Consider the following 50,940-nt stretch of genomic DNA (forward strand, 5'->3'; position numbering starts at 1 on the left):
CTTACCTACCTACTCCAACCTCAACATCCTGGCATTAACCTACATTGGGAAAATGAGCCTTCACAGGACCAAGGGCTTTTCCTCCTATTGATGCTGGACAATGCCATCCTCTGCTACGTATGTGGCTGGAGTCATGGGTCCCTCCATGTGTATTCACTGGTTGGTGGTTTAGTCCCTGGGAGCTCTGGTAGGGTCTGGTTGGTTGATATTGTTTGTTCTTTCTATGGTGTTGCAAACTCCTTCTGCTCCTTCAGTCTTCTAACTCCTCCATTGGAGTCCCCTTGCTCAGTACAATGGTTAGCTGCAACCATCCTCATCTTTATTGGCACTCTGACAGTGCCTCTCAGGAGACACACATATCTGGCTCCTGTCAGCAAGCACTTCTTGGGCATCAGTAATAGTGATTGGGTTTGATGGCTGCAAATGGGCTGGATCCCCAGGTGGGGCAGTCTCTGGATGACCTTTTCTTCAGTCCCTGCTTCACTTTGTCCATGTATTTCCTCATGTGAGTATTTTGTTCTCTCTTCTAAGAAGGAATGAAGCATCCACATTTTGGTCTTTCTTCTTCTTGGGCTTCATATGTTCTATGAATTTTTTCTTAGGTATTCAGAGCTTTTGGACTAATATCCACTTATCAGTGAGTGCATACCATGTATGTTCTTTTGTGACTGGGTTACCTCACTCAGAATGGTATTTTCTAGTTCCATCCATTTGCCTAAGAATTTCACGAACTCATTATTTTTAATAGCTGGGTAGTATTCCACTGTGTAAATGTACCACATTCCTCTGCTGAAGGGCATCTGGGTTCTTTCCAGCTTCTGGCTATTATAAATAAGGCTGCTATGAACATAGTGGAGCATGTGTCTTTGTTATATGTTGGAGCATCTTTTGGATGTATGCCCAAGAGACGTATAGCTGGGTCCTCAGGTAGTACTATGTCCAATTTTCTGAGGAACTGCCAGACTGATTTTCAGAATGGTTGTACCAGCTTGCAATCCCACCAACAATGGAAGAGTGTTCCTCTTTCTCCACATCCTCACCAGGATTTGCTGTCACCTGAGTTTTTGATCTTAGCCATTCTGACTGGTGTGAGGTGTAATCTCAGGGTTGTTTTGATTTGTATTTTCCTGATGACTAAGGATGTTGAACATTTCTTTAGGTGCTTCTCAGCCATTTGGTATTCCTCAGTTGAGAATTCTTTGGTTAGCTCTATACCCCATTTTAAAAAACCAGACTATTTGATTCTCTGGAGTCTAACTTCTTGAGTTCTTTGTATATATTAGCTATTAGCCCTCTATCAGATGTAAGATTGGTAAAGACCTTTTCCCAATCTGTTGGTTGACATTTTGTCCTATTGACAGTGTACTATTTTTAAGTTTACTATTTTCTAGGATTTTCTTTGTGACATTATCTTTACCTTTAGTAGAATAAAAACCAGAGAGTACATTTCTTTGATATAGTTTTCACTATGACATTTGTCCTTCATGACTTTTCTATTAGTACTTCATCAGTTTCTAATTTGTTTTTTACAGTGGGCTGTGTTTTATTTTCTGGTATTTTAGGGAAGAGAAGGTGGACAGGTGCCTAGTATTCTAACATGATTCCTATCGATTCTCTAACTTTCCATGCAAAAAGCCAGTTACTTAGCACGGCATACCCGCGTTCTTACCTTTCTTACAATGATCCCTACACATCCTGCGTCTGCTCAGACCCTACCCACCAGACCTTACCCAGTGCCAACCCATGCCACATCTACTCCCCATCATAACATGGCCCACGAAGCCCTGGGCCAGCCTGGTGAGTCCTCACTCTTACCCTAACCTGCATTCACCCCAGTCATCAGGTGGTGCTCAGATACCACATGTAGTGACCGAGTGCAGTCTAGGAGGCCCACCCACACCATAACTCAGACTTGGGCCAGGACACACAGCCCAGCCTGCTACGTCCATATCAGATATACAACCAGCAAAGTAAGTCCCACATGCCTAGGTCTCATTGCAGAAATAAACAATCAGAAAGGCCAAAGAGTAAATTTCTTTGCATTCCAAATCCTCCAGTCCTATGGAAATGTTCTCCATTGAGAATTACCTAGTTGAACCCCAGGACACATCTTAAAAGAACAATCAAGGGGTTTTTAAAAAGGCAGAAACAACACAATGAGAAAAAATACATTACAATGGAATAGAAAACACAACCATAAGGTTGGCTGAAATGACTAAGGCAACCCAGAATTTGAGAATAAAATTCAATAAAGGGATAGAAATACTGGTAAGAACTCAAGTAGAAATGAAGCTGGAAAATACAAAGGCAAATGCCAGCAGCAAACCACTGAACTGAGAATAGGACCCCCGTTGAAGGAATCAGAGAAAGAACTGGAAGAGCTTGAAGGGGCTCGAGACCCCATATGAACAACAATGCCAAGCAACCAGAGCTTCCAGGGGCTAAGCCACTACCCAAAGACTATACATGGACTGACCCTGGGCTCTGACCTCATAGGTAGCAATGAATAGCCTAGTAAGAGCACCAGTGGAAGGGGAAGCCCTGGGTCCTGCTAAGATTGAACCCCCAGTGAACGTGATTGTTGGGGGGAGGGCGGTAATGGGGGGAGGATGGGGAGGGGAACACCCATAAGGAAGGGGAGGGGGGAGGGGGATGTTGGCCCGGAAACCGGGAAAGGGAATAACAATTGAAATGTAAATAAGAAATACTCAAGTTAATAAAGAAAAAAAAAAAAAAAGAAATGAAGCTGGAATTGAAGACTCAAAAACACCAATTAGAAAATTCAGGGGAGGGCTGGAGAGATGGCTCAGCGGTTAAGAGCACTGACTGCTCTTCCAGAGGTCCTGAGTTCAATTCCCAGCAACCACATGGTGGCTCACAACCATCTGTAAAGAGATCTGATGCCCTCTTCTGGTGTATCTGAAGACAGCTACAGTGTACTTATATATAATAAATGAATAAATCTTAAAAAAAAAAAGAAAATTCAGGGGAAGCTCACAAGAAGGATGGATCAAATAAAAGATAGAGTATCAGGTCTCAAAGATGATATCCAACTCCAAGAAAGAAAGAAAAGGTCATGAGGAACTCTTCCTAACCTCTTCCATGAAGCCAGTATCACTTTAATACCCAAACCAGCTAAGACAGAACAAGAATAGCACCCCCCCCCCAAGGCTATGGGTCAATTGGCCTGCTGAATATAGATGCAAAATCCTTAACAAAATATTGCAAACCAAATACAGGCATGAATACAAAGGATCTACCACAATCAAGTTAGCTTTACCTCAGAGGTGCAGGAAAGGTTCAACGTAAGTAAAAAAAAAATGTAGTAAGCTATATGAATGGGTTTTACCAATACACAAAGAGAAGTCTTTGACAAAATCCAAAGTGACTTCATAATAAAAGTTTCAGAATAGGACAAGAGACAATGTACCTCAAAATAATAAAGGCTAGGAATGACAAATCCACAGCTTACATTGCCATCCATGAAGGGAAATGCAAAGCAATCACTCCAAAATTAGAAATACAGAGGGGTGTCCATTAGCCCCCACCACTCTTCTTCGACAGAGTGCTCAAAGTACTGACTAGAATAAGGCAAGAAGAAGTTATTAGGGGCTAGAATAAGGAAAGGAGAAGTAAAACCATCCCCTTTGCACACATGTATACACAAGGGAGTCCAAAAATTTTACCAGATGTCTAGAAAAAACAATTTCAGCAGGATACAACATCAACTTACATAAAGTGGCAGACTTTCTACACACTAACAACCAAGGAAGACCACGGATGGATGCACTCCATTTACAGTAGTGTCTAAGAAACTGGGACAAACCCCACTCAGAAGGTTAAAAGAAAATCTGAAGAGTTGACGATGACACACACACACACACACACACACACACACACACACACACACACACACACACACACCAAAAAAACCCCAAAAGACCTGGATTGGTAGAATTAATATGAAAACGATTATTCTATCAAAAGCAATCAACAGATACAATGCCAATCAAAATTCCCAGAACAAAAATCATGTGAAAACTCATATGGAAAAACCTGAGCAGAAATCGCCTTGGAGTGCTATTCCAGACTTCAGATGTGACAGGGCAATACAAACAATGGTGTATCAACACAAAATTACATATAGACTAAAGGGACAAAGTTGAAGGCCCAAACTTGAGTATGAGTAGCCATGGCTATTTAATGTCTGAAAAGGTGCTAAGGCATTCATGAAGGAAGACAGCATCTTCAACACATGGTACTGGGAAAACTGGATGCTCACATGCAGCAGAATGAAATTAGATCAGCATCTGTAACCCTTCACAAAATCAGCTCCAAGTGTTTCAAAGTCCTAAATATGAAACCCAAGACTTTTATAAGAAAACATAACCTACAGGATATAGGTTTAAAATTTTTTTCTGTATAGAATTCCATTTGCCCAAGAATCAAAAGAAGTAATTTAACAATTGGCTGTGAATTTGAACAGAGGGCTTTCAAATAAAAATAGTTAAGAAAATAGCATTAAAGTATTTATCATTTTCAGGTTTAGAGAAATGAAAATTAAAACAACATTGAAACCTCATCTCACCCCACTCAGAATGATTTAGATCAAGAAAACCAACATATGCTGATGGGGATGAGAGGAAATCAGAACCCTTTATTCACTGTAGTAACATTGTAAACTGGTGCAGCCACTCTGGAAAACACTATGTAGATGTCTCGAAAAGCTAAAACTAATCTACTCTATGATCCAGCTATACCACTTCTTGGCATATGTTCTATTCCACAAACACCTGATCTGCCATATTCCCATATTCACAACAAGAATGGTGATACCTCTAAAGGTGTGAGAGGTGTATACATCTTTGCAGTAACAAAGAACTATGTAACTGGACTTAAGAACACTCAGAGCAGGAGGGAAATCATGTCTGGTATTGTAAACCTAGACAACTACCTGGAGTTTGTGAGGTCATCGACTTGGAGGAGAATCTATTATTGACACTGGACTAGTACAATTTCTAAGGGCATTCTAAATATTTATACTCAGAGAAATGTGGAGATCACTCATCAAAGAAGGATCTTTTTGAAGCATGAGGCCATTATGAAGGTCATAGCCAGTCAAACTGCAGAAAACTACTGACCATGGGGGTCACATGACACAATGAATACATCAACAATTTTATTCCCATGCCTAAGGCTTGACAACATTTGGAGAGATTGTAGGAGTCAGAGGAGCAGGAGGTCTGTTGGGAGACCGTTCTTTCTGGCTATGACGGGAAAGCTACACCCATGAAATCTCACCAATAGACCTGTCTAAATAAAGCCTGAATAATCCCCAAACCAACTGACAGTCTAACATAGATGGGGTAGATCTCATAGTGCTCCATCCCTAGATGAGGAACTATAAGCAATTAGACTCTGGCGATGAGCCCCTAGTTGGGTCTCCAGTACCAAGTGGTCAGCCCTAGAAACACACAAGCAGGCATCACTGGAAGCACTCAGCAGGCTGTAGTTATGTCCCATCACTTACAGGTGACAACAATGGAAAAGAGGAGGCACTGAACTCAATGGGTGTGGACACAGGGGTTTAAGAGGGAGGAGGAACGATATAAGCATATTTTAAGTGAAAAAAGACAAAAGTACTCTTGGTTCTCACACAGTTAGCTGCCTCAGATCCACCAGTTCATTTCCAACACCTGTGCTTTAACAAGTATCATTTACGTTTCTTTCCCCACTTTGTCTGTTTTCAGTTTTGTACTCTTTATGGCTGTGCTAGCTCTTTAAAGTAATTGCAGACTTCCCTTTAGTTTTTTTTTCCACAAAAGATGAATCATCACTTTGCATACCTTTTTTGGATAAAATGTGCTTTTAGTAGTATGTACCACTAAGTGCACAATTAAGTGTGTTTTTAAAATATGAGGTCTTAAAAACTATATTAACTGAAGAATGTTTATCATAACCAAAAGAAACTCCGGTAACCACAAATCTATCATCTATGAATGCCTTTTCTAGAAGTTCTGTATGTCTAACAATATGGTGTCTATGTTGCAATGTGCATTAGCATTTATATACATATATGTATCCTTATATTGACACATATATACATGACGTTATAACATTATAAATGACATTAATAGCATTCACAGAATTGCATGAATATACATTTTGTATATCAGGACATCTGCTTTCTATCTTCATGTCTACTATAAGCACAGTTTCAAGTGTCTGTAGGAACTGTGATTGGGTCCTCTTAAGCCGTTACAAGAAGGACTTGAATTATATGGTAGTTGTAAAGGGGCAGTTCAGATATGGGAGGAGATGGGGAGAAGTAGAGCAATCAGGAATTTGAAAGTAGGTGTGTAGCAGTGGGGCAGGGGAACTGAGGGTAGCCACTAGGAAGTCTCAGATGCCAGGGACCCAAGAGGTTCCCAGGACCCAACAGGGAGGACTTCAGCCAAAATACCCAAAAAGGGAAGATAAAACCTGTATAGATCACCTCTAGTAGATCGGCATGGCCCCCAGTTGAGGGATAGGGCCACCCAACTCAAAAATACTGATCCAGAATTCCTCCTGTTAAAAGAAAATCAGGGACGAAGAGTGGAACAGAAACTGAAGGAAAGGCCATCCAGAGACTGCCTCAGCTAGGGATTCATCCCATCTGGTGACACCAAACCCAGACACTTGCTGATGCCAAGAAGTGCTTGCTGACAGGAGCCTGGTATAGCTGTCCCCTGAGAGGCTCTGCCAGAACATGACCAATAGAGATTCGAATGCACAGAGCTGAACATTGGTCTGAGCACAGGGACCCCAATGGGGAAGAAGTTAGGGCAAGGACTGTAGGAGTGGAAGGGGTTTGCAACCTCATAGGAAGGACAATAATATCAACCAACCAGACCCCCCCAAAGCTCCCAGGGACTAAACCACCAACCAGAGTACACAGGTGGAACACATGGCTCCAGCCACAGATGGACCAGAAGGTGGCCTCTCTGGCAACATTGGAAGGAGAGGCCCTTGGTCCTGTGGAGGCTCGAGGCCCCAGTAGATAGGAATGCTAGGGCACTGAAGCAGGAGTGAGTGGGTGGCTTTTTTTGGGTTTTTGTTGAAGAGGAAAAGGAACTTGAATTGTATTAATAATATGGTTTGGGTTATTTTCTCTGAAAGACTAAGCTGTTCTGTGGAAATAAATCTCGAGGCCTACAATTATGTACATGTCCATGTGACCGGGAGCAAACGACGTAAGCTCTCTTGTCTCTCATGTTGGTCTTTCATCCTGTTAACTGGTTTCTTTTGCCAAAGACAGGTTAAAATAACAAATCATTATTTTTTAAAGGATTCTTTTCTTAATTATTTGCAATGCAAATAGTCCACAGACCTCACTGTAACGTTTCCATTTCATAATGGGAAGAATTAAGTTACTATTTTAGTTAATATTATTTTGAAGTTTATTGTAAGTTTACTGTCCATGGAAGTGCTTTGACGTCACCAGTTTAGGTCTAGTACTCAGACCATAAGGACATATACTCATCATACCACTAGAAAGTATAAGTCTTCGAAGAAAATAAAGAAAACAAAACACGGGGTTGGGGATTTAGCTCAGTGGTAGAGCGCTTGCCTAGCAAGTGCAAGGCCCTGGGTTCGGTCCCCAGCTCCGAAAAAAAGAAAAAAGAAAAAAAAAAAAAACACAACAAGCAATGCCAAGATCTTCTCCAACCACAATTATTTTAATCTATGAAATAGTTTCCTTACAAATTAAGTAGATTTTAGGAGTGGCATTTACTATTGATGTGATGTTTGTTAATATGACTGTAGTCAGAAAGGAAGTTGGGCTTGTTTTTTTCCAGAAATTGCACAGAGTACCATCATTACGAAAAGGAGGAAAAAGGTTTGTACCCATCTTTTTGGGGCATGTAAGGTGAGAGTGAGGCCTCACAGTTGGAGAATCTGTGGATGTTGTTAGAGGAGTTTGAGATGCTCTCTAGTAAGCGGGTAATCCCTCTTCCTCGAACGCTGCTGTTCGAGCCCGAAATTTTCACCCCAGATGGGTAATAACCTAAGGTAGTGAAAAGGTGAGACAGACATGGCGATTTTACATGTGTATTCTAATGAGGCTCCTTCAGTTAACTGTCATATGAAGTGGCATACAGACCACTGCAGGACACCCACTAAGTCACAATTAAAAGATCACGAGCAAAAATGTCATGAAGGGGTGAAGAAAAATGTCTCCTTTTGTTTCTACAGCAAGAAACCCCAAGTTCTTTAGGTACCACTGGACATTTAACTGGCTTTTGAAATTTCTCATCTCCCCAAAAGTCATCATATATTACATCAAAACTATCAAACTGTAGTTACTTCAAGAAAAACTGGGTTTCTTAGAAATGTCCTGCTCAAAATCTGGGGGGTGCTACATTTCATTAGGGACAAAAAATAAACTGTTACTTCACACAAAATACCAATTCAACAGGCTCCTTATATCCTCATGGCCACCCAGAAACACCCTGGGACCCCTGTGAAGTTTAAGGCATAACCCGTTCTTACAAACTAAAGGTACTCACCAGTAGATGAGTTTGATCTTTGTTCCTGATTGTAAGAGTTGAAATGACAGAATCCTGGACTCTCAACTCTTAGTTTCTGTAAAGGAACAGGAAAATACCAGAAAAAGTGTTTACTCAATTATTAGATGGCCTACTTTAATTCCAGATTACTAAAAATGCAAACAAAACTATTCCCACAGTCTTTATTCATGTTTTCTGTAAGGGAGGAGACAGGATGAACACTGAGGACTTCAGGATCACAGGTTTAGAGTTTGGCTTTTTTAAAGCATTAGATTACAGTTTATTTTCTGATAAGAGTGATTAAAAAACAGAGTTCGCAAAATGGGCAAAGGTGCTTATGCCAAGCTTGATGATCTGAGTTTGATCCTTGAACCTCCATGGTAGGAGGAGAAAACCAACTCCTACAAGTTCTCTGACCTCTACATACTGCACACACAGAGAGACCTCCTCTCTCAAACTCACTCACTCACTCACTCACACACACACACACACACACACACACACACACACACACACACACACACAGAGAAAGAGAGAGAGAAAGAGAGAGAGAGAGAGAGAAAGAAAGAAATGCAAAAAAGAATGATTCAGAATAGAGAGAGTCCTGAAGAGTCAAGAAAGTAAAATCCCAGCAGCCATGTCTTTGGTCAGTGAAAGAATAAGATCCAATATACAAATTCATTAGTATCAGTAAAAGCAGAGAATAAAGTTGAAGCAGATGGGTGGGTGAGGTGGTAGGAATTTAGAAAATCTTTCTGTGTTTGCTTCTGTTTTCCTGGAGAAGTAAAAGCATCAGCATTAGTTACAGCAAGGGTCAGGGGCAGCTGATAGAAGCTGGAAGAAATGAAACTAGAAAATTATGACAGCCAAGCAACGACAACGGGGCAATGAAGCTGACCATGGCAGATTAGCCCATGATGGTGGCATATGGAAGTTTCCCTTCCCTTTCTTCCTCCCTCCCCCTCATCAGTGTGCATGAGTGTGTGCGTGCGTGCGTGCGTGCATGTGTGTGGTGACTAAACCAGGGACTTGTGTATATCATGCAAGTATACAGTCTTTCCCTTATTTTATTTAAATTTGAGACCAAATAATCTCACTGAGCTGCTTGGGCTGCCCTTAAACTTACTATGCATCCCAGCCTGGCCCTGAATTTGTGATTTTTTCCCCTAGCCTCCCGAGTGGCTGGGATTATAGTTATTTAACTATGATACCTGGCAGCATAGCAGCTCATTCTATATTCAATTCATACAATTGAATAGGTGAGGAGTTACATTTAATAAGGATTAGTCTGTCAACCAAGTATGATGAAGACAAGAGGATTAATGGAGTCTAGAAATTGCTTAGAATCAAACTAGAATTAAGAAAGGAAACAGATTTTTCATCAAAGGTTAGAAACATCCAAGTTTTTGCTGACAACAGAAGTTTTCTTACCTGGTACCGCCCTGCATCTAATACAACCATTTTGGGTGTCACACTATTGCTGGCCTCATAGTCTTGTAGTGGTACATGAGCTCCAGTGAGCTGGATTCCAAAGAGAGTGGCCAGAGAATTACTGATGCAGTACCTTTAAAAACGAAAGACAGATCTCACTAGAGCAACTTTATTTGGTTCACTCTAAAAGCATTCAGGTTAAATTTTCCAACAAAGAAAGCATCTCAGAGGTTATTATTCTAATTTGAAGAAAAATCTAGAGATTGACAGAGAGGAGATGGGAATAGGCAACATTCAAACCATGAACATTATTACTGGTAAGCAATCTCCTAATCACTAGATAATTTCAGTTTGCTGCAGGGTATGGGGATGAGGGTAAGAATCAGTACAATTCTCCAAGACAGAAGGCAGAAGAGAAATAAAACAACCACAATCTTCAGAGCTGAAAAGCATTTGCGTGGAAAGGTGCTGCCAGAGCACCCTAAGACTAGGGGCTTGTCCTGGTGGCTTCAGTTGTCAACAATGTGATATAGCCTGGAGTCACCTGAGAAGAAAGCCTAGATTTAGGAATTGCCTAGTTATAGTCTGTGTGCACTGTCTTTGCTGTTAATCAACTCAGAGCCCTAGGCTGCATAAGAAACCTAGTTAAACAGCTTAGGGTGAGCTGTCAAGTAGCACTCCTCCATCGTTCCTGTTTCCTGCTTGAGTTCCTACCCTGACATCCCCTCAATGGTGGACTGTGACTTAGACATGTAAGCCAAAGGAATTCTTTTCTCCTTTAAGTTCTGTTTGGTTAAAGTGCTGTCACAGCACCAGGAAACAAACGGGAACAGGGCTATAGGTAACAAATGGGAATGGGGCTATAGGTGCTTTCACTCCATAACAAGAACAATGGTTTACAATTTTAGGGCACCATCACAGGAAAGTGATATCCTTAATGCTAGCTGGGAACTGCCTCTCCTTAAGGGACCCAAGAAGGAAAAACCTCAATAAATACTTCTGAAGAGTCACCCAAATTGTTCAGTAAGCAGTGATGTGGACAGAACAGTAAAGGTAACATTAAAAAAAAAAAAACACCTTGGTTTTCTTGGACATCAGTCAGTAGGGAAGGTGAACAGACACTCTGGCTGACAAACAAGGGCAAGCACACCAGGTAGAAGGGATTCCCTGCAGAGCACAGCACAGAACCCTCCCCACACTTACGCGATTTTCTTGCAAACAGCTAAAGCACAGAAGAGAATATCATTTTCTTCATGCCACTTGCACCTGTACAAGAAAAAGGACTTTAATGTACTAATAAGAGGTCGAGGCTAGTGTGTGATAGAGTTCCATGTCCAGTACAAGGAGAAAAGCTGCACTAATTGAAGCTAAGCCAAATGAACTGTTTAAGGGTTTTAATATGCTAGATTTCCAACTCAACTAGCTGAGATGTTCTAGTAAAAATACTATTACTCAAAATTTCTTACACTTTTTACATTTCTCTATTGTTTATTATTGTGCTTATTTAATATTGAGTGTGCTTATGTGGAGGTCAGAGAGCAACTTGCACAGTTGGTTCTCTTCCTCTGCACAGGAGTTTCCAAGGATCAAACTCTGATGGGCAAACACCTTTACCCACTCAGCCATCTCAATTGTCCTCAAAGATTAATTTAATACTGATATTAACAGAGTTTATGTTACCTCCTCCATTTAAAATTCTTAATGTGAAAACTACACATAACCATATAATTAAAATTTACCTTAAAATGAAGGTTTTAGAGGCACAGTAGTAACTAAAGTTAACATGCTCAGTCACTGAACATTGCACACACTTTGCCAATAATCTAGGCATGAAGGACACAGAGCTGAACAAAATCATCTCAGAACACTTTCTCTGTAGTGAGTGGTGAAGGAGGATCAAAACACATATAGGCACACTTAAAGAAAAGTTCTATGGCATTGACTACGAAGCAGTAGCAACAGTATAGAAGGGAGTGACCAGCAATGGCACCATTGAGAAAATGATGTTTGAATGGAAATAAGAGGAAGGTTAGAGAAATGACCAGTCAGACAAATGACTCAATCCAGAACTACAAACATAGGAACAATATACTTGTGTTTTCCTACCACGTCCCATCTACTAAGATTCAGAATGGTATTACTAACAATACAAACTTGCCTAAATCTTAGCAAAAATCTTCATTTAAAGCCATAAAAATGCTACTCAGTAACTGTAAAAAGTTATTTGTGCCAAGTGACAGTTAACTGTAGGCTATCTAAAATCAATCTAAAAACTCCCCCTGTATTTCCAAAGACTAGTGATACAATAAACATGATTCATAAAGCTCTAAATTAAAGATTTAAGAACCAAGTTTGCAGATAAGCATATAGAATTAGTAGGTGTTAGTTTTATTAGTTTTGCTCCTCGTCTAGACTTCAAACATGAGAGACATAGATACCTGCTTTCTATTTCTCTTACAGGTCAGATCTGAGATACACTCAAGGGGTGGGAGAAATGCCTCAGAGTTAAGAGCAAAATGCTCTTCCAGAGAACAAGGTCAGCTTCTGGCACTCATGTGACACAGCTTACAACTGCCTAAAATTCTATCTCCAGGGGGTTCTGAGGCCCTCTGAATGTAAAAGCACCCATGTGCACAAACCCACATATAGATATATAATAAAAAATAACAAATTAACCTTAAATAATATACTTAAGTATTAAATATGTAAAACTTAAAATTCAAACCCCGAAACAAAAGTTTTCTAAATCTATATGATTATTCTACTTAAAGTGGTGTTTTATCAATTTTTACTCACTATTAATCTTTTTCCACTAAACCATACCAACTCCTAAAAACTTGTGTCTTTTTGTAATTAAAAAGAAGTACCTTGTACAAAACTGTCAGAAGTCAGATCTGGTTTGTGTTATTTTTAAAATTATGTTAATTATGTGTGTATCCATGTAAGGGAGTGTAGGTGCCTATGGAGCACAGAGAGTCAGACTCTCTGGGGCTGTAGTTACAGGCAGTGTGAGGCACCCAACATGGGTTCTAGAATTAAGCTCTGGCTCTGGAAGAGCACTATAGACCAGCTCTAGCTCCTTATACACTAGTGCCAATTTACCTACTGTGCACTCGGCTCAAGCTTCTGATGCTGCCTCACCCACATATATACAGCATAATAGTCAGCCTATATCGCTGCTCATAGAAACTGTTTCAAAAAATCAGGCAAAATATTTACCCCATAAAGTATTTCATGGTTTAAAAACCGTCAAAGTGAAGTAATTTGAAGCTAACTTGTGTCTAGTCTGGTCAAACGTCACTCTGAAAGCTTTGTAAGGTTTCACAGAGTCCCCTTTGGGTAACAGTCTGGCATCTTCACACATGTCACTGCTGCTATTGAAAAGGAGACCGACATTAAGGATCCTGTAGTGATGGAACAATATAAAACCTCACCTGTAAAACTACTGTTGCCAAGCCCTTAAGCTGGAGAATTAATACGTGCATACATTTGTCTCTTATCCTCAAAGTCTTTTGAAAAATCAGTCAACTAGATGCACACAGCAAAGGAGAAATACAACAGACTTCTCTATAACAGACAACTCAACAACACTTGGAATAAATGAAGAATGATGGCTCAAGTCACTGCCTTTCTGACCCACAAAACAGGCAAAGAAAGATCGACCTGAAGATCTGCCTATCAGAACTTTCCACGTTTATGTGCACAGACAAACTAAGAAAGGGATGATGCGGGGTTGGGGATTTAGCTCAGTGGTAAAGCGCTTGCCTAGCAAGTGCAAGGCCCTGGGTTCTGTCCCCAGCTCCGAAAAAAGAAAAGGAAAAAAAAAAAGAAAGGGATGATACAAGTAAGGAGGCTGAGTTTCTGTTCAAAGAGCTGTCAGTTCTCTAACATCGTGCATGGGAATGAGCAAACTGCTCTTAGATTTAGGATTCTGCCTCCAACTTCCCATGCTCCTTTGTTGGTTCCCCCTTCAGCGAAGCCTAACTAGCTGGGAGTTCCTACTAAACAAGCCTAACTAGCTGGGAGTTCCCACTAAACTAGATGGACGAGGCTTCACTTCCAAATATAAATGTAACCAAGGAGAACCAGGTATTCAGAATTTATGTTCCTAAAGAATGAGTAAACTAAGGAACAAAGGCAAACAAACAGCTCATGGTGGACTGTGAAGTTACTGCATGCAGTCTAGCTTCACTCCTCACCTTACTAGTCTTCATCATGGACACTGACAATGACTGTAATTTGTGTAACATAGCAACTGTATGCTGAAGTGCTGACGTATCCAAACCTACAGCTCTGCCCACGCTTTACTATGGCAATGACAAAGCCTATCAATGAAGTCTGCAGTGAGTCTTCTTGTCAGCCTCTGGAAGTGATCTCATCTACACACTGTGGGCTTATCGGATGCTTCACCGGACTCCCAGAATAGTCTAACTTCACTCTTCATGCTTTGTCATTCAGTTTCCATTCTTTCTCCCTAGATTTTAAGCAAGGTCTACACTGCTTTTTACCAATCTAAAACCACCTACTCCTGTCTCTACTGTCATAATCCTAGTACCAAGTCATTTATTGCCAGCTCATCCAATCATCATAGGCTCCATACCTTTCTTATTTCCTTTCAATGTATCTGCATAAAACCTTAGAGAGCGAATCAATTTTCTTTTCTACTTGGTAAAATTACTATTTCTAACAAGGTTCTCTTTATTTCCCTCTTGCTTTACCTCTTTCATAGTATGATTAGTCTTCTTGACCATTCATTTTATAGTCTTTTCCCCACACTTCTCAGTTGATTTCTTTAGCATTTATTACAACTAAAATGTTAATTTTCTTAGACTTATTTACTGCATGTATCTTTCCTATGTTAGCTTCATGAAGGCAGGGGTACATTAATTTTGCTATGTGCAGGAAAGATGTGCTGTAAGTTTTGTTTTGTTTTGTTCTGATGGGGTCCCGATCGGCCTGAACTCCCTATGTAGATCAGGATAGGCTTGCACTTGTAACAATCCTCCTGCCTCTGACTCTGCACGCCAGGGTTAGTGGTATGTGTCACTATGCCTGAGTCAGTATTTGTTGATTAAATAATGTCTGTGCTGTAGACTACAGACACTGTATGTTAACTCAAAGACAATTTGGCAAGAAACATTAGAACAGGACGGTTATTAAAATTTAAATAATATGCTCCTTACTACCTTATTACTTAAGTACTAAATTACATTAATATAAAACCTACCCCCTTTTCCTAGACTTTAAGATAATGTGTTATTGGTCATTTACTACCAACTCTGTTAGTAGGTCCTTAAGAGCAATGTTTACCATCAGTCCTCTGGACCTACACTAACATTGTCTAACCAGCTTCTATAGTTTATTAATCCTAAGAGCCCTCAAAACCTTTGAAGTGCTCAGTGACAGGCAGAGGCATATGGTTCCAGCTTTCTCACTAAGCTGGCTGCAGCACTATGTCACCAGTCTCTCTGAACCAACCCTATAGCACAGGCCTCCAAAAATGCCTTACAGTAAACTACCTTAAATACTGTTGAACCTATATTTACTAACGGAACCTAACACTATATTTCTTCTATTATAAAGACCTAACTGATGCTGGAATTCATCTTACACAGAAAGACAGTATACAGTTGCCATTAAAGGACATGGAATAATTACCATGGTCTAAGCTTACATAGTATAATTTTTTGAAAAAAAATTGTATTTTGGTTAAGGTTTAAGAATTTTAGTTTCGGGGCTGGGGATTTAGCTCAGTGGTAGAGCGCTTACCTAGGAAGCGCAAGGCCCTGGGTTCGGTCCCCAGCTCCGAAAAAAAAGAACCAAAAAAAAAAAAAAAAAAAAAGAAAGAAGAATTTTAGTTTCTGAAAACTTTTTATTGATCTCTTCTGGTAAGGTGAAAAGGCCAGAACAGAAATATGCACCAAAGGTCAACTGTTTGGAAAAAACTCCCAGAGAACACTAGAAATCTATTAAGAAACAAAGTGCTATTTTACCAATATTATCATTGGCACAGAGGATAATACTGAAAATACAGACTACAAATACTTCTGCTGTAGTTTTAGAAATACTTTGGCCAGTAACTGAAGCAACTGTATTGAGCCTATCACTTACATCACTTTACAGATCAACAAGAACAAGATGACAAAAAACAGTAAGCAAGATTCTACACTAACAGTACAGAGGACAGAACACTATAAACCCTATAAGAGAAAGGTTTATATTGCTATGGAGAAATTTATCAGTCTCTCATATCAAGTTTTTATCTTAACTGTGGAGTTCAGAAAAGGCTATAGGGAAGAAAGAAAAAAGAAAGATGACTACCTGAGACTAGATTTAAATCATCCCCACAGAGAGGAAGAGCACTCTAGATAAAAACTGACCTAAAAGACTTGGAAGAGCAAAGCCCCTGTCTGTTAGGGCACTGTGTAGGGGAGCCCTTAGACACTGGATGGTGGTGATGAGGAGCCCACCGAATAAACTTAAGATCCTGTATGACCAAATAAAAATGGAAAAGCGCTACCAGTTAGTCATTGTTAGTGAACCTGTATGTTGGTTGCTACACCGACAGAAGAGGGAGCTCTTGAACTGAACTTGTATTCTGTCAAAACCACTACCAAAGAGACAAAGGAAACAGCAGGCCTCATCCACAGAAAGCTATGAGAACATAAAGAAAATAAGAATTAATACAATTGTAATCCCCCCCAAAAGGAAATTCCAATGTAACCTCCTACATGCCGGGGCCAGTGAGGGGGAAACACCCTTATAGGGGATGGGGAGGGGATACGGGACTTATGGACAGGAAACCAAGAAAGGGAATAACATTTGAAATGTAAATAAAGAAATACATCCAATAAAAAAATAAAGTTTAAGCATAAAAAAAAAGAATTAAATGCTCTAACACAAGTATGTGAGGATATGGAATCTGAATAAGAAAAATTCAGAGCTATAAGCAATTTTAAAAATGAGAAAAAGTTGACTAGACCCAGAAATCAAAACAGGAAAAAAATCATAGGTTACAAATTGCCCAAAGAAACAGAGATTCACCTTGAAAGAGAAACTAGAAACCAGTAAACTGCCGTGAGAATAAATGATTAGAGTAAAAAAGAGAAAGTACTAAAGAGAAAGATACTATAGGAGCATATATTATAGGTTCCCTTAACAGAAATTAAGTGGGAGAAAAATTTCAACCTGAAAAAAAGCTATAGAAACAGATGCCAATTTGTGCATACTGAAATGGTTTATCAGACACCTCATAAAATGTACCTTAAATAACAAACCAAGAAGAGCTACCAATATGAAAGATGGCTAAACAGTAACATCTTTAAAGTCTCTAAGCTAAAAGCCCTGTGCATAGCTAAAGCTTTGCAAAAGGAATACATGACACAATGGAGTTATGTTTAGGAATTCGTGGACACAAAGTGTGACTGTGGAAATCTTAATCATGCAAAAAATCTAGAAAATACCTTTTAAGTCTCCTTTCAACTTACTATACACCAAGATTCACCAAACTTTTTAATGTACAGACACCTTTAAAAAGCAAACAGCTTAATGGACACAGAGTAAAACACTAGTCCCCAATAGATGCTATTTCAAGAGGACAGAGCTAATTGAAGAGTAAAAAATAAAATAAAATCTGCAGACATGGTACCACATGTGTCTACTCCCAGCACTCAGGAGGGTGAGGCAGAATGATTTACAGCTAAGATATTCCTGCCAAGGCCCAAATGCCACCAAAGGTCCTCAGCTTAGTGGTTCCTGGGAGGCGATAGATTTATATAGGAAGCAAGGTGTGGGGTATAGTGGTGCATACTTTAATTCTAGCACTTGGAGGCAGAGGCAGGTGGATTTTAAGTTTAAGGCCAGCCTGTTCAACACAACAAGTATAGGAAAGTATGTTTACACAGTAGTCCTTATGTTAAAAAGGAGGAAGGTGAGTGGGAGGCCTTCAGATAGTTGAGGCTAGTGTGTGCCTGCTAAAACACCTGTTTAACACCAATCTCCTCCTCTTTAATTTCCCAGTGTTGAGGTAGTAGAGTTCGCTTACTACACACTCTCAACTCTACGGCACTGCCTGAACAGTCACAAAACTGATCATGGACTTGAGCCTTCAAAATAAAAACCATCTCTTTCTTTATATGGGCTGATTATCTTGGGCATTAATTACAGTAATAGAAAACTGACTAACCAACAATCGATGTAGATCTTATGAATAGATTAAAGTCCTGCAACCCTAAAGAGAATGGAATATTCTTGTGTGTCCACAGGACAGTTCGTAAAATAGATTATATACTGTTATCAAAAAACATAAACATAAGTAATTACCAGTGGTTTTTTTTATATAACAATCAACAGAGTTTGGTCTTAATGCAAAGATCTGTAATTTGTAAGAAACAGAATCCAGAAAGACCTTTAATCTACTCATTTAAAAGGCTTACATTTACTTTATTAGGTTTGTTAGAGGATGAATTAAACAGTACTTATTCAAAATGACATTTCATAATCTATAGAATGTTACAAAACACCGAAAGCTTAGAAATAAAAGTTTTGAGGGTTCCTTCCTTGCAGACATCTCAAAACATTTAAAAATCTACTTTACACTATATAGTTCCCCAGAAATACACAAATTACTAAATAATGTTAGATTATGAAGCTTAAAATTTACAAAGGAAATGACCCTCATCAATGTACCAATATTAGACCTACAAACCTGTGTGAGAAACATAAATACATATTACAAAGACAGTGTTGATTTGAACAAAAGAAAAACAACTTTTGTCCTAGAACACAAGTCAACATTATAAAGAGTCAGTTCTCCCCAAGTCAATTTCTAAACCTTTGTAGGGTTTTAGTGAGGTGAGTGACACTTTGAATATGCACTGTTAGAAAAATGCTAGTGCTTTATACATTCAAAGGCTAATTAAACCAACAAAATGAGGTGGGACCAATATGGGATAGAAACAAGCACTATTGTGACTGGGTGAAAGAAAGAACTCAAGTAACTTTGAGAAAACACCTGTGACTCTATCCTCAGACTAAAGTCAATCAGAAATGAGTTCTGAACTGCCATGGTTCCACCAACACTGACAATTCTGTCAATGCACTCCAAGACTCAAACAGTAAGACACATATACTCAACAGATCTCTCATCTCAGCACCATGTGGGTCTAGCAGACAAACTGCTAATCCAAGGGATGACTGGAGCAGTGAAGGATGAAGCTGGACTGTACTACAAAGCAAGAAGTACTCAAGTGACCAGAGGCTGGGAAAAGACAGACCACTGCCTGAAGGCACCTCTTCAAGCCACACATGCTATTTATTAGAGCTTAAAAAACAAGCTCCATTACGTAGTGAACAAAAGCCTTTATTATAGAATTCTAAAGAATTCTGAAGAAACAACAAAAAAAATCACAATTTCACAAGCACGGGAGGAGCCCTTCCAACTAAATCATCACTGGATGCCAGAACTAGTATTTGACAATTTAAGGAATTTCATTACTCAAAAATACTTTAAATTATTTTTATTTGGAGATTGAACCTCAGGCCTTATATTATCTAGGCAACACTCTACTGCTGAGTTCATGCCAACCCATTATGAGGTAGGTACATGAAAGTGACTGATCAAAGGGAATTTCAACAGATCTAAGGCAACTAAGTTGTCAATCAGGAATGGGACAAACTGACACATGTCCAAGTGTGACATATGGAGAAGATGTATTTTTTTGTGGTATTTCTCCTAAAATGCATAATCTTAGCCTAGTCATGAAGAAACATAAGCCAACTCAAACTGAGAAACATAGACTAAGGATTGGGATCCTTAGCAGTGGTAGTCTATGCCTGCAATACTACCACTTGGGAGGCTGAAGCAGTAGGTTCATGAATTCCAGGTCAGCCCTAGTAACATACAGGCATACACATGACCAACAAATGTTCCAGAGCAAAGTTTTTGTAACAGACATCAAGCCCTTGCAACATGTGACTCAGGACTGAACTCTAGATACTGTTTTATCTAGAAAGAAATCATGGAAGGATTGGAACCAATGAACTTCAGCTTAGATAATAGGTCTTTGTGTCATTGGCAATATTCTGAATTTGATAATCATACCACTATAAGAGAAATGTTAATTCTTAGGGAATATTGGCATACTTAGATACAAAGAAGCAGTGATCAATTTACTCTCAAGTGGCTTAGAAAAAGTGTGTATGTATGTAGAGACAAATCATTATGACAATGTGTTAATATGTTAATTAAAGAAACTAAGAGAGTACTGTGCTTATTTTATTAATATTTTAACTTTTCAGTAAATCTAAGATTATTTCAAAATAAAAATAAACAATTATACATATGATGAAAACAATTTAATAAAAATAAAGTCAAAATAAATATAAAAGCATTCTTTTCATTAGTAGACAAATTCTAACTGGTAAAGACTAGTCAGGTTATTTGACAGTATTTTTGATTTTAGTATAAAACAGCAATGTATATTTCCATCAATTATTGTATGCTAATATTAAAAATAGCATTTAAGTTTTCCTAGGCTGGACAGCTGGCTCAGTAGTAAAGGGCAGTCTAGAGCCCTGGGCTTGGTCCCAGGAACAGAGGATCTGACACCTTCATCTGGCCTCCAGGATTATCAGGAACTCATTCGGTGTGTGCACAGGCCAACACTCATACACATAAAAATAGTTTTAGATGTTTATTAGGTTCTTTTTTTTTTTTTTTTTTTTTTTCGGAGCTGGGGACCGAACCCAAGGCCTTGCGCTTCCTAGGCAAGCGCTCTACCACTGAGCTAAATCCCCAACCCCTAGATGTTTATTAGATTTAACTAAAAAGTACTTACAAAAAGAAAACAAAACTACAAAACCTAAAACCTAGTTCAAACCTATTTTCTCAGAATGTAGCTCAGAAAAGTTATCAACATCAGCAAATTACAAAATCATTATCAATACCTCGTGTTGCTAGAATAGTCCCACATGGCCACATCTAGGAGGCTTCGAACCCAGGTTTTAGAGGGCTCCTTGAGGAATTTTTGCTGGTAGATTCCCACTACAAGGTCCTCTACAGTGAGAAGTTCTAGATCTTGCCTTATTTCTTCCATTAGTGAACAGAAAAACACAATTAGTGAATTTGGGCATTCAGAACACTCTGTCAAAACACAAGTATATATTGCAGTTCCTGCAATGACCCAGGTTCCACTCACCTGATGCCCGCTCCATACGCTTCAAACACCAGTTGACTCTGGCTCTGTCATCAGACTGCAGAAGGAAAAAATTACTGTTATTTTTCACCTATTTTCAGTTATTTTAATTAACAGTCCTTTCAAATTGAGGTGTGTGTAGGACAGATACTATCTGAAAACTATTAAAAAATTGCATACATTAGAAAAATCTACTGGTATTAACTGGCTATATACAGTAACATATGCAATGTTAATACAGTTTATGAAAAGTCAAATAAGACTTAGGGTAGGCCAATGAAGAAGTCAATGTTCAGATCATGTGATCTGGTCATGAGAATGTGCAGCAAGTTTAAGAACCAATTTTTGACCACTATCCTAGAGAATTTAGATAAAGCAAAGCCTTTTCTAAATATCACAAAAGGGGTAAAAAAATGTGACACAGACAGCTTTGAATAGAAAGTAATCTTGTGTAGCATGTAATCTTGTATGTATACAGAATGGAGTATCCGTTCATTGGACTAAAAAGATATTGCAGGTATTTCAAAAGGGATTTGAAAAAATTATACTCAACTTTTGTAGCCTCCAAAATTTAGGAATTTAAAGGCTCACTAACTTCACAGAAATTAGAACGTTTTAAAACATACAACTAACAAAAAAAAAAAAACCCTGAAATTCTTTTAGTATCTTTTTAAATCTTTTGGTGTCTAAAAGAGTAATCTTAAAAGAACTCCTTACTGGATATTACCTTGCAGTAAATAGGTGGCCAGTTCCCTGGGTTTGGGTGAATAAATTTATAGAGGTTTTGTAGCACAGTTGCTTGGTCATGCCCGAATTCAAAGTTTGAAATAGGAATTTTGTGACTAGAATCACCTGAGGGAAATAAGAGGTGGGAGGTCAACAACTGAGCTGAGGAAGATAAATGCTATCAAGTAAGTATGGAAATAGGATTACAGAAGGAGAGCAGTGGTAATTCACATGTCAGCATTTGTGCCAAGTCTGGTTCCCATTAGATACTTTACATGCTTAAAAAAAAAAACGTATGGCTACTCTAGAAGGTGGGAAATGCATATACAAATTAAGAAGAGACCACGAAGACTCCCAGAAATAATCAACAATGGACTCATTATTTGAACCCATGTTTCTTAATGACCAAGTCTACAGTGTCTGCATTATTCCCATGAGGCCCTTCAAAAATGTTTTGTTAAATAAGGCTGGAGTTCATAGTATATACTTCATAGTATAACTTTTTCATTTTCGTGTGCATATACATGTATATGTGTGTATACATGTATATGTGTATTTGTGTGTATGGATGTCTGTAGGAATGGGGGGTGCAACAAGACACGCATGCACATGCATGTGGAGACCTGAGAGTGCTACCAAGAAATATTTGATTTCTTCCCCCTTTTTCTTTTTTTTTTTTTTTTAAGATTTATTTAGATGGTTGTGAGCCACCATGTGGTTGCTGGGAATTGAACTCATGACCTCTGGAAGAGCAGTCGGGTGCTCTTAACCGCTGAGCCATCTCTCCAGCCCTTCTTCCCCCTTTTTCACTGAGGCAGGGCCTTTCACTCAAACCCAGAACTTGCTGGTATGGTTAGTCTCTGGGGATTCACTGTGTTCATCTGAGGTTGGAATCACAGACACTAGGCAAGTTCTGTGGATCTAAATTCTACCCCTCAGATTTGTGCCACAAGCACTTTAACAAGTGAGCAATTTCTCTAACCTTTTTCCCCATTAAAAACTGTTTACAATGTGTTATAAACATATGCACACGCCATGGCATGTGGAGTTCAGAGGACAACTTACAGAAGCTGATTTCTTACCATGTGGCTCTCAGGATTAAAATCAAGTATCAGGCTTAGCAACAATGCCATTATCCTCTGAATTATATTGCTGGCCCATGACTGCTTTTTTTTTTTTTTAAAGGTGTATAGGCTTGGAGTGAAGGCTAAGTGGTTAGTAGCACTGGCTGTTCTAGAGGACCCAGGTTCTAATCCCATCAGCCATACATTCTAACTCCAGTTCAGGGGACCCAGCTTTAATTAAGAATAGTCAAGCCAACCCCCTAAAAAACAAATTCCATCAGACCAATAAAAGAAAACAAGCAGAAGTATGATCTAAGAAGTACTACATACTGGGGAAAAACTAGATTGTGCACTGAATGATGTCAAACAAGTGGCTGTCTACAGGAGAAAACAACAAAATTAAATTGCCATTTCTCAATTCCAGATGGAGTAAGCATCAGACACACACACACACACACACACACACACACACACACACACACACACACACAGAGACACGAAGCACAGCAGTTTAGGGCAGATGGCTAACCTTCAGGTAGCAAAGAGCTATTTAGATTCACAGTTGATAAAAACTGAGTGACTTGCTACACTAAAACTCAACACTTGTGCTTATTAAAAGGCACTACACAGGGCTAGAGGTGCAGCTCAATGGTAGAGTACTTGCTTAGTATGTGCAATATCCAGGGTTTAGCACCTGGTACTGAAACTTTAAAAAGGGCTTCAGAGAGTGAATAGTGCAAGGCTCAAGTTGAGAAATGGCATTTTACACAATTTAACAATAAACAAACAGAAAAGTTCTATAATAAACACATAGAATGTGAGAAAAATAAGTAGATGGCTAAAAGATAATGTGCTTAAATAAAAGTACAGAAATGTATACATACATAGTAACCCTTTGTAACCTTTGACAGGGAGAGAAGACTGCCAATGGCACTTGTAATGTACTGCTCTCAGGTGACTGGCGGGTATGTTGCAGTTCATTAACAATCTACAATGTAAGTCAGGGTTGTAGTTTTTTGGATGAAGATGCATAAAAAGCTGCAGTATGGACTCAAAAGCTTTGATTCTTTTAAAGCAGAACTTCTCCCCTTTCACCTGGTCCTTTCTGCTGGGACAGACTGCTAGCTAGTCTGCTTTCTGAAAGACGCTATATTCTGAGGCTTCCCAGAGGATCTGCTGCACTCAGAACATTTGACATCGAATCCTGAAGCATACCAGAAGAACCACTGCACTCAAAACATTTGATCCCACATCCTGAGGCATCCTAGGAGATCTGCTGCACCCAGGGCATCCGACACCACAACTGGAGACATCCCAGGAGATCCACTGTACCTAGGACACCACAGCTTGAGGGCAGCCCAGGAGTTCCTCCTTACACAGGGCAACTGGGCAATTGACACCACAGTCTGAAGACCTCCCAGGGGCTCTGCAGCATACAGGGCAACTGACCCAAAAGACTGAAAGCCTTCCTGGACTGTGGCTGCACAAAAGGAAACAGAAACCATAGTCCTTTGACAATCCCCAACTACCTCAGAGAACAGCTTCACACAGGACAACAGTGTGAATGCTCTTCAGACCCAACAGTCTGAAGGCCTCCCAGGAGATCTACTGCAGCTAGGGCAACAAATCAGCAGCTTCTCCCTGAAGGCCCTCCAGTTGGAAGGCCCCACAGGAAGTCTGCTACAGCCAGTGCAGCAGGCCTACCAGGAGACCTGTTGCAACCCAGGGACAAAAGAGGCAGACTCCAAACAGAGTCACCCAGACCAGTAAACACCAGGGCTAACCAGATGGCCAGAGGCAAGTGCAAGAAAATAAGCAACAGAAGCCAATGTACACGGGCATCATCAGAACCCAGTTCTCCCACCAGAGCAAGACCTAAATACAACAACAAACCTGAAAATCAGGAAACTGACCTAAAATCCTATCTTATGAAGATAATAGAGTCCTTTAAGGAGGATATAAATAACTCCAAAAGAAATACAGGAAAACAAACAGGCAGAAGCCCTTAAAGAGGAAACAAATCCCTTAAATACAGGAAAGCACAATCAAACAGGTGAAGGAATTGCATAAAGTGGCCTAAAACCTAAAATTGGAAGTAGAAACAATAAAGAAAACACAAATAGAGCCAAACCAGAAAATGAAAACCTAGAAAGATAGAAATTACAGATGTAAATATTACTAAAAAGAGTACAAGTAATAGAAGAGAGAATCTCAGATGTAGAAGATACTGGAGAAGAGATTGACACAACAGTCAAAAAAATTCAAAACATCAAAAACTCCTAAGCTAAAACATCCAGGAAATTCAGGACACAATGAAAAGAGCAAATCTAAGAATTGGAATAGAGGAGAGTGAAGATTCCAAGCTCAAAGGAGCAGAAACCATCTTCAACAAAATCATAGAAGAAAACTTCTCCAATCTAAAGAAAGAAATGTCCATAAATATACAAGAAGCCTAAAGAACACCAAACAAATGGAACCAGAAAAGAAAATCATCTCATCATATAATAATCAAAACACTAAATGCACAGAACAAAGAAATCATATTAAAAGTTGCAAGGGAGGGGCTGGGGATTTAGCTCAGTGGTAGAGCGCTTACCTAGGAAGCGCAAGGCCCTGGGTTCGGTCCCCAGCTCCGAAAAAAAGAACCAAAGGGAAAAGGGCCAAGTAACATGCAAAGTCAGACCTATCAGAATTATACCAGACTTCTCACCAGAGACTATGAAAGCCAGAAGAGTCTGGTCAGAGGTCATGCAGACTCTAAGAGAACACAAATGCCAGCCCAGGCTAGTATACCCAGCAAAACTCTCAATCAACATAGATGGAGAAACCACAATATTCCAGGATAAAATCAAATTCAAACTATCTATCTACCAAACCAGCCCTACAGAGGATCCTAGAAGGAAAACTTCAATACAAAGAAGATACCTATACCAAAGAAAAGACAAGATATTAAGCCTCTTACAACAAAGCCGAAAGGAGAGCGCCATAAGCACATAAAGCTACCTACAAAAGCAAATATAACAGGAACTAACAGTCATCTATCTTTAATATCTCTCAATATTAATGAATTCAATTCATCTATAAAAAGACATAAGCTAACAAACAAAGATATGCAAACAAGATTCAGTATTTTACTGCATACAAGAAACACACCTCAATAACAAAGACAAACACTATCTTAGAGTAAAAGAATGGCTAAAGGTCTTCCAAGCAAATGGTCCCAAGAAACAAGCTGGAGTCACCATCCTAATATCCAATTAAAAGTCTTTCAACCAAAAGTTATCAAGCATGAAGAGGAAGGATACATCATATTCATTAAAGGGAAAATCCACAAAGGGAAAGTCTCAATACTGAACATCTATGCTCCAAATCCAAGGGCACCTACATTCATAAAAGAAACTTTACTAAAGCTCAAAACATACATTGGACCCTACACAATAATAATGGGAGACTTCAACATCCCACTCTCACCAATGAAGAGGTCACTGAAATAGAAACTAAACAGAGACACACAGTGAAACTAATAGAGGTTATGAACCAAATGGATTTAACAGATATCTACAGAACATTTCACTCTAAAACAAAAGAACATACCTTTTCAGCACATCATGGTACCTTCTTCAAAATCAACCATATAACTGGTCACAAAACAACCCTCAACCAATACAAGAAGATTGAAATAATAGCATGCATCTTATCAGACCACTATGGCCTAAAGCTGGTCTTTAATAACAGCAAAAGCAACAGAAAACCCACATACATGTGAACAACTCTCTGCTCAATGATAATTTGGTCAGGAATGAAAGAAAAAAAATTAAAGACTTCCTGGGACTTAATGAAAATGTTGACATATCGTACCCGAACTTATGGGACACAACAAAAGCTGTGCTAAGAGGAAAAATCACAGCAATAAGTGCACTGGTAAAGAAATTGGAGAGATCTTACACTACCAATGTAACAGCACACTTGAGTGCTCCGGAACAGAAAGAAGCAAACTCACCCAAGAGTAGACTGCAGGAAATAGTCAAACTCAGGGCTGAAATCAACCAACCAACCAACCAAAGAGAACAATACAAAGAATCAGCAAAACCAAAGACTGATTCTTTGAGAGAATCAACAAGATAGTTAAACCCCTACTCAAACTAACTAAAGGGCCCGGAGGCAGCATCCAAATTCACAAAATTAGACATGAAAAGGAGAGAGAACAACAGAAACTGAGAAAATTTTTTAAAAAATTATCAGATTCTACTATAAAAGCCTATACTCAACAGAACTGGAAAATCTAGATGAGATGGATAGTTTTCTAGATAGCTACTACATACCAAAATAAATCAAGAGCAGGTAAACTTTCTAAACAGGCCCATATTCCATAAGGAAATAGAAGAAGTCATTAAAAACCTCCCAACCAAAAGAAGCCCAGGGCCAGATGGATTTAGTTCAGAATTCTACCAGACCTTCAGAGAAGACCTGATACCAACATTCCTCAAACTATTCCATAAAATAGAAGTAGAAGGAACACTACCTAATTCATTCTATGAAGCCACAGTTACTCTGATGCCTAAACCGCACAAGAATCCAGCAAAAAAAGAGAACCTCAGACCAATCTCCTTATGAATATTGGTGCAAAAATACTCAATCAAATTTTTGCAAACCGAATTCAAGAACACATTGAAACCATCATTCACCACGATCAAGTAGGCTTCATCCCAGGGATGCAAGGTTGGTTAAATATACAAAAATTCATTAACATAATCTACCATATAAACAAACTCAAGGAAAAAAGATCATATGATCATCTTAGATGCAGAAAAAGCATTTGACAAAATGCAACACCCCTTTTATGTTAGAAGTACTGGAGAGATCAGGAATTCAAAAGCGATTTACTGTAAACCAACAGCCAGTATCAAATTAAATGGAGATATTTGAAGCTATCCCACTAAAATTGGGAACAAGGATGCCCATGCTCCTCATATCTATTCAATAGAGTTCTCAAAGTGCTAGCTAGAACAATAAGACAACAAAAAGAGATCAAGGGGATACTAATTGGCAAAGAAATAAAGGTATCACTATTTGCAAATGACATGACAGTATACATAAGGGACCCAAAAATTCTACCAAAGAACTTCTTTAGCTGATAAACAACTTCAGCAAAGTGGCTGAATATAAAATTAACTCCAATAAATCAGTAAACTTCCTTTATACAAATGATAAACAGGCTGAGAAAGAAATTAGGGAAACAACTCCCTTCACAATAGGCACAGATAATATAAAATATCTTGGGGTAACTCTAACCAAACATGTGAAAGATCTTTATGATAAGAACTTCAAGTCTCGGCAAGAGAAGTGACATATATTCCTATGTACCGGGCTGTGCTGCTTATGGTGGTGCTGGAGAGGGGGCACTGAGCTGTTGGGTATGAAGTGTAATGGAACAGACTTTACCACCTGAAACTGCTGCTTCAAGTTCAAATCAGGCAAGCAACAGACCCGCAACAACCAAAGAAAAGTACACAAGTTGAAGACACAACACTTGCTCTGAAACAAGAAGTTTGTGCCTACTCAACAGCTTTGAAAGAGCACTTCCCAACACTGCTAGTAGTCTTTGTTTTCTTCAGTGCTGTACTGTGAGATTGCCCAGTGCAGCAGCAGTTGTATTCTTTATTAGCTTGGTAGATCATTTCCTCTCACTTTTTTTTTAAATACTAGCAACTTTGTTTTGTGATGAAAACAAAAGTAGGGTCAGCAAATACTACTGAAAAGTGCAATATTTGATTATCACTGCAAGATGAGCTTTGATCCAAACCTTCTCCACAACGGACACAATAGGTACCCAATGTTACTTCGGCAGCACTCCATGAGACTGGGGTTATTGAAAAACTGTTGACCTCTTACAGATTTATTCAGTGTTCAGAATGGCAAGCTAGACTTTTCTTCTACTGTTCACAATATAATGGCAACCGCCAGGACTTAAAAGTAGGAGACGTGGAATTTGAAGTATCATCTGACCAGAGGACTGGGAAACCTATTGCTATTAAATTGGTTAAGATAAAACCAGAAATACATCCTGAAGAACCAGTGAATGGACAAGTTGTGTGTACTGTTCCTCACAACTTAGTAATCTCCAGCTGCCTTGGGTCAGAGTCTAACAGGGAGTGTATGCTATGAACATAATGGGGAAGTGTTTTATCTGACTTACACCTCTGAAGACGTGGAAGGGAACGTGAAGCTGGAAACTGGAGATAAAATTAACTTTAATTAGAACAATAAACACATTGGTACTGTAAGTGCTCATAACATTATGCTTTTGAAAAAGAAACAAGCTTGCTATCAAGAAGTAGTCTGTGCCATGAAGGAGGTGTTTGGCTTTATTGAAAGAGGTGCTGTTGTAAAAGAGATATCTTTTACTGTAGTGAATTTAAAGGTGATCTAGAAATGAATTTAAAGGTGATCTAGAAACCCTGCATCCTGGAGATGAAGTTGAATTCACAACCAAGGAAAGAAATGGTAAAGAAGTTGCAACAGATGTCAGACTATTGCCTCAAGGAACAGTCATTTTTGAAGATATCAGCATTGAACATTTTGAAGGAACTGTATCCAAAGTTATCCCAAAAGTACCCAATAAAAACCAGAATGACCCATTGCCAGGACAAATCAAAGTTGACTTTGTGATTCCTAAAGAACTTCCCTTTGGAGACAAAGGCACAAAATCCAAAGTGACCCCGTTGGAAGGTGACCATGTTAGGTTTAATATTTCAACAGACTGACGTGACAAATGAGAATGAGCAACCAACATAGAGGTTCTATCAAATACATTTCAGTTCACTGATGAGTTCAGAGACATGGTGTTGATTTCATTAAGTGTGTGGACTGTGATGCTCGTATGTTCCTCCACCTCAGTGAGATTCTTGATGGGAACCAGCTCCACATTGCACATGAAGTAGAGTTTAACTGTGGTCCCTGATTTGCTCTCTGCCCAAAGAAATCATGCTATTAGAATTAAAAAAACTTTCCAAGGGCATGGTTTCATTCCATTCCCATTCAGATCATTTTTTGAGCACCAAAGAAAAAGAAGCCACTTTTTCCAATCCCAAAACTCCAAGCCCAAATAAAGGCAAAGACAAGGAGGCAGAAGATGGCATTATTGTTTATGGTGACTGTGTGGTGAAGCTATTGTTTTTCAAGCCAAGGATGTGGAAGGATCTACTTCTCCTCAAATAGGTAAGGTTGAATTTAGTATTAATGACAAACAGAGGTCATTCTAACTCCAAAAGGCTCTTGGGTTATGCGGCAACTCTGAAAGATAATTCTGACTTTATTTAAACAGCTAGCCATGTTAAGGAGATATTTTTCCATTATATTGAGTTCTCTGGTGGTGTTGATAGCCTGAACTGGAAGACATGGTTGAATACAGCTTGTCCAAAGGCAAAGGTGATAAGGTCAGTGCTGAGAAAGTAAACTCATTCAGTGAATGGCAGTACTGAGGGAACTAATCCAACCATCTACTCTATGTCCTATGAGAGGTGTTGATCCAACACAGACTGAGTACCAAGGAATGACTGAGATTGTGGAGGAGGGGGATATGAAAGGTGAAGTGCATCCTTTTGGCATAGTTGGGATTGCTAACAAAGGGGATTGCCTACAGAAAGGGGAGAATGTCAAGTTCTAGTTGTGTACTTGGTCAAAATGCACAAATTATGGCCTACAACATCATACCCCTTTGTAGGGCTACTGTGGAGTGTGTGAAAGATCAGTTTGGCTTTATTAAGTAGGAGATAGCAAGCTCTCTTTTCATGTGAAAGAAGTTCAGGATGACATTGAGTACAGGTGGAATTCTCAGTGGTCCTTAATCAGCGCACTGGGAAATGCAGCGCATGGAATGTTTGGCAGGTCTGTGACGGCCCCAAAGCTGATGCAGCTTCCTCAACCTGATCAGTTGGTCAACTGCTTAAAGAACATCACCTTAGATGATGTCAATGCTCCATGTCTAATGATTCTTCATCAGCTAAGATAACTCAATGGGATTTGGTGCAGAAAGAAAGATCCATCAAGCTGGTGTCATTGACTAACCATGTCTACAAAGCACATGATTAATCTACTATGGTCAAGTTGGGGGGATTCTGGTGAAGGGTTCTAAATATCTTCCTCTTCATCTCTCCAAAAATCTGGAATACTTATTCTATTGAGCTGTAACACCAGTTTTAACACCTTCTTTGTGTTATATTTAAAGAAAAAAGAAATTTAAGAAACCATTTTAAAATTATGCATAGTTGCAGCCTGGAAAACGTTAAGGTGGCACCTTTAGTGTCAATCTAGGAGCTTTATTTGATGCATTTAGTACAACTGGTAATTGCAAATTCCACTTGGCCTGTGTAAGTGAACAAACAAACTGTTACATTGTTGGCCTATGAAATTCTGCACTCTAGCCAGTGTATACACTCTACCTTCATTACTAACACTCAGATGCACTCTTTTCCTTTTCTTCCCATTCATTATGCTTTAATTATGAGAACCATATGAAGGTAGAATGTATTACTTTTAAAAATTGCAAAAATTTATATAGTAAATGATTTTCTTAAGTTGATGGCCAAATGTTAAAATGTTATTTTCGTATCATTTATCATCTTGTCACAATCCACTTAACGAAGTTTGATTACATTTCAGTGAAAATTATCTTCCAGAATAGTTTTTCTTCTTCTTCTTCTTGGGATGGGGGGGGGGGTAAATAACTTTACTATTAGTATGTATGGTGCAGAATTTCATGCAAATGAAGTGTGACATTAGAGTGAGAATTTAAACATATTTAAACTAAAGACGAATGCACAAAACTGCTGCTGCTTAGATCACTGCAGCTTCTAGGACCCAGTTTCTTTTACTGATTTAAAAACAAAATGAAAAAAAAAACATTGAAATGAATCCTGATTTTTTCTGAAGTAGCCCCCTGGTTCCAGTGCCCTGTTGAATATAGGCACTTGATCCTTGGTGCAACTTCTGTTCCACTTTGTGTCACGGGAATGGATTGGCCTGATTTCTTGGCATTTCTCTTGAATTGGCCCCAAACAGGGTCCCTGGACAGTGGACTGAAGGCTTTTGTCTAAAGGTGACGAGGGTCAGCTCAGGGGTTCTGGGGGAGGGCGTTTTCATCTTCCCCCTTGGCACTTGAGGTTTTGAACTCTGGGTAAAAAGGCCGTTTAAGCTTTGCAAACACAAAACATTTTTGCTTTCTCTGGTTTCATGTTAATGGCAAAAGAATGGGAGCGAAAAGTTTTACTGATATTTGGAAAAAAAAAAACAAAAAACAAAAAAAGAACTTCAAGTCTCTCAGGAAAGAAATCGAAGATGATCTCAGAAAATGGAAAGAGCTCCCATGTTTATGAATTGGCAGAATTAACATAGTAAAAATGGACATCGTATGATGAAAGTCAGTCTACAGATTCAATGCAATCCCCATCAAAATCCCAACACAATTCTTCAAAGACATAATAAAAAGAACAAGTCTCAAATTCATCTAGAAAGGCAAAAAACCCAGAATAGCGAAAACAATTCTTAACAATAGAAGAATGGCTGGGGGAATCCCTCACCTCAAGCTCTACTACAGAGCAATAGCGATAAAAACAACATGGTATTGGTACAGAGACAGGTTGATCAATGGAATAGAGTTGAAGACCCAAGATATAAAACCACACATACACACTCACTTGATCTTTGACAAAGAAGCCAAAAATATACAATGAAAAAAAGAAAGCATCTTCAATAAATGGTGCTAGTCTAACTGGCTGTCTGTATGTAGAAAAATGAAAATAGACCCATTGTCACCATGCACAAAGCTCACATCTAAGTAGATCAAGGGCCTCAACATACAACTAGATACACTGAATCCAATAGAAGAGAAAGTGGGAAAGAGCCTTGATTCATTGGCACAGGGGGGAAATTTCCTAAACAGAGCTCCAAAGGCTCAGGCTCTGAGATCAAGAATTGATAAATGGGACCTCATGAAACTGAAAAGTGTCTGTAAGTCATGGGACACAGTCAATAAGACAAATCAGCATCCTATAGATTGGAAAAAAAATCTTCACTTACCTCATGTCTGATATAGATAGAGGACTAATATCCAAAATATGTAAATAACTCAAGAAGATAACCACCAAAAAACCAAACAACCCAATTAAAAAATGGGGTAAAGGCACCTAAATCCTGTGGGGGAAGAGAGCTGGACCCTCAGAAGTACGGACAATCCTGAGAATTCAGAGACAACTACTTTCTGCCCACATTCCTGACACGAGAGGAAATCGCCTAGTGCCATCTGTGCCCTCTGGGCACAGAGACCTAGGAGCAGTCAGGGGCAGGAACCTTGAGGTTTCTGCCTGCACGGATAGCTGTAAGCCAGTTGCCAGGAGCACCTACACATCTGAGATGTGTAGACCAACGCTTCTACCCCAAGCAACCAGCCTGGAGACTTCAGGACACACAAAACCAGGAGCAGCTCTCTATTTCCAGATCCGGCTGAAAGAAAAGTTTACAGGAGTGCTGACAAACAGACCTACAGGAGGGTCAAGCCACTGTCAGAGACAGCAAGACAAGGTAACACCAGAGACAACCTGAGGGTGAGAGGCAAGCGTAGGAACCTAAGCAACAGAAGACTACTTGGCATCAACAGAGCCTAGTTGTCCCACCAAAGCAAATACTGGATTATCTAAACACGCCGGAAAAGCAAGATTTGGATTTAAAATCAAATTTTATGATGGAGGACTTTAAGAGGGATATAAATAACTCCCTTAAAGAAATACAGGACAATACAAGTAAACAAGTAGAAGCCCTTAAAGAGGAAACACAAAAATCCCTTAAAGAATTATAGGAAAACACAACTAAACAAGTGAAGGAATTGAACAAAACCATCCAGGATTTAAAAATGGAAATAGAAACAATAAAGAAAGTGCAATGTAGATAGAAAACCTAGGGAATAGATCAGAAGCATCACCAACAGAATAGAACAGATAGAAGAGAGAATCTCAGGGGCAGAAAATACCATAGAAAACATCAATACAAACATTTAGGAACATTTAGCCCAAAACATTTAGGAAATCCAGGACACAATGAGAAGATCAAACCTAAGGATAATAGGTACAGAAGAGAGTGAAGATTCCCAACTCAAAGGATCAGTAAATATCTTCAACAAAATCATAGACAAAAAAAAACTTCCCTAACGTAAAGAAAGAGAGGCCCATACACATACAAGAAGCCTACAGAACTCCAAATAGATTGGACCAGAAAAGAAATTCCTCCCATTATATAATAGTCAAAATACCAAATGCATAAAACAAGGAATTTTAAAAGCAGTAAGGGAAAAGGGTCAAGTAACATATAAAGGTAGACCTATCAGAATCACACCAGACTTCTCACCAGAGACTATGAAAGCCAGATGATCTTGGACAGATTTCATACAGACCCTAAGAGAACACAAATGCCAGCATCAACCAGGTTACTGTATCCTGCAAAACTCTCAATCAACATATATGGAGAAACCAAGACATTCCATGACAAAACCAAATTTGCACAACATGTTTCTACAAATCCAGCCCTACAAAGGATTACAGATGAAAAACTCCAACACAAGGGAAACTACACCTTAAAAAATATCTCTTAACATCAATGGACTCAATTCCCCAATAAAAAGACATAGACTAACAGACTGGATATGTAAAGAGGACCCAGAATTTTGCTGCCTACAGGAAACACACCTCAGAGACAAAGACAGACACTACCTCAGAGTAAAAGGCTGGAAAACAACTTTCCAAGCAAATGGTCTGAGGAAACAAGCTGGAGTAGCCATTCTAACACTTAATAAAATTGATTTTAAACCAAAAGTTATCAAAAAAGATAAGGACACTTCATATTTATCAAAGGAAAAATCCACCAAGATGAACTCTCAATCCTAAATATTTATGCTCGAAATGCAATGACACCTAACATTCATAATAGAAATCTTACTAAAGCTCAAAGCACTCATTGCACCTCACACAATAATAGTTGGAGATTTCAACACCCCACTGTCATCAATGGACAGATCATGGAAACAGAAATTAAACAGAGACATAGAGAAACTAACAGAAAGTATGAACCAAATGGACTTAATAGATATTTATAAAACATCTCATCCTAAAACAAAAGAATATACTTTCTTCTCAGCATCTCATAGTACCTTCTCCAATACTGACCATATAATCAGTCACAAAACAGGCCTCAACAGATACAAGAAGATTGAAGTAATCCCATGCATCCTATCAGATCACCATGGACTAAGGCTGGTCTTCAATAACAACAAAAAACGACAGAAAGCCCACATATACATGGAAGTTGAACAATGGTCTACTCAATGATAACTTGGGTCAAGGAAGAAATAAAGAAATTTAAGACTTTTTAGAATTTAATGAAAATGAAGGCACAACATACACAAACTTATGGGACACATGAAAGTGGTTCTAAGAGGAAAACTCATAGCTCTGAGTGCCTCCAAAAAGAAACAGGAAAGATCATCCATCAACAGCTTGACAGCACACCTAAAAGCTCTAGAACAAAAAGAAGCAAACACACACAAGAGGAGTAGAAGGCAGGAAATAACCAAACTCAGGGCTGAAATCAACCAAGTAGAAACAAAAAGGACTATACAAAGAATCAACAAAACAAGGAGCTGGTTCTTTGAGAAAAATCAACAAGATAGATAAACCCTGAGCCAGAGTAATCAGAGGGCCACAGAGTGTATCAAAATTAACAAAATCAGAAATGAAAAGGGAGGTATAACAACAGAATCTGAGGGAATTAAAAATATCATTAGATCCTACTACAAAAACCTATACTCAACAAAATTTGGAGGAAATGGACAATTTTCTAGATAAATACTAGACACCAAAGTTGACTCAGGATCAGATAAACCATGTAAACAACTCCATTAACTCCTAAAGAAATAGAAACAGTTATTAAAAGTCTCCAAACCAAAAAGAGCCCAGGATCAGAAGGGTTTAATGCAGAATTCTGTCAGACCTTCGTAGAAGACCTCATACCAATACTGTCCGAACTATTCCACAAAATAAAAACAGACAGAGCACTACCCAATTCCTTCTATGAAGCCATAATTACACTTATACCTAAACCACACAAAGACCCAACAAAGAAAGAAAACTTCCGACCAATTTCCCTTAAGAATATTGATGCAAAAATATTCAATAAAATTCTCACAAACTGAATCCAAGAACACATCAAAACAATCATCCATCATGATCAAGTAGATTTTATCCTAGGGATGCAGGGGTGGTTCAATATACAGAAATCCATCAACATAATCCTCTATGTAATGAAACTCAAGGAAAAAAATGTCATGATCATCTCATTAGATGCTGAGAAAGCATTTGACAAAATTCAACACCCCTTCATATTAAAAGTCTTGGAAAGACCAGGAATTCAAGGCCCATACCTAAACATAGTAAAAGCAATGAACAGCAAACCAGTAGCCAACATCAAACTAAATGGAGAAAAACTTGAAGCAATCCCACTAAAATCAGGGACTAGACAAGGCTGCCCACTCTCTCCCTTCTTAGTCATTATAACACTCAAAGTCCTAGCCAGAGCAATCAGACAACAAAAGGAGGCCAAAGGGATACAAACGGGAAAAGAAGAAGTCAAAATATCACTCTTTGCAGATGATATGATAGTATACTTAAGTGACCCCAAAATTTCCACCAGAGAACTACTAAGCCTATAAACAACTTCAGCAAAGTGGCTGGGTATAATATTAACGCAAACAAATCAGTAGCCTTTCTCTACTCAAAGTATAAACAGGCTGAGAAAGAAATTAGGGAAATGACACCCTTCACAATAGTCCCAAATAATATAAAATACCTTGGTGTAACTCTAACCAAGTAAGTGAAAGATCTGTATGACAAGAACTTCAAGTCTTTGACGAAAGAAATTGAAGATCTCAGAAGATGGAAAGACCTCTCATGCTCATGGATTGGCAAGATTAATATAGTAAAAATGGCCATTTTGCCAAAGGCAATCTATAGATTCAATGCAATCTCCATCAAAATTCCAACTCAATTCTTCATAGAGTTAGAAAGAACAATTTCCAAATTCATTTGGAATAACAAAAAACCCAGGACAGCGAAAACTATCCTCAACAATAAAAGAAGCTGTAAAGAACCCAGATGCCCTTTAACAGAATACAGAAAATATGGTACATTACACAATGGAACACTACTCAGCTATCAAAAACAATGACTTCATGAAATTCATAGGCAAATGGATTGAACTAGAAATTATCATCCTGAGGTAATCCAATCATGGAAAAACACACATGGTATGCACTCACTGATAAGTGAATATTAGCCCAAAAGCTTGAATTACAAGATACAATCCACAGACCACAAGAAGCTCAAGAAGGACAATGACCAAAGTACAGATGCTTCACTCCTTCTTAAAAGGGGCAACAAAAATATTCATAGAAGGGGATATGGAGGCAAAATTTGGAGACCAAAGGAACAGCCATTCAGAGCCTGCCTATATGGGTATATGGCCCATATATATATCTACAGCCACCAAAACTAGATAAGGTTAATGAAGCCAAGAAGTGCATGCTGACAGGAGCTGGATATAGCTGTCTCCTGAGAGGCACAGCCAGAGGATGTCAAATACAGAGGCAAATGCTAGCAGCAACCCACTGAACTGAGAATAGGATCACCACTGGAGGAATCAGAGAAAGGATTGAAAGAGCCGAAATGGCTTGCAACCCCATAAGAACAACAATGCTAACCAACCAGAGCTCCCAGGGACTAAACCACTATCGAAGGATTATACATGGACTGACCCATGACTCTAGATGCTATGTAGCAAAGGATGGCCTTGTTGGGCACCAATGTAAGGAGAACCCCTTGGTCCTGCCAAGGTTTGACCCCCCACCCAGTGTAGGGGAATGTTGGGGGGGGGGCAGGAACGGGGTTGGATGGGGAAGGGAACACCCTTAAATAAGGGGAGGGAGATGGGATGGGGGCTTATGTCCAGGAAACCAGGAAAGGGAATAACATTTGAAATGTAAATAAAAAATCCAATAAGTAGAAAAGAAAAAGAACTGCCACTCCATCTTGGTCTTTGGGAGGTTAAGGGGGGAAGAGCAGGGGTTTGGGATCAAATGTAACACAAATAAATCCATTATTGGGAAAATAAAAAAAGGGGGGCATAGAACTAAACCAAGAATTTCAAAAGAGGAATCTCAAATGGCTGACAAACACCTAAAGAAATGTTCAAAGTCCTTAGTGATCAGAGAAATGCAAATCAAAACAACCCTAAGATTCCACTTTATACCAGTCAGAATGGCTGAGATCAAAACCTCAGGTGATAACACATGTTGGTGAGGTTGTGGAGAAAGAGGAACACTCCTCCATTGCTGGTCGGATTGCAACTGGTACAATCATTCTGAAAATCAATTTGGAGGTTCCTCATAAAATTGGAAAATGACCTACCTAAAGACCCAGAAATACCACTCTTGGGAATATACCCAAAAGATGCCCCACCATGCCACAGGGGCATGTGTTCCACTATGGTCATAGCAACCTTATTTGTGATAGCCAGAAGTTGGAAACAACCCACATGTGCCACAACAGAAGAATGGAAACAGAAAATGTGGTTCATTTACACAATGGAATACTACTTAGCTATTAAGAATGAGGCCTTCCTGAGTTTTACAGAGAAATAGATGGAACCAGAAAATATTATCCTGAGTGAGTTAATTCAGACTCACCCAATAGCACATGCATGGTATGTTCTTTCTAATAAGTGGATATTAGCCCCCCCCCCCAAATGAGAGATACAGTCTACAGAACTCAAAAAGGCCAACAAGCTGAAGGGCCCAATTGAGGATACCTCAGTCCCACTTGGGAGAAGAATGCAACCACAAGGGGGGGCAGGGAGACAGGGAGGGATAGGAGAGGGAAAGGGAATGAGGGTGAGTGGGAGAGGGGAACATGATCTGGTATTAGGTAGTGGGGGGAGGACTGAAGACCTGAGGGCCAGAGGAAAAAATGGAAACATGCTACCGTGGGAGGAAGGAGGTTGGGAGGATGTTCTAGAATGTACCAGAGGCCTGGGAAGTGAAAGATCCTCGGGACTCAAATGGGGGGGGCATAGATGAGATGCCCTACAGTGGGGAGAGGGAACTTGTAGAGCTCACCTCCAGCAGAAAAACAGGGCATCAAGTGAGGGATGGGGTTGCTATTCCACAGTCAAAACTCTGACCTATAATTCTTCCTGTCTGAAAAAAATACAGAGATAGAAATGGAGACGAACCTGAGGAAAAGAAGGTCTAGCAACAGGCCCAAAGTGGGATCCATCTCAAGGGGAGGCTCCACAACCTAACACCATTACTGAAGCTATGGTGCGCTCACAAAAAAGGACCTATCATGACTGCCCTCCAAAAGACCCAACGAACAGCTGAAGGAGTCTGATGCAGATATGTGCACCCAACCAATGAACAGAAGCTGCTGACCCTTGTAGTTGAAATAGGGAAAAGCTAGAGGAAGCTGAGGAGGAGGGCAACCCTGTAGGAGGACCAGCAGTCTCAATTAACCCCCTGATCTCGCAGACACTGGATCACCAACCAGGCAGCATATACCAGCTGAGATGAGGCCCTCAACACATATACAGCAGAGGACTCCTGGGTCTGGGGTTCAGTTAAAGAAGATGCAACTATCTCTCAAGACACTGGAGGCCCCAGGAAGTTTAGAGGTCTGGTGGGGTGGGTAGGGACATCCTTGTGGAGACACAGGGGGTGAGTGTGGTATAGAACTGTATGTGGGGGATGGACCAGGAGGGGAATAAAATTGGGAGTATAAAATTAAATAAATTTTTAAAAATTAAAAAAAGAACAACTTCTCTAAAGAAAAACCATTAACCAGTGAAATGAACAGAAGTCAAGTTCTTCTAATTCAAGTGAGGAAGGAGCGTCAGGACCTTAGTCTCAAGCTCATACAGAACCTAAACCCTGAGACATTTGACTACTCCAACATGGCAAACTATGATGCTCATGAAGCACTCTTCATTTCACTTATACTACCTGAAAGAGCAGGCAGCCATGTCTCCAATACTTGTTTAGGAAGAGGGTACATGTGGTTCCTGTGGATCAAGCTCAGGCCATGAGCTTTGACTGTAAGCATGTTTATCCACTAAGCCATCTCGCTAGCCCTGAGAAATCTATGTGCATGTTTGTTGGCTTCTACTTAAATAGAGCACATATCAATATATAAATTGGGCTTGGTAGGTTATTCTCCAAACCCTGGTCTTCTCCAAAGCAGCACACATGAGCCCAGGCATTTTTAGGCACTATGTCAACACAGCTGCCACTCTAACCATCACTTTCTTATTTAATTGGCACATCTCCCAGTGTTATTTAATTGGCAACTTGAGACAGGCTTAAATTGGCAAGCTCCAAACATTTTAAGTTTGTCTGAATGAGAAACTCTGTGCTGTTTCAATTATCTGGAATAATAAATTAAGAAATCATTCCCAGCTGTGGATGCAGCTCAGCAGTAGGACCTGCCTAGGTTGATCCTCAGCATGAGGAAAAAAGAAAACATTCCTGGTTTTTAGTAAGATACAGATAAGAGAGGCAGCTCTTAGAAAGGAAGGAGTCTGTTAATTTACTTAATGTGAAAATACTGCAAGGCATACAATTAAAATTAAAGGTCTGATCATAAAAATAGCAGAAAAATGTTAATAGTGACACTCTCAATAAACAAGTGGACACACAGCAGAAGACAATGCATTCACTTTGATGATGAACCAACTGAAATCATGTTTTCAAGTTAAAACATGAAAAGTAAACCAGAAACTAGATTTCACAAAAAAGTTTTTTTTTTTTTTGTTGAGTTTTAAGTCTTGCTCTGTGGCACAGACTGGCAATGAACTCTATATGACATGCTATCCTCAAGTTCTGGAAGGTCCTCCTGCCTTAAGCTCCTGTACCTGGTTTCATTCATTGGTCTTACACTTATTTTCATTTGCATCTTTGTGTGTTATGTCTATGAACACTGAATTCAGGTACCTGCAGAGGCACCAGATCCCCTGAATTAGAGCGCTGTGAGTAGCCTGATGTGGATGCTGCAAACCGAACCCTTATCTTCTAGAAAGTACTCTTAACTGCTGAGCCACCTCTCTCTCTAGCTCCTCCATTTGTTTTTAAATACGGTCTACTCACTGGCACAATGACCTCAAATAATGTAACTTGTTAGGGAGATTTTTAAATGTTTCTGAATGATAAGCTTCTTTTCCTATTTCAAAATATATTGAGGAAGCACAACTAAAAAAAAAAGAAAAATCTCAAACTCCTTAGTCCACAGTTTCTAACTTTATTCCAGGGCAAACAACAGATCTATACCTTTTTTTGTTTTTGTTTTTAATATTATGACCAGAAAAATGCAAAATATAATGAAATACAAAATATTTGTATTAAAGATAGCATTATAGGGTCAGAGACAGCCTAACAGATAGGTAAAAGCATTAGCATTGTAATCCTGACAACCTGGAAGTGGCAGCGGGCATCTGTAATCTTTGCACGCCTACCTCAAGATGGGAGACAGAGGCTCATGATCCAGTCAGCCTGCTTCACAAGGAGCACATGCACTCTCTCTCTCTCTCTCTCTTTCGCATGTACACAAGCAATAGTTATGATATGCTAGTTACAGTAGTCTTGACAAATATTTCTATTTCTAATACTTCTATAGGCTAGTTGACCACATTTTAAAGTTAAACTATACAAACAGGAAGTAAGTGGTTCCTTAAAATATATTGAATGAATCTCAACTTAATGTGAAACTAATGATTTTTGTTTTAGTCAAACAGGAAACTTTTTAAAACCTTGTTTTTATAAGAGTTGAGCTCCAATATTAGATAAACTTGGTCATAGGCAAGCTTTTTGGTTACAAAATATCTAAAAGCTTGACTTTTTTTCCATCCAAATCTCAAAAATATTCCACTCTGAACTTTTTGAAGCATGGCTTCTAAGAAAATGTTTTAAAATAGACATTGCTCATAAGTAGGTCTAAGTCTGCATCACCTGAAACTTTTCATGACTTCCCTGAGAGCCTGGCCACTGTACCAACAGCTGACCTTGGAAACCCATGGATTTAAAACAATAGGAAAATAAAATTGTATTTCCTTGAAAAGAAGAGAGAGCTCATGCACAAATCCAAGGCAGGAAAACTTTAATAAAAGTTTCCAGCTGGAAGTCCAGCTCTGTAGCAGTGACTGCCTAGCATGTGTGAGGCCCCAGTTCAGACCCAGTACCAGGAGTGTGCATGTGTAGGTTAAAGTTTTAAGGATCATTCCACCTATCATTCCCTGCAGCTTACATTTAGTTAATGGAATAAGTCTTAACAGGGCTGAACATACTCGGTCTCCCTTACCCCAATTCCTTTATACTTACTTGCAGCCTGGCAATGGAACCGAAATCCTCGTGGAATTTCACCTATAACACAAAAAACAGTTGAGAAAAAGGGATCTGAAGTTCTTACTTGTGCTACAGTAACGATGACCAAATTTTGGTGCGGGTTATTTTTATTACATTAAAACATAAAATTAAAACTCATACTGCCCTTTCCTGGTTTTTGTTTTGCTTCCCTTTGTCTTGGTGGTTGTTGTTTAAATAAAACATGATAATATAATTTTCATGGATTTTTCAAGCTACTTTTCACAGCAAGTTGTTCCTTCCAGGAAAACTATACTAGGGAAAAAGTTCATGGCAAAGAACTTCTATAGCTGGAGTCCAATGAACAGCTCTGAGAGCAGTGGGACACAATTCTGCAAGTGTACACAAACTTTCCAGAACAAAGAAAATGTTGAAATTTTATCTTTTCAGTGTTCCACAACACACATGCATACACAAAATCTAAAAACTGTATGGCTGCCCTAAGCAGCCATGTCCACAAGCAGAAGATGATTAACTCTGCTGTCCTCTGAGAATGAACATGTCCAAATTAATTTTAAAGCTCTTTTCTCTCTTGATACATTTCCCCTCTTGACTTTAAGGGTATGGGGCAAGGGTAAGGGCTCTCTGTCCTTTGGGAACTGACCAGAGCCTACTCTTTGTAACTATCTTGCTTTTCATTTTTTTCTTGAGACAGGGTATCACCATATAGACTAAATATTCTTGCCTGGCCTCCTGAAAGAATGATGAGGTCACAGGTTTGACTCTCCCTTGCACTACTGTTTTTTGCTTTTAGTGGAATAGAATAGTGGAAAGGAAATGACTAAGGATGTTTAGAGTACTGGTCTACCTCCATACTCTTTCAATAGTTACTACTAATACTTTACAAATGAGCTAGCTGGTTCAGAAAGGTATTTTCAAGGTTACAAAGCAGTTATCAGCTTCAAACTAAAGACTACTGAGGTAAAAGATGGGATAGTGAAAGAAAAGGAGCCATGGAGCAGAAAGAAATCCCAAGATGTAAGGCCACAGGTCAAAGAATGGCAGGTTCTATATTTTGAGCTATTCTATCCTCTGAATTCTAATGTTTACTTCAGAGGAAAAGAGGCAATCAACAAAAATACTTGGGACTTAAGTATTATGTCTATGCAATCTTTAAGAACTAATCAGCTCTTAAGAAAACTACTATGGGGGTTGGGGATTTGGCTCAGTAGTAGAGCGCTTGCCTAGGAAGCGCAAGGTCCTATGTTTGATCCCCAGCCCCGGAAAAAAAAAAGAAAAAAAGAAAACTACTATGGGGTAGAGAGATAGCTCAGAGTTAGGAGCACCAACAACTCTTTCAGAGGTCCTGAGTTCAATTCCCAGCAACCACATGGTGGCTCACAACAATTTGTAATGGGGTCTGGTGTGTCTGAAGACAGCTAGTGTGCACATATACATAAAATAATTAAATAAATCTTAAAAAAACTACTATGAAGTCAGTTTTTTTTAAAGCATATACTTTTAGGATCTAGAATCTATCAAATACTGACTACTTACCTGGATTGATAAAGCTGTGGAAATCTGCCATAATACCTTCCTGGAGGGAATATTTGACACAGCCAATTTCACAAGGGAGGAAGCGCTGTTCACAATGAGGAGGTAGCTCACCATGGCTAAAAATATTCAGAAAATAAAAAACACCTCCAAGGAGAGCTGAAAAACAAAATAAACAGAACTCTTAAGACTTTTAGAACTGCTTTTGTACTGGTATGTGTTCTGTGTTTGCTAGTGAATTATAAAAGAAAACTCAATTATACCAGGTAAATAAAAACTTAGCAATTATGTTTATCAAGAAATTTAGTAACTGTTCTTAATATAAAGCAGTAACATTACTCAGTTCTGCAATAGCCTTTACATGATTCGGCTACAGATTGGCATTCATTTCAGCAAAGACATAAGTTGTGACATATGGAACACATAGTTTGGGAAATAAAGTCCAACAGAACAAACGAAGTAGAACTGTAGCTATGGATATTTAGTTCTCTGCCTTTGTACTTTCTGCTACTATACAGAAGACCACCTATAATACAAGAGAAATATGTGGGAGTAGCACTGGCCACCTAAGACCAATGCTAAAAGTCTGTGTTAAATGAAGGCAGAACAGGAAAGGCCCTTAGGTTAGCTACATTCTCCTCTAACGCAGTGCAATAATTTATCCTTGATTCAGCCTGCCCACCTCAGGGTATTATAAAATTCCTTGTTCTTAATTGGCAAATAATAATAGTACATCTTTATTTGTCACCATAGGGCTTCATGTATTTATAAATTGTGGAATGATTAAAAATCAAGCTAGTTAATGTATCCATTAATCCATAACCTTCAACATTTAGAGCCTACTCTCTTACCAGGCTGGAAAAATAGGTCAAAAGCCTTATTCTTCTGTCTACCTCTATAACCTAAGTGTGGGAGCTACAAAAAAGTTTAATGTTTAATAACGTAGGAAGTGGTGGAAACCAAGATTTTTGTTACAGAAAACTTTACAGTAAACAAATGCAAATTAGTTCATCTGGTATTACATTAGTGCTAGAATACTTGAACCCATATAGTCAAGGATTAGGATCAAACGAACAGAACACATTTTGGAGTGGGATGCACTTGTATGTGTGTGTCCTTGAGTGATGCTATTAGACGCCAATCTTGAGTGTCATTTTCTAGGAGCTGTCCATGTTTGTGATGGACCTCTCACAGGATGTTTCCTAATTAGTTTCCTAATTAGGCCAGGCTGGCCACTATCCTGTCTCCATCTCTCAGCATAGGGATCATAAACTAGCAATACGACCACCCTTCACTTTTTATACGGGTGCTGGTCCTTACCATTGCACCGCAAACACTATTTCCCTTCCCACACCATACCGAACTGTTTTTTTTTTTTTCAATTGCCCAATATGCCATCCAAATTTGAGCGAAGTATTTTAGGAATACTCTACCTTGATCACTTTTTATAGATAAATTTGACATATCAGGGGGAGAAACACTTGGTTTTGGTACAAGCATGCCTGGCCTCCTCAGTGGTGTGGATACGAGTTTCTGAAAGTAAGAGAATCACCAATCACTTTTAAACAGAGCTATTGCTAGATACTTTACTTCCCATATTTAAATTTTAACAAAGGAGCCTCAAAATAGCCCGTGGTCTTTGTCAGCATTCCCTCAAGGCCAATGGAAACTATCAGTAAATATCAGCAGACCGACCGCAGCAATCTATGAGAAGGTGGGTATAGATAAACAACTACAGCTCAAAGCCATTTGCTCACTCCTCATCATCTCATTTCCCCGAGTCACTAACAACCAAATGCCAGGCTGGTGCTCAAGAGAATATTATTTCAAGAAAACAGAACAAAATCCTAAAGCCGATACATGCTGTTTGTGGTTTCCATTTAAAAGTGAAAACCACAAAAGGCTGTGCGCCTCCAACTATCACAAAACACACACACACACACAATATACTTAAGTTTTGTGGAGAATATTTTCTTCAAATTTTCATTCTTTTTCTTTTTTGTGTGCAGACAGGTGCTTGCCTGCATGTATGTGTGTTACATTTGTATAGCACCAGTAGAGGCCAGAGGAGGGCATCAGAATCCACGGGAACTGGAGTTACAGATGGATGTGAGTCACCATGTAGGTGCACTGACTGGAAACTGGGTCTTCTGGAAGAGTAGCCCGCGCTTTTAGCCAATGAGCCATCACCAGTCCCTTGAGGAGATACGTTTTATAGAAAATTCTGGTAAGAGAAATCAAAACTCACAAGCACAACAATCTCATAAAGCCTGACTTAACACATCAACTTAAAACATAAATCCACCATTTTTAAAAATAACTTGCCACAATTTGAATTTCAATCCAACGCCACTAATTTAAGAATGAAATTTCAGTATGTACAGAGAAAAACAACACAAGATGAAGAAAAAGTCTTCACTAATGACCTTGTAGTTACGGAACTGAAATGAGTCAGACTTGGTTTACTATCCCGCCACTTGGGAACCTGCTTAACTTTTTTCTTTTTTTTTTGTCTGTGGGATCTACAAATGTTAAGCCAGGTCTTCACATCTTGTTATTCCACTATTTAAAGCACAGTTAACAAGGTTGCTTCTAGGAATCACTTAAATAAAACCCAACTACTTTTAAGTATGCCGACTTTTGTTTTTAAAAGCCATCTAACCGTTAAGACTTGAAAAGGCACTCTGGGAGGCTGTTCAGTGCAAGCCCTGACCACAAACCTGCCTTTCCCCTGGGGTTTCTACACTACCTGGAAGCTTCCCGAAGGTTCCTCGGACTCCACTGTGGCTGGAGTCCAAGGACGAGTCTGCGAGAGGCGGCTGCCCTTACCTGCTTCTCTGAAGGCCCAGAATCCTTTCCCTGGGCTGCTCTCCACTCTCGAGCCATTTCTGAGTATTTCTCCTTCTCATCCTCCCTCAGGAGCTTTGGGAGAAGAGGGAGACAAGAGAGGCAAGCGGTGAGGTGTCCGTTCCACGCCTCGGTTCTGGAAGGTTCTGTCGGTTGGTCCAGCCCTTGGGCCGTGTCCCCTCTATGGGCGCCCACAAGCCGGGTTCCCACTGTGCCCTCCCTGCTGCCCAACTGCCCGCAGCCTCACCGCCCAGTCGGCCGAGCAGTAGGGGATGGCGTCTGCCACGCGGGCCACCGGCAGGCCTCGCCGGCGCAGTTCGGGAATCTTCTCCTGTACGAAGAAATAGTAGGCATTGCGGCTGGCCCTGCGGTTGGGCATGGCGTCGTCGGGCCTCGACGCCCTCCAGAGACGCAGCAAGCAGCCGGCGCCCTCGCCGGGCTCCCGCCCTTAGTAACCGAGCTTGGAGCCTGCACGCGCTTCAGCCAGGCGCTTAGCCAATCAGGACGCAGCGCGCAGCCGCATTGGCCCCCGTTGGGGGGGGAGGGAACAGCATGAAACTGAAAGATTCCGTGCGTGGGAGGGTGGAGGGGGCGGGGAAGGAAGAGGAGCGAGGAGGTGCTGGTGGGGAGAGCACTGTGATTGGCTGATTCGCTTGCCCGGTAGGCGGGGAATTGTCACGTGGTAGGCCTGGTGCTTTTTCTGTATATTGTTGCGTGGTGGGCCTGGTGAGTAGGAAGAGGACTCAGGGGTGCTTCTTCGTTCCGGGTGTTTCAACAGCCGGAACTAGCGAGCTTGTGCAAAGCACTGAGAGGGAAAAGGTGGGGAGAGTAGGGTGTTTTCAAGAAGACAACAACTACCCCAACATATTTGAACACTTATGTTATTAGCATTTGAGGAACTGAGGATTGAACCAGAGCCTCCAACATGCTTGGCCAGCCTTTTACCACTGAGCTGTGTTCTCAGCTCCTTCCCCGTATTTTTAAAGTACAATTTATGATTAGCCATAAGAAGAAAACACAAGAGGTTGAGATTTCAAAGAACATCCTCGGAAAAAGTCTTATAGGCTTTCTCATACAGTCTGGGTAATTTGGGGAGGAGTCAGTTTTATCAGTAGGTGACATTTTTGGAGTTCTCAAATGAGTTCTCTACTTAGTTACTGCTGACTCGACATTGGGCCTGTGTATTTAGTAATAGAGTTCTCATACTGGTTCCAATTGTGCTGCTTGATCTCGCCTGGGTTTTCTCATTGTACTTCCCAACGAAATTCCTTTGTGCATTCAACTTACTAAATTTGTGTATACGTAGAGTTGGAAATTCTAACCGATCAGTTTTTCTCTCCCCGGTGACACATATCAGACAGATTAGACCAGATTAAAAGTAGATAACGGCAGGGTTATTTGGAGGCAGCTCTCCGGTGGGTTCATCGGATCTCACAGGTGGAGGTCAGTGAGGTCACGCATCCAGGCAAAAGCAAGGTTTTTTTTTTTTTTTTTTTTTTTTTGTTTGTTTGTTTTTGGGATGACACGTGAGTTAGGAGCTGGTGGGTTGCTGGAACAAAAAGGAATGAGGCATTTTCTGTGGGTGGAGTTGGTGGAAGGGGGCAGACGGGGTTTCCCAGCTTGAGCAGGGGTTCTAGCCTAACAACCTCACTTTTAATTGTTTGCTAGTAACATTGCTAAATTTTTCTGGTATTGAACCAGTCTAATGTTTGTGATATACTCTCGTCTTGATCATGAAACATTGCTGACACTTTAAAAAAGTTATTCTTTCTTAGTACATAATAGATTATTTTTGTGCTGCTTTCTTTAGGGATCAGGGGAAGTTATGAGTGAGTAGCATCCCGAAAGAATGTGCTTCGTTGACATGGGCAGGGCCATGTCCGAAGATGTCCCAGTGAGAAACTGACAAAGTTATTAGCTATAAGGGCCAGGCACAAGAGGAACGGCAAAGCTTTCTTGGAGAGTAGGAGAATGAATGTTTATGAATGACCGATTGCTCAGTGAGAGCAATTACTGTGGATCCCTCGTTGGTGTTTACAGACTGAGACTGCTCACCTACACAGACCTCCTGTGGAGACTTGCTAACTCCCCTTCTTAGGTTCCTAACAGATACATTGAGGTTCCAGATTGCCGAGGTTGTAGGTATCAGCAGGTTAGAAAACTCCCACCGGATCCCAGTTTCACTGTGTGTCTGCGTATGTCAGTTCTTTATTCCCTCTCTGTCCGTGGTTAGGGAGGGTTCCCAAACCCAAGCTACACATGATTAGGCAGCTTTTCTTACTAAATGTTGCTATCAAGGTTGTTACTGCCTCATAAAATGAATGCCCATTTCTCTTAGGAGAATAAGATATGAGAATTACCAATGCTTTGAAAAGTTGGTTGACTGTCTTATTTAAGCTCTGATACAGCCTTTGGAGAGCAGCAGGGGTTGGGGGAGGTGAACCTTGAAGGATCTGGCATGGGTTGTCTTTGCAGTTTCCTTTAGCCATTTCTCTTAGAGACCTATGTTAGAGACTGCAAGTATATTGGAATAAAATTTGGCGAGGAGGTGCGGCCTCTGAAACTTCCATAAATATAGATGAGGCAACATCTTGACAGGGTCTTCTGCTTAGCTGCTTGACTCAGCAGTTCCACTCTTTCCAGAGGAACGGACTCACACAAGGGTTTCTAGATGAATTTGTAACAGCTCTGTTCATAAAAAGACCTGCACGGAATACCCCGAAGTCATCAACAGTTCAACTGGTAAATTGTGGAATATAATAGCATAGACCACTGGGGACTCTGAAGAAGTAAGCTAATCTTGCCACTCTACATGAATTCAGAAAGGTTGCTAAGTGGAAGAAAGTATATACAAAAATGCGCATCCTCTGTGCCCCAGTGGATACAACTCCTGAGACAGGTTAGCTCATGACTGCAGCTAGCAGATCAGCAGGAGTAGCTAGAGGCCTGGAAGTGGGAAAGTAGAAAACCGTGGAGGTGGAGAACTGTTTTGTGCTTGGTAGTGGTTACAGGCAGAGTGTGTCAAGTTCATCTAATTATATTTTTAGACATGCATTTTCAAAAGTTATCACTTTATGTGTATTGGTGTATTTCCTGCATGGATGTCTTTGCACCACGTGCATGCCTTAAGAGGGTTGGATGCCCTGGAACTGGAGTTAAGAGATGGTTGTAAACTGCCGTGTAGGTGTTGGGTACCGAACTTTGGTCCTTTGGGAAGAGCAGTGAGAACTGCTAACCCCCGAATCACCTCTCCAGCTCCCAGATTGCATGCATTGCATTCTGTGTAAAATACAGTCCAGTAAAATTTATTTTAAAGATTGGCATAAAAATAAATGTAATACTTATTTATAATTTAAAAAATACATACTATCTCCTTTTCTCTAATACTATTTAAGCCGTACAAGTCTTTACTTTTTTCTTTCTTTCAAAAAGATATATTTATTTAGTGTATGTGACTGCTCTCTTCTCATGTACACCAGAAGAGGGCATCGGTTTGGAGTACAGATGGTTGTGAGCCACCATGTGGTTGCTGGGAATTGAACCCAGGTCTTTTGGAAGAGCAGTCAGTGCTCTTAACCACTGAGCTCTCTCTCCAACCTTCTTGCCCCTGCCCCAAGCCTTTTCTTAGTATTTGTTAAACTGTTTTATCGATCATTTAAACAATCTGAGTTTTGTTCTGCTGAGAAACTGTAAGGTTTTTCTTTTCACCCCTTTCTGCTTTAAATGCCTTCGCCCTTTCTACTTCTGCCTATTTTGCATTTCTTTTTCTAGTTTCTGGAATAAAATATCATATCCTTTTCAGTGTCTATTTTTATAGGTTTACTTTTCTCGTTTCTGCTTTAGTTGGATTGATCAGTGTTTCTGGTCTAGGTATCTCTCTGCTGACTTCAAAGTTGTGCATTTCGTTTTTCTTCATTCCGTAGACAGTGTGTCGGGGTTGAGAGGACAACTCTCAGGAGTCAGTTCACCATGTGGGACCTGGAGATCACTATACAAGCCTCTCTACCTGCTGAGCCATCGATCCAGACTCCTCCTGAGAAACTGCTTATAGACCCCTTTCTTGAGACCAGTTGTTGAACAGAACTGTTAACAAAGCAGCCTCACATTGGGTGACCCAGTGGACTTCC

The 50,940-nt window shown here is 39.7% G+C and overlaps 1 protein-coding gene and 1 pseudogene across 1 annotated transcript; one reads left to right on the plus strand and one right to left on the minus strand.

Moving 5' to 3' along the window:
• Window positions 1-7,690: 7,690 nt before the first annotated feature.
• Window positions 7,691-47,274, minus strand: Mael (maelstrom spermatogenic transposon silencer). The gene is made up of 12 exons (NM_001108857.1): window positions 47,061-47,274; window positions 46,796-46,888; window positions 45,400-45,499; window positions 43,970-44,125; window positions 42,431-42,472; window positions 21,906-22,030; window positions 21,182-21,236; window positions 20,931-21,072; window positions 11,187-11,249; window positions 9,984-10,116; window positions 8,553-8,628; window positions 7,691-8,050 (listed from the first exon to the last, which is right to left on the minus strand). Exons 1-12 carry the CDS (start codon window positions 47,190-47,192, stop codon window positions 7,863-7,865), a joined length of 1,305 nt encoding a protein of 434 aa, NP_001102327.1. The 5' UTR covers window positions 47,193-47,274; the 3' UTR covers window positions 7,691-7,862.
• On the plus strand, window positions 28,754-31,171 carry LOC134481527 (cold shock domain-containing protein E1-like; annotated as a pseudogene).
• Window positions 47,275-50,940: the final 3,666 nt, after the last annotated feature.

This window comes from Rattus norvegicus, chromosome 13, assembly GCF_036323735.1.
Source record: "Rattus norvegicus strain BN/NHsdMcwi chromosome 13, GRCr8, whole genome shotgun sequence".
In the NCBI taxonomy this organism is placed as follows: Eukaryota; Metazoa; Chordata; class Mammalia; order Rodentia; family Muridae; genus Rattus; species Rattus norvegicus.

Excerpts from the sequence above, each read along its gene's own strand:
- Mael (NM_001108857.1), bottom strand. The coding sequence starts at position 47,192 with ATGCCCAACCGCAGGGCCAGCCGCAATGCCTACTATTTCTTCGTACAG. Across the intron at positions 22,031-42,430 it reads GTTCCATTGCCAGGCTGCAA|GTGATTCTAGTCACAAAATT; the intron begins GTAAGTATAAAG and ends TATTTCCCTCAG. Across the intron at positions 21,237-21,905 it reads GGCCACCTATTTACTGCAAG|TCTGATGACAGAGCCAGAGT; the intron begins GTAATATCCAGT and ends TTCCTTCTGCAG.